This window comes from Lolium rigidum, chromosome 4 (genome assembly GCF_022539505.1).
Source record: "Lolium rigidum isolate FL_2022 chromosome 4, APGP_CSIRO_Lrig_0.1, whole genome shotgun sequence".
NCBI classification, from domain to species: Eukaryota; Viridiplantae; Streptophyta; class Magnoliopsida; order Poales; family Poaceae; genus Lolium; species Lolium rigidum.
Genome location: NC_061511.1, coordinates 210839901 through 210911989, shown reverse-complemented (window position 1 = coordinate 210911989; position 72089 = coordinate 210839901). Strand labels below are relative to the sequence as shown.

The 72089-nt window shown below is 45.5% G+C and overlaps 2 protein-coding genes across 4 annotated transcripts; both read right to left on the bottom strand.

The window, feature by feature from the left end:
* Positions 1 to 46296: 46296 nt before the first annotated feature.
* Positions 46297 to 47789, bottom strand: LOC124649882 (DEAD-box ATP-dependent RNA helicase 15-like). Its single transcript, XM_047189451.1, has 5 exons — positions 47661 to 47789; positions 46916 to 47060; positions 46755 to 46838; positions 46608 to 46671; positions 46297 to 46517 (listed from the first exon to the last, which is right to left on the bottom strand). The coding sequence occupies exons 1-5, from the start codon at positions 47675 to 47677 to the stop codon at positions 46507 to 46509; spliced, it is 321 nt and encodes a 106-aa protein (XP_047045407.1). The 5' UTR covers positions 47678 to 47789; the 3' UTR covers positions 46297 to 46506.
* A 2029-nt stretch (positions 47790 to 49818) lies between these two features.
* Positions 49819 to 51069, bottom strand: LOC124649307. 3 transcript variants are annotated; one of them, XM_047188958.1, is made up of 4 exons: positions 50959 to 51069; positions 50723 to 50858; positions 50388 to 50587; positions 49819 to 50284 (listed from the first exon to the last, which is right to left on the bottom strand). In XM_047188958.1, exons 2-4 carry the CDS (start codon positions 50816 to 50818, stop codon positions 50167 to 50169), a joined length of 414 nt encoding a protein of 137 aa, XP_047044914.1. In that variant the 5' UTR covers positions 50819 to 50858; positions 50959 to 51069; the 3' UTR covers positions 49819 to 50166. The 3 variants fall into 3 exon arrangements, with proteins under 3 accessions (XP_047044914.1, XP_047044911.1, XP_047044912.1); XM_047188955.1 differs by having other exon boundaries at positions 50926 to 51056; XM_047188956.1 differs by having other exon boundaries at positions 50723 to 51056.
* Positions 51070 to 72089: the final 21020 nt, after the last annotated feature.

Sequence of the window (72089 nt, the reverse complement as noted above, 5' to 3'; positions counted from 1 at the left end):
ATCACGAAAACCCTAGTATCGAGAGCCACGATACGATAAAAGTTCCAGAGACGCCGCCGCCGTCAACCTCATCTCGGGAGGTTCTGACGATCGCCTCCGGCACCCTGCCGGAGAGGGGAATCATCACCGGAGGGCTCTACATCACCATGCCCGCCTCCGGACTGATGCGTGAGTAGTTCATCCTTGGACTATGGGTCCATAGCAGTAGCTAGATGGTTGTCTTCTCCTCTTGTGCTATCATGTTTAGATCTTGTGAGCTGCCTATCATGATCAAGATCATCTATTTGTAATGGTACATGTTGTGTTTGTTGGGATCCGATGAATATGGAATACTATGTCAAGTTGATTATTGATCTATCATATATGTGTTGTTTATGATCTTGCATGCTCTCCGTTTCTAGTAGAGGGTCTGGCCAAGTTGATACTTGTAACTCCAAGAGGGAGTATTTATACTCGATAGTGGGTTCATGCCTCCATTGAATGCGGGGAGTGACAGCAACCCCTAAGGTTGTGGATGTGTCTGTTGCCACTAGGGATAAAACATCAATGCTTTGTCTAAGGATATTTGTATTGTTTACATTACGCACGGTACTTAATGCAATTGTACTGTTGTTTGCAACTGAATACTCGGAAGGGGTGCGGATGCTAACCCGAAGGTGGACTTTTTAGGCATAGATGCATGCTGGATAGCGGTCTATGTTCTTTGTCGTAATGCCCTAAGTAAATCTCATAGTAGTCATCATGATATGTATGTGCATTATTATGCCCTCTCTATTTGTCAATTGCCCAACTGTAATTTGTTCACCCAACATGCTATTTATCTTATTGGAGAGACACCACTAGTGAACTGTGGACCCCGGTCCATTCTTTTACATCTAAAATACAATCTATCGCAATCACTTGTTCTCTCGTTGTTCTTTGCAAACAAACATCATTCTCCACACCATTCGTTTAATCCTTTGTTTACAGCAAGCCGGTGAGATTGACAACCTCACTATTAAGTTGGGGCAAAGTATTTTGATTTGTGTTGTGCAGGTTCCACGTTGGCGTCGGATGATGGGGTACGTTGCATAGAAAACAAAAAATTTCCTACCGCAAAGCGAATAAAACCAACAGATCTAATCTATGGAACACCCAAGATCCAATCTACTAGATCTAAGCAACGAGATGGAGATGAGACTAACCCTCGAAGATTCCAAAGCCTACGAGATTAATCTCGTTGTTGGTGTAGACGATCGTCCCTGGTGCTGCAATCCGGCAGCACTTCCGTACTCGGTCGCGCGTACGGTGTCGATGAAGCTCCTTCCTCTCCCGTTCCAGCGGGCAGCGGAGGTGTGGTAGATCTCCTCCAACGTCCAGAAGCACGACGGCGTGGTGGTGGTGGTGGAGGAAGAAAACTGCAGGGCTTCGCCTAAGCCCGGACAGCGTATGGTGGAGGGAGAGGCGGCCAGAGGAGGAGGCAATGGTGGGGTACCTTGGCCGGCCACCCCCTCCCCTCTTTATATAGGTGGGGGGTCGGCCTAGGGTTTCCCCTAGGGCCCACCTACCCTCTTTGGCCGGCCACATGGGGGGGGGGGAACTCCTCCCCCAAGTTTTCCCCCTTATCTCCTAATTTAAACCATTTATTTTAGGAGATAGATCTTATCTCTAGATTTAAACCATTTAAACTAGAGATAGATCTTATCTCTAAGGGGGGCCGGCCTAGGCCCACATGTCATGGTGGGTAGGACCCACTATGCCATGTGGCGCCTATGTGGCCTCTCCCGGGGTGTGGGCCCACTGGTGGCCCTCTAGAACCTTCTAGAAGCTCCGGTCAAAACACCGGACTTTTTCCCGAACCCCGGAAATTGACTTCCCATATATGAATCTTATTCTCCGGACAATTCTGGACCTCCTCGTGATGTCCTGGATCCCATCCGAGACTCCGAACAAAAACTTCGGACTCCAACTCATATTCCGAATCTACTTATGCGACATCGAACCTTAAGCGCGTCACCCTACGGTTCGCGAACTATGCAGACATGGTCGAGACTCCTCTCCGAGCAATAACCAATAGCGGGATCTGGAGATCCATAATGGCTCCCACATATTCAACGATGACTTAGTTATCGATTGAACCATTTACATACGATGCCAATTCCCTTTGTCTCGCGATATTTTACTTGTCCGAGGTTTGATCATCGGTATCTCCATACCTTGTTCAACCTCGTTACCGACAAGTACTCTTTACTCGTACCGTGGTATGTGATCTCTTATGAACTATTCATATGCTTGCAAGCTAATCGGATGACATTCCACCGAGAGGGCCCGGAGTATATCTATCCGTCATCGGGATGGACAAATCCCACTTGTTGATCCATATGCCTCAACTCACACTTTCCGGATACTTAATCCCACCTTTATTGTCACCCATTTACGCAATGACGTTTGATGTAATCAAAGTACCCTTTCGGTGTAAGTGATTTACATGATCTCATGGTCGAAGGATTAAGACAACTATGTATTGAAAGCTTATAGCAAATGAACTTAATGACTTGATCTTATGCTACGCTCATTTGGGTGTGTGTCCATTATATCATTCAATTAATGACATAACCTTGTTATTAATAACATCCAATGTTCATGATCACGAAACCATGATCATCTATTAATCAACAAGCTAGTTATACAAGAGGCTTACTAGGGACTCCTTGTTGTTTACATAACACACATGTATCAATGTTTCGGTTAATACAATTATAGCATGGTATATAAACATTTATCATAAACACAAAGATATTATAATAACCACTTTATTATTGCCTCTTGGGCATATCTCCAACAGTCTCCCACTTGCACTAGAGTCAATAATCTAGATTACATTGTAAGGTACCTAACGTACACCCATGGCATTCTGGTGTTGGTCATGCTTTGCCCTTGGGAGAGCTTTAGTCAACGGATCTGCAACATTCAGATCCGTGTGTACTTTGCAAATCTCTACTTCACCATCTTCGATGTACTCGCGAATCGAATGAAAACGCAGCTTGATATGCTTCGACTTCTTGTGTGACCTTGGTTCCTTTGCATTGGCGATGGCACCCGTGTTGTCACAATAAATGACTAGCGGGTCCAATGCACTAGGAACCACACCAAGCTCAACAATGAACCTCTTCATCCATACCGCTTCTGATGAAGCCTCTGAAGCCGCTATATATTCAGATTTTGTTGAAGATTTCGCCACCGTGCACTGCTTGGAACTGCTCCATCTTACTGCCGCACCATTAAATATAAACACGTACCTAGACTGAGACTTAGAGTCATCAGGGTCGGTGTTCCAACTTGCATCGGTGTAACTGGTTACAACGAGATCTTGGTCACCGCCATAACAAAGAAACATATCCTTAGTCCTTTTCAAGTACTTCAGGATATTCTTGACCGCTGTCCGATGTTCCATCCACGAATCACTTTGATATCTGCTGGTCAAACTAACATCATGTGCGATATCCGGTCTAGTACACGGCATGGCGTACATGATAGAGCCTCTTGCCAGAAGCATAGGGGATCTTGCTCATCCTCTCTCTTTCATCTCGCCGTAGCCGGACCTTGAGTCTTACTCAAGACCTTACACTGGCAACATAGGCAAGAACCCTTTCTTGCTTTCATCCATTCTAAACTTCTTTAGAATCTTGTCCGGATATGTACTTTGTGAAAGGCCTATTAGGCGTCTTGATCTATCTCTATAAATCTTGATGCCTAAAATGTATGTCTGCTTCACCAAGGTCTTTCATTGAAAAAGACTTATTCAAATAACCTTTAATGCTTGCTTAAAAGTTCTATATCATTCCCAATCAATAATATGTCATCTACATATAATATCGGGAACGCTACTGAGCTCCCACTCACTTTCTTGTAAATACGAGGCCTCACCATGAGTCCGTATAAAACCAAAGTCTTTGATCACTCTATCAAAGCGTAGGTTCCAACTCCGGGATGCTTGCTTCGGTCCATAAATGGAACACTTGAAGTTTGCATACCTTGTCGACATTTTTAGGATCAACAAAACCTTTGGGTTGTACCATATACAACTCTTCCTCAATGTCTCCATTAAGGAACGCCGTTTTGACATCCATCACGCCAAATCTCATAATTGAAAAATGCAGCTATTGCTAACAAAATCCTCACGGACTTTAGCTTCGCTACGAGTGAGAAAGTCTCATCGTAGTCAACTCCTTGAATTTGTCGGAAACCCTTTGCGACAAGTCGAGCTTTATAGACAGAAATATTACCATCGGCATCTGTTTTTCTCTTGAAGATCCATTTATTCTCGACGGCCTTGCGGCTATCGGGTAAGTCTACCAAAGTCCATACTTTGTTATCATACATGGATCCCATTTCGGATTTCATGGCTTCTTGCAATTTGTTGGAATCTCGGGCTCATCATCGCTTCTTCATACGTCGCGGGGTCCTCATCATTGTCGTCCACAATCATGACATTCGGACAGGGATCATACCAATCGGGAGTGGTACGTTCCCTCGTCGATCTGCGAGGTTCGATAGCTTCCTCGTTCGAAGTTTCATGATCATCATCATTTGCTTCCTCTCCTATCGGTGCGGGATGCACGGGAACTTCTTCCGACACTGCGCTACTCGATCTATGAGAGAAGGTTCATCAACCTCGTCGAGTTCTACTTTTCTTCCGAGTCACTTCTTTAGTGAGAAACTCCTTCTCAAGAAAGGATCTGTTCTTGGCAACAAAGATTTTGCCTTCGGATCTCGTGATAGAAAGTATACCCAATTGTTTCTTTAGGGTATCCTATGAAGACGCATTTCTCCGCTTTGGGTTCTAGCTTGTCGAGTTGTAACTTCTTTACTTAAGCATCGCAACCCCAAACTTTAAGGAACGACGAGCTTAGGTTTCTTCCCAAACCATAATTCATACGGTGTCGTTTCAACGGATTTAGATGGTGCCCTATTTAAAGTGAATGCGGCTGTCTCTAAAGCATAACCCCAAAACGATAGTGGCAAATCGGTAAGAGACATCATAGAACGAACCATATCTAAAAGAGTTCGATTACGACGTTCGGACACACCATTGCGCTGTGGTGTTCCCGACGGTGTCAACTGTGAAAGTATTCCGCATTTCTTTAAATGCATGCCAAACTCATAACTCAGATATTCGCCTCCGCGATCGGAACGCGAAACTTAATCTTCTTGTTACGTTGATTTTCTACTTCACTTTGGAATTCCTTGAACTTCTCAAAAGTCTCGGACTTGTGTTTCATAAAGTAAATATACCCATATCTACTCGGATCATCCGTGAAGGTTAGAACATAACGATAACCACCGCGCGATGCTACACTCATTGGTCCGCACACATCGGTATGTATGATTTCCAATAAGTCCGTAGCTCGCTCCATTGTGCCGTGAAAATGGAGTCTCAGTCATTTTTCTCATTAGACATGCTTCGCATCTGTCAAGTGACTCAAAGTCAAGTGACTCAAGAAGTCCATCGGAATGGAGTTTCTTCATGCGCTTCACTCCAATATGACCAAGACGACGGTGCCACATATAAGTAGAATTATCATTCAATTTAATTCGCTTAGCATCAATGTTATGAACATGTGTATCACTACTATCGAGATTTAACAAGAGTAAACCATTCATCTCGGGTGCATGGCCATAAAAGACATTACTCATATAAATCGAACAACCATTATTCTCAGACTTAAACGAATAACCGTCTTGCATCAAACAAGATCCAGATATAATGTTCATGCTCAACGCAGGTACCAAATAACAATTATTAAGGTTTAAAACTAATCCCAAAGGTAGATGTAGGGGGAGCGTGCCGATGGCGATCACATCGACCTTGGATCCATTTCCAACGCGCATCGTCACCTCGTCCCTTGCCAGGCTTCGTTTATTCCGCAGTTCCTGTTTCGAGTTACAAATGTGAGCAACCGAACCGAGTATCAAATACCCGGGCACTACTACGAGAACCAGTATGATAGACATCTATAACATGTATATCAAATATACCTTTCTTCTTGACGTGGCCGCTCTTCAGACCGGCCAAGTATTTGGTGCAATTCCGCTTCCAGTGCCCCTTCCCCTGGCAGTAGTAGCACACAGTCTCAGGCTTAGGACCAGCCTTAGGCTTCTCAGGAGGCGCTGCAACTTTCTTGCCGCCCTTCTTGAAGTTGCCCTTGTTAGGCTTGCCCTGCTTCTTGAAGCTCGGTGGTCTTGTTGACCATCAACACTTGGTTCTCCTTCTTTATTTCTACTTCAGCGAGACTTCGGCATGGAGAAGAGTTCAGGTAACTCTTTGTTCATGTTCTGCATGTTGTAGTTCATCACGAAGTTCTTGTAACTTGGTGGTAGTGATTGGAGGACACGATGAATACCCAGCTGGTTAGGAATCACAATCCCCAAGTCACTGAGCTTCTTCGCATATCCGGACATTGCGAACATGTGCTCACTAACGGAGCTGCCCTCTTCCATCATGCAGTTAAAGAACTGTTTCGAGGCCTCATAGCTCTCCACGGCCGCATGAGTTTCAAAGATAAGTTTGAGCTCACGCATCATATCACAAGGGTCGTGGTGCTCAAAACGCTTTTGGAGCTCTGCCTCTAAACTGCACAGGATGGCACACTGAACTTCGGTGTACCGAGTTACTCGAGTCTCATAAACATTCTTTATGTCCTCGGATACTGCAGGAGGTGGTGGGGGACCTAGCGGTGCTTCGAGCACATATTGCATGCTTACGCCATTGAGGAAAATCCTCACATGACGGAACCAGATCGATGAAGTTGCTACCATTGCCCTTAAGCTTTTCTTTCTCTAGGAACTGATTAAAATTGATGGAGGGGGCGCCATGATCTACAACATATTTGCAAAGAGTTTAGACTAAGTTTATGATAAATAGAGTTCAATTTTAATTCTTAAATTAACTAGGTGAACTCCCACTCAAAACAACATCCCTTGCATTGTCTTAGTGATTACACGAACCAAATCCACTACACCAAATCCGATCTTCACGAGAAAAGATGTAGCTTCAAAGGCGAACACTCAAAGTGTTCATCATATCATTCATATGACTCATGCTCTACCTTTCGGTATCCCGTGTTCCGAGACCATGTCTGTACATGCTAGGCTCGTCAAGGCAACCTCGGTATCCGCGTGTGCAAATCTGGCTTGCACCCGTTGTATGCACATGTAGAGTCTATCACACCCGATCATCACGAGATGCTTCGAAACGACAAGTCTTAGCAACGGTGCATACTAAGGATGAACACTTTATTATCTTGATATTTAGTGAGAGGGATCATCTTATAATGCTACCGTCGCGATCTAAGCAAAATAAGATGCATAAAAGGATTAACATCACATGCAATTCATAATGTGTGATATGATATGGCATTTCTTCTTGTGCTTTTGATCTCCATCTCCAAAGCACGGACATGATCTCCATCATCACCGAGCATGGCGTCAAGGTCGGTGGCGCCGCTTCATGGTTGTCCATCACTTATAGCTACTATAACAACTACTTGAAATAAAGCTATTACATGATGAATAGACACGCGGGTCTTTAACAAAAATTAAAGACAACCATTAGGCTCCTGCCGGTTGCCATAATACAACAATGAACATCTCATACATCAAATATAATCATCATCACATTATGGCCATATCACATCACCAAACCCTGCAAAAACAAGTTAGACGCCTCTAATTTGGTTTGCATATTTTTCGTGGTTTAGGGTTTTCGAGTAAGATCCAATCTACCTACGAACATGAACCACAACGGTGATACTAGTGTTGACAATAGAAGTGCAACTTACAATCTTCACTATGGTGGGAGAGACAGACACCCGCAAAGCTACTTATGCAATACAAGTTGCATGTCAAGCGTGGAGCAAGTCTCATGAGACGCGGTCATGTAAAGTTAGCCCGGGCCGTTTCATCCCGCCATCCCGCAAGAAGCAAAGTACATAAACTAAAGCAACAAAAGGATCACCGCCCACAAACCATTGTGTTCTACTCGTGCAACAGATCTATGCATAGACGTGGCTCTGATACCACTGATGGGGTACGTTGCATAGAAAACAAAAAGTTTCCTACCGCAAAGCGAATAAAACCAACAGATCTAATCTATGGAACACCCAAGATCCAATCTACTAGATCTAATCAACGAGATGGAGATGAGACTAACTCTCGAAGATTCCAAAGCCTACGAGATTAATCTCGTTGTTGGTGTAGACGATCGTCCCCGGTGCTGCAATCCGGTAGCACTTCCGTACTCGGTCGCGCGTACGGTGTCGATGAAGCTCCTTCCTCTCCCGTTCCAGCGGGCAGCGGAGGTGTGGTAGATCTCCTCCAACGTCCAGCAGCACGACGGCGTGGTGGTGGTGGTGGAGGAAGAAAACTGCAGGGCTTCGCCTAAGCCCGGACAGCGTATGGTGGAGGGAGAGGCGGCCAGAGGAGGAGGCAATGGTGGGGTACCTTGGCCGGCCACGCCCTCCCCTCTTTATATAGGTGGGGGGTCGGCCTAGGGTTTCCCCTAGGGCCCACCTACCCTCTTCGGCCGGCCACATGGGGGGGCAAACTCCTCCCCCAAGTTTTCCCCCTTATCTCCTAATTTAAACCATTTATTTTAGGAGATAGATCTTATCTCTAGATTTAAACCATTTAAACTAGAGATAGATCTTATCTCTAAGGGGGCCGGCCTAGGCCCACATGTCATGGTGGGTAGGACCCACTATGCCATGTGGCGCCTATGTGGCCTCTCCCGAGTGGTGGGCCCACTGGTGGCCCTCTAGAACCTTCTAGAAGCTCCGGTCAAAACACCGGACTTTTTCCCGAACCCCGGAAATTGACTTCCCATATATGAATCTTATTCTCCGGACAATTCCGGACCTCCTCGTGATGTCCTGGATCCCATCCGAGACTCCGAACAAAAACTTCGGACTCCAACTCATATTCCGAATCTACTTATGCGACATCGAACCTTAAGCGCGTCACCCTACGGTTCGCGAACTATGCGAACATGGTCGAGACTCCTCTCCGAGCAATAACCAATAGCGGGATCCGGAGATCCATAATGGCTCCCACATATTCAACGATGACTTAGTGATCGATTGAACCATTTACATACGATGCCAATTCCCTTTGTCTCGCGATATTTTACTTGTCCGAGGTTTGATCATCGGTATCTCCATACCTTGTTCAACCTCGTTACCGACAAGTACTCTTTACTCGTACCGTGGTATGTGATCTCTTATGAAATATTCATATGCTTGCAAGCTAATCAGATGACATTCCACCGAGAGGGCCCAGAGTATATCTATCCGTCATCAGGATGGACAAATCCCACTGTTGATCCATATGCCTCAACTCACACTTTCCAGATACTTAATCCCACCTTTATTGTCACCCATTTACGCAATGACGTTTGATGTAATCAAAGTACCCTTTCGGTGTAAGTGATTTACATGATCTCATGGTCGAAGGATTAAGACAACTATGTATTGAAAGCTTATAGCAAATGAACTTAATGACTTGATCTTATGCTACGCTCATTTGGGTGTGTGTCCATTATATCATTCAACTAATGACATAACCTTGTTATTAATAACATCCAATGTTCATGATCACGAAACCATGATCATCTATTAATCAACAAGATAGTTATACAAGAGGCTTACTAGGGACTCCTTGTTGTTTACATAACACACATGTATCAATGTTTCGGTTAATACAATTATAGCATGGTATATAAACATTTATCATAAACACAAAGATATTATAATAACCACTTTATTATTGCCTCTTGGGCATGTCTCCAACACCGGAATCCCTGGTGTTGCGCCGCACTACACTCCTTCACCAACAACCTTCACGTGGCCTTCATCTCCTACTGGTTCGATAACCTTGGTTTCTTACTGGGGGAAAACTTGCTGCTGTACGCATCACACCTTCCTCTTGGGGTTCCCAACGCACGTGTGCTTCACGCGTTATCAAGGTCTTTTTCTGGCACCGTTGCCGGGGAGATCAAGACACGCTGCAAGGGGAGTCTCTCACACCCAATCTCTTTACTTTGTTTATTGTCTTGCTTTATTTTATTTTCTGTCTTGTTTGCTTTCTTTATATCAAAAACACAAAAAATTAGTTACTTGCATTTAATTTATTTTGTTATGATGTCTAGCCCTGTACTTGTTACTCTGAAACCTGAGGAACTGATCTTTACTTTTAAACAAGGGGGTGAGGAGAGTTTTAAAGAAGCTTGGTGATACGTCTCCAACGTATCTATAATTTCTGATGTTCCATGCTAGTTTTATGACAATACCTGTATGTTTTGCTCACACTTTATAATGTTTTTATGCATTTTCCGGGACTAACCTATTAACAAGATGCCGAAGTGTCGGTTCTCGTTTCTCGCTGTTTTTGGTTCCAGAAAAGCTGTTCGGGCAATATTCTCGGAATTCGATGAAACAAAAGCCAAACCTCCTATTTTACCGAGACAGACCCAAAACACCGAAGGAGAGACGGAGAGGGGCCAAGGGGGCCCCACACCACCTAGCAGCGCGGCCAAGAGGGGGGCGCGCCCAGCTATGGGGTGGACCCCCCGGGCACCCCCTCGCACCGCCCTTTCGCCTATATATTTCCCACGCGACGCGAAAACCCTAAAAAAACATATCATATTCCAGAAAGACTCCAGGAGCGCCGCCGCAATCGCGAAACATAGTTTCGGGGGTCAAAAGTTCCTGTTTCGGCACCCTGACGGGACGGGGATTGACCCCCGGAAGCCTTCTCCATCGACGTCACTGATATGTCTCAAACGTATCTATAATTTCTTATGTTCCATGCTACTTTTATGATGATACTCACATGTTTTATACACATTATATGTCATTATTATGCGTTTTCCGGCACTAACCTATTGACGAGATGCCGAAGAGCCGATTCTTGTTTTCTCGCTGTTTTTGGTTTCGAAATCCTACAAAGGAAATATTCTCGGAATTGGACGAAATCAACGCCCAGGGGCTTATTTTTCCACGAAGCTTCCAGAAGACCGAGGGAGATACGAAGTGGGGCCACGAGGCGACGCCACACTAGGGCGGCGCGGCCCAAGCCCTGGCCGCGCCGGCCTGTTGTGTGGGTCCCTCGTGACGCCCCCTGACCTACCCTTCCGCCTACTTAAAGCCTTCGTCGCGAAACCCTCTATACCGAGAGCCACGATACGGAAAACCTTCCAGAGACGCCGCCGCCAATCCCATCTCGGGGGATTCAGGAGATCGCCTCCGGCACCCTGCCGGAGAGGGGAATCATCTCCCGGAGGACTCTTCATCGCCATGATCGCCTCCGGATTGATGTGTGAGTAGTTCACCCCTGGACTATGGGTCCATAGCGGTAGCTAGATGGTCGTCTTCTCCTAATTGTGCTATCATGTTAGATCTTGTGAGCTGCCTATCATGATCAAGATCGTCTATTTGTAATCCTACATGTTGTGTTTGTTGGGATCCGATGGATATTGAATACTATGTCAAGTTGATTATCAATATATCATATATGAGTTGTTTATGTTCTTGCATGCTCTCCGTTGCTAGTAGAGGCTCGGCCAAGTTGATACTTGTAACTCCAAGAGGGAGTATTTATGCTCGATAGTGGGTTCATGCCTCCATTAAATGCGGGACGAGTGACGAGAAAGTTCTAAGGTTGTGGATGTGCTGTTGCCACTAGGGATAAAACATCGATGCTTTGTCTAAGGATATTTGTGTTGATTACATTACGCACCATACTTAATGCAATTGTCTGTTGCTTGCAACTTAATACCGGAAATCAACTATGATGTGGCTCATTCCCTACATCGGCATTCTGAGAGCCTGGTGAACACTTTGGAGCGTTTTGCGCTTCGCGTGGTGCAAGAAATCATGAAGCATCAGTATTCTCCGTCAGGACCTGCTATAGGAACTCATCAGGGAGAAATACCGTTCTACACTAGGCCACCACTGCCGTACACGTTGGCAGCTCCACAACAACAAGGTTCACCAGCATACGTCGTCTACAAGGTTGGAGGTGATCCTGGCAATTATCAGTTCTTGTATGAGCCGCCCAAGGAGATCCCGCATGGATACGTGTGCACAAACGTGCCGGACTGCAACAACTGGATGAGCCAGGTTACAACTGGAGGGATTGGCACAGCAGGAGGAAGTTCTGGAGCAGATGCGGAGAAACAGTCGTGGCTAGCTAAATATGCCACCGGAACAAGTCATGAAAGCTCAACCTCTGCAGCTCCTACTGTGGATCAGATCAGTGCAATCTTGAGAGACCAGTTCGGTATCCTGCCGAAGAAGAGAGTAATCGGCTATTCCAAGCCGTATCCTAACGAGTATGACCTGATCCCACTACCGCCTAAATATCGGCTCCCTGACTTCACAAAATTCAGTGGATCAGAGGGGTCTAGTTCGATCGAGCACGTGAGCCGATATGTGGCACAGTTGGGCATGGTCTCAGCTTCAGACCAGCTACGTGTGAGGTTCTTTTCGCAATCTCTCACAGGCCCAGCCTTTGGGTGGTACACCTCGTTGCCACCAGATTCAGTTCGAACGTGGAAGCAGCTGGAAGAACAGTTTCACATACAATATCATTCAGAAGCTTATGAAGCTAGCATTGCCGATCTGACCCAGGTTCGGCAAAGGCGAGGAGAGACAGTGTCTGAATACATTCAGCGTTTCAGGACTGTCAAGAACCGATGTTATTCGGTTTGTTTATCTGAGAAGGAAGCAGTTGAGCTGGCAATAGCAGGACTCTCAGCGCCGGTTCTTATTTGCCTCTTGCACGAAAAATGTCTTTATCACATTATGGGGAGTATTATGCTTTGTGCATTCTACAAGCCTAGAAAATGTGAACATTTGAGGTTGTGTCACATAGGATTGATATTATAGATTATCTTGTTCCTATGTGACATGTGTGCTCAAACAAATCCCACTTTACCAAATGCTTTCTTAGTTGTGAAGATGATCTTGGACATACTCACAAAGTACCATATGGAAGTATTTCCTATATACCTCTTGTCCTTGGACAATGGGTAATAAATAGTGTGGTATTATTCCGGATCATCCTCACACTTGGCTCATGTGCTCAATTGTTTCATTTCTTGCCAAGAATTTGTCCTTGTGGGTTAGACTCCCATATGTCTTCCTTGCTTCTTATGTATCTTCTCTTTTCACTTGAACCTTGTTAGTGTTGTGATAAACAATGATAGAGCGATGATCCCACATTTGTGCATTTTGTATTCAAATGAAAAATCTTAAATAGTGCACTAATTTTGGGGGAGCTCTCCTATGTTTGCTAAAACACTCTCTTGTTTCAAGAATTTGACTTGGAAGACAAACCTTTTCTTTTCGGTACTTTGTGCCATCATGAAAAGCGTTGAGGGTTTGGTTTATTTGGAACCTTGCTTTCTTTGGGAGTTGGCTATCTCATTACTTGATATTTGGTTTTACTTTCCTAAATGAGATAAGTCCATGAGCATGCTTGTTTTGGATATCTTGCTCTATTTCTCTTGTACCTATCTTGTGTGTGCATGTTTCTTTGTGGATAAATATCTTTGTGATGTTGTCCACTTAGAGAAACTTATATACATAAGAGATGGTGCATATCTTTTGATATCCCTGTTTGTTGGAGTCCATTCCTTTATTCTTATTTGACTCTTTGATGACTCCACAAAGAACTTGACTATGAGTGCTCATTTTATTCTATTTGCATCTTCAAGCACTCATATTTGTTTTTGGCACAAGCTTTGTTTTACTTACTTCTTATTAAGCTTGTGTCTATTTTTGGTTCATTGATTGCTTGCTTCATTTGTCGAAACTTTCTCACCTTCATATCCCCTTGCAATCTTTGATCCTCAATATAGTTTGATTTCCTCTGAATATTCGTCATTGAATATGTGCATTTGATTTCACTCACAATTATGAGAAATGCACAACTTATGGGGGAACGCTCACTATATTGGCCTTCCAAACCTTTCGTCCATTTTGGCAATCGATGCCAATGGGGGAGAAGTTTGGAGGGTTTAAGGGAATTGCTTTTGTTGATTCTTAAGCATTTGCCTTTCATGCCTTGCATTGATTGCTTTGCATGGTTGAATATTTAGAGGATACTCCGCTAGGCTTTAATTGCCGGTATATGCAATGAAATTCAAGTTCATTCACACATGCATATATTATGGGGGAGTTTGTTCTAAATATTCAACTTGGGTTGTTCGCTAAATTCCATATTTAAACCCTCTCAAAGAGATTGTCATCAATTACCAAAATGGGGGAGATTGAAAGAACATGTCCATTACCCCATGTGTGGTTTTGGTAATTGATGACAATCCCTATGGACTAAGGGTTGCATTGAGAATCAATCTTAGGTCAAGTCCATAGCCATGTGTTGGACTCAAGGTTGCAAGATGGAGAAGACGGAGTACAATGACGAATATAGTGTCGAAGAGAGACGAAGACCATGTTGAAGATGAAGAGAGATGAAGACGGCGTAGAAGATGGATGAAGACGGTGGCGTGCGTACAAGATCGAAGAAGACGGTGGCGTGTATGTTGGAGGAAGACGGTGGCATGTACAATGATGAAGAGGATGAAGACGGAGCTTGCCGACTCAAGAGGAACGCGCAAGGATAACGTTTGTGCTCGATAGGATAGTAGGTCGCATCATCGGAGAGAGCTAAAACCTTGCATGCATTTCATCGTGTTTCTTGGTTCTTCTTGGTTCTTATCTATGAAACGGATTCCGGTTGCATCGCATGTTGCATGTGCGAGGGTGATGATTTTCTCGATATACCGTATTGAGAGGTTACACCTCTATGATCATGAGAAAATCATCATTCACTCTTTTGCATGATTTCACCTTGTGAGATGGTATCTCTCGTCGTCCTCTTTCCGGCAAAATTGGTTTCATGTCATTCCGACTTTCCTAGCTCAAGTTATGGTTTTTACATTGCATCATATTTGAAAAAGAAAAAGAAAAAACATTTTTGGGCCGGGCGATACTACCGTGGGAGGTACCGGCCAAAGTACCGCTCACGCGGTTTTACTTACTGGACTGGAAGCGGTACCAGGCCGGTACCGGCCCGGTAGTACCGTAGCCCACTTACGGTACATGCCCGGTACCTGGCCTGGTACTACCGGCCTGTTTTTTTTATTTTTCTTTTTCCTTTTTTCCCAGCCTCCACCTCTCCTTCCGCGCGTGGGCCGCCGCCATCACTCCGGCCCAGCTCGCCCGCCAGCTAGCGCCCGCACCTGGCCCATCCCGCTCCGCCCCGCACTGGGCCGCCGCCCGGTTGGGCTGCTCGCCACGCAAGCCCGTGCTGCTGCCGCTCGACGTCCCCGCTCGCCCCGCACGCACGCCTCCTCGCGGGACGCGGGAGATCGATCCCGCGTGGATCCCACGCCACCAGCTGCCACTCGCTGCCCTCCCTGGGGCGTTGACCCGCTCTCCACGCCCGCACGCTGCCCGGCCCCGCGCGCCTAGCTGCATGCATAATGCGCCGCTCACTGCTCTGCTACCGCATGCTGCTGCTGCGCTGCTCCTCGCCAGATCGGCCCCACGCGCTGCTGCACCCTCTCTCTCTCTATTTGATGTGCATTTGCTCTGGTTTTTCAGCACAAGCGATAGTACCACTCCGCAGAGCGGTACTACCGGTTTTGGGCCGTTTTTCAGATCTGGATTTTGGGAAAACGGTAGTACCGCTTTGCACAACGGTGGTACCGCCTCGGGCGCGAATCTGACCGTTTTCTCAGCCCCAACAGCTATATTTTGGGCCCCCTATTTATACCTCTCTTCCACCTCTGACCCAAACACTTCTCCCCTCCATTCTCTCTCCTCCATTGTTGACCTTGAGTTGTTTCTTCCTCCTCTTGATCCCCCCACTATTTCTTGCATATTTTTTGGGGAAAGGAGACAGGAGATCTAGATCTAGAGCTTCACCAATTGAATCCCTCTCCAAGTGAGGGGATCTTGCTAGATCTAGGTCTTGGAGTTATTTGGTGTTTCTCCACATATTTGTTCTTCCTCCCTTATCCCCCCAATAGCTTTTGTAGCTTTGTTGGAATTTGGGAGAGAAGAACTTGGGCATCTTAGTGGATTTGCCTCAAGCTTGATACTTGGGGTTTTGCCCAAGCTTGTACGGGTTCGGTGACCACCCTCAAGGGTCCCTTAGTGGATCGAGGCTTTCCCCTTGGTGGAAAGGCTCGAGGAGAATACGGTGGCCCTAGTGGCTCATTGGAGTGCCTTGTGCCTCCACACCGCTCCAGACGGAGACGTAGCACCCTTGGGTGTGAACTTCGGGATACATCGTCGTCTCCTCGTGCACCGGTTGCTTCTCAACCCGAGCTCCTTTACCTATGTGCTTTACCTTGTTATATCTATCTTGCTTGATGTGCTATACCTAGCTTGTTATCACCTTGTTGCTCATCATGCTAGCATAGGTTGTTGGTGCTCTTAGGCAAACCCCTAGTTGATAGGCTTTGAGCTAAACTAGTAAACACATGTGTAGTTTTATTCCGCCTAGTTTAGCTCTCAGGTAGAAGTTTTTCTACACCGCCTATTCAGCCCCCCCTCTAGGCGACGTCCTAGTACATTCAATTGGTATCAGAGCAAGGGCTCTCTTATCTTGTTGGGCTTCACCGCCTAGAGAGTATGACGTCGGCTAGAGGATTAGTGTACATTTCCACCTTTACATTTGATAGCACTAATTATGATGCTTGGAAATTCTACATGCTTGATTATTTTAGGGGCATGCACCCACATGTGGAGCAAATTCTTGATATGGGTTTTTCTCCTCCTAAGGATCCACAAAATCCAACTTTTGAGGAGAAGAAAAACTCTTATCTAGATGCTCAAGCTACTAAAGTGATTTGCCATGTTGTGAGTCATGTAGTGATTTCCTCCATCGCGCCTTTCCGGAGTGCTCATGAGTTTTGGACAAAGCTTCGAGATACATATGGTGGGTCCAAGACCATTGAGGATGATCGCACTCCTTCCACTTCACCAATGTGTGGTAAGACACAAGGTAATGATATGGTGAGTGGTGATGAACATTGCATATTTGATGGTGAGCCTTCTCTTGATGATTCTTCATCCCTATCCCATTGCAATGTTTCATCTTTGGACTTGAACATTTATAGCACTATAAATGCTTTACATGCTAGTGTTCATAGTCCTTGCATGTCTTCACCCCATGTTGATATGCTTGCCTTGTCTTGTTGCCATAATGAACATACTTTGCTTTCCTCTAGTATTTGTGTGACTAACAATGTATAGGGAACCAAGGATACTATGGGCCAAGACAAGATCTTGGATGGAGTTTCAATTACTTCGTCCTCTTCATCATCTCATGGTTCCCACACTTGCCTTATGGTTAAGGCTTCTAAGGTATCTCCTTCCTTGGAACCCTATATATCTAGTGATGATGAGGATGATGATATGGAAGAACTTAATGTTGCTTCCTTAAACATGATGGGTGAGTTAGTATTCCATGCTCTTCATGATAAGAAATTTACTTGCTCTAACTTCATGAAAATCTTGGATTTTGCCATTTAGAGCACAAAACTTATTGAGAAAATGGAAGGGCATGAGCGCGAGTATGCAAACGAGATTGCAACTCTTAGTGAAGCTCTTGAAGAACAACAAACCACCAATGAATATCTTGAGGAGACCTTTACTCTAGAGCTATCTAAAGTAAAGGAATCTCGTGATAGAGCTTTAGAGGTGGCTCATAATTTTCAAATTAAAAATGATGAGCTAGTAATTGCTCATGCTAAACTCCTTGAGGATTTTGAGCTTCTCAAAAATGGTTCTAGGACCATGGAGAGTGAGCTCATCAAACTCACCGAGTCACGTGAGCAATTTAAGGCTCTCAACCTAATAGAGCTTGCTAAGTTGCCTTCTCCTTGTGCTATAATTGATAATGCTTGTGCTACTAACTCTACCTCTTGTGAAGCTTCCATCTTGAAGGAGAATGTTGAGCTAAGGGCTCAACTTGTTTTGCTAACAAGCAATTATGAGAAATTGGAAGAAAGTCATGGAAAGCTTTCTAGCTCCCATGATGATCTTCTAGTCTCTCATGATTTGCTAAAGTTAGCTCATGAGGCTATCATGTCAAAGGTAAAATCTTGTGAGCCTCATGTGAGTACTAGCACTACCTCTCAAAATGCTATTTTGCCATGTGCTAGTGCTTTTAGTTCACCCACTCATGCTATTGATTTATCTTGTGGTGAACTACCTTCTATGCCTTGTTGCTCTACAAATCCATGTGCTTGTGCTAGTATTTCACCCATCCATGCTATTTCTATATCGTGTGGTGAATTACATACCTTGCCTCGTTGCTCTAACAATGAAGCTTCCACTTCCTCTAGTACTTGTGTTATTACTAACCATGTAGGGGAAATCGAAGAGCTCGAGGCCCAAGTCACTTCTTTGAAGAAGGACTTGGTAAAGGGTCATGAAGGGAAGCAATCCCCCAATGACAAGAGTGGACTTGGATTCAACTCCAACAACAAGAACAAGTCCACCACGCACAAGCGGAAGAAGGGCCATGGGCATGTGAAGGACCCCGCCAAGATTGTGTGCTTCAAGTGCAAGATTGAAGGGCATCATGTTAGATCGTGCCCCTTGAAGAAGAAGCCACTTGGCGCGAAGAAACAAGGGAAGCGGCCTCAAGATGGAGCTCATGGTCTACCTCAAGGCCAAGCTCAAGGTCTACCTCGACTTGAAGAAAGGCCGCTACCCAAGAAGGATCAAGCCAAGGCTCCCGTTGTGGAGAAATCAAGTGAGAAGAAGGAGAAGAGAAGAACGTGCTACATATGCCATGAGAAGGGCCACATCTCCTCCTTTTGCACTATTGGTAACTGATACGCGTAGATGAACACGTCCGTTGGGAACCCCAAGTGGAAGGTATGATGTGTATAGAAGCAAGTTTCCCTCAGTATGAAACCAAGGTTTAATCGGACCAGTAGGAGTCAAGAAGCACGTTGAAGGTTGATGGTGGCGAAATGTGATGCGGCGCAACAACAGGGATTCCGGCGCCAACGTGGAACCCGCACAACACAACCAAAGTACTTTGCCCCAACGAAACGAGTGAGGTTGTCAATCTCACCGGCTTGCTGTAACAAAGGATTAACCGTATTGTGTGGAAGATGATTGTTTGCAACAAAACGATAGAAACAAGTATTGCAAGTAGATTGTATGCGATGTAAAGAATAGGACCGGGGTCCACAGCTCACTAGAGGTGTCTCTCCCATAAGATAAAAGCATGTTGGGTGAACAAATTACGGTCGGGCAATTGACAAATAGAAAAGGGCATAACAATGCATATACATGATATGATAAATATAGTGAGATTTAGTTGGGCATTACGACAAAGTACATAGACCGCCATCCAACCGCATCTATGCCTAAAAAGTCCACCTTCGAGTTATCATCCGAACCCCATTCAGTATTAAGTTGCAAAGCAACAGACAATTACATTAAGTATGGTGTGTAATGTAATCAACAACTACATCCTTAGACATAGCATCAATGTTTTATCCCTAGTGGCAACATCACAACACAACCTTAGAACCTACTTTCACGATCCCAGGTGTCAATGAAGGCATGAACCCACTATCGAGCATAAATACTCCCTCTTGGAGTTAAGAGCAAAAACTTGGCCAGAGCCTCTACTAATAACGGAGAGCATGCAAGATCATAAACAACACATAAACAATAGATTGATAATCACCATAACATAGTATTCTCTATCCATCGGATCCCGACAAACACAACATATAGTATTACAGATAGATGATCTTGATCATGTTAGGCAGCTCACAAGATCCAACAATGAAACACAATTAGGAGAAGACGACCATCTAGCTACTGCTATGGACCCATAGACCAGGGGTGAACTACTCACTCATCACTCCGGAGGCGACCATGGCGGTGTAGAGTCCTCCGGGAGATGAATCCCCTCTCCGGCAGGGTGCCGGAGGCGATCTCCTGAATCCCCCGAGATGGGATTCGCGGCGGCGGCGTCTCCGGAAGGTTTTCCGTATCGTGGCTCTCGGCATCGGGGTTTTCGCGACAAAGGCTTTAAGTAGGCGGAAGGGCAACGTGGGGGGCCACACGAGGGCCCCACACCACGAGTCGGCGCGGCCGGGGCCCGGGCCGCGCCGCCCTATGGTGGCGGCGCCTCGTGGCCCCACTTCGACTCCTCTTCGGTCTTCCGGAAGCTTCGTGCAAAAATAGGACCCCGGGCGTTGATTTCGTCCAATTCCGAGAATATTTCGTTACTAGGATTTCGAAACCAAAAACAGCGAAAAACAATGAATCGGCTCTTCGGCATCTTGTTAATAGGTTAGTTCCGGAAAATGCGTAAATACGACATATAATGTGCATAAAACATGTAGATATCATCAATAAAGTAGCATGGAACATAAGAAATTATCGATACGTTGGAGACGTATCGGCATCCCCAAGCTTAGTTCCGCTCGTCCCGAGCAGGTAAAACGATAACAAAGATAATTTCTGAAGTGACATGCCATCATAATCTTGATCATACTATTTGTAAACATATGTAATGAATGCAGCGATCAAAACAATGGTAATGACATGAGTAAACAACTGAATCATAAAGCAAAGACTTTTCATGAATAGTACTTCAAAACAAGCATCAATAAGTCTTGCATAAGAGTTAACTCATAAAGCAATAAATCACAAGTAAAGGTATTGAAGCAACACAAAGGAAGATTAAGTTTCAGCGGTTGCTTTCAACTTATAACATGTATATCTCATGGATATTGTCAACATAAAGTAATATAACAAGTGCAATATGCAAGTATGTAGGAATCAATGCACAGTTCACACAAGTGTTTGCTTCTTAAGGTGGAGAGAGATAGGTGAACTGACTCAACAATAAAAGTAAAAGAAAGGTCCTTCAAAGAGGAAAGCATCGATTGCTGTATTTGTGCTAGAGCTTTTATTTTGAAAACATGAAACAATTTTGTCAACGGTAGTAATAAAGCATATGAGTTATGTAAATTATATCTTACAAGTTGCAAGCCTCATGCATAGTATACTAATAGTGCCCGCACCTTGTCCTACTTAGCTTGGACTACCGGATCTTCGCAATGCCATGTTTCAACCAAGTGTCACAAAGGGGTACCTCCATGCCGCCTCGTACAAAGGTCTAAGGAGAAAGCTCGCATTTTGGATTTCTCGCTTTTGATTATTCTCAACTTAGACATCCATACGGGACAACATGGACAACAAATAATGGACTCCTCTTTAATGCATAAGCATGTAGCAACAATTATTATTCTCATATGAGATTGAGGATATATGTCCAAAACTGAAACTTCAACCATGATTCATGGCTTTAGTTAGCGGCCCAATGTTCTTCTCTAACAATATGCATGCTCCAACCATTAAGGTGGTAGACCCCTCTTACTTCAGACAAGATGGACATGCATAGCAACTCACATGATATTCAATAAAGAGTAATTGATGGCGTCCCCAGAAGCATGGTTATCGCACAACAAGCAACTTAATAAGAGATAAAGTGCATAAGTACATATTCAATACTACGATAGTTTTTAAGGTATTTTGTCCCATGAGCTATATATTGCAAAGGTAAATGATGGAATTTTAAAGGTAGCACTCAAGCAATTTACTTTGGAATGGCGGAGGAATACCATGTAGTAGGTAGGTATGGTGGACACAAATGGCATAGTGGTTGGCTCAAGGATTTTGGATGCATGAGAAGTATTCCCTCTCGATACAAGGTTTAGGCTAGCAAGGTTATTTGAAGCAAACTCAAGGATGAACCGGTGCAGCAAAACTCACATAAAAGACATATTGTAAACATTATAAGACTCTACACCGTCTTCCTTGTTGTTCAAAACTCAATACTAGATATTATCTAGACCTTAGAGAGACCAAATATGCAAATCAAATTTTAGCAAGCTCTATGTATTTCTTCATTAATGGGTGCAAAGTATATGATGCAAGAGCTTAAACATGAGCACCACAATTGCCAAGTATCACATTATCCAAGACATTTTAGAATTACTACATGTAGCATTTTCCAATTCCAACCATATAACAATTTAACGAAGAAGAAACTTCGCCTTGAACATTATGAGTAAAGCCTAAGGACATATTTGTCCATATGCAACAGCGGAGCGTGTCTCTCTCCCACAAAGTGAATGCTAGGATCCATTTTATTCAAACAAAAACAAAAACAAAACAAACCGACGCTCCAAGTAAAGAACACAAGATGTGACTCGAATAAAAATATAGTTTCGGGGGAGGAACCTGATGATGTTGTCGATGAAGAAGGGGATGCCTTGGGAATCCCCAAGCTTAGACGCTTGAGTCTTCTTAAAATATGCAGGGATGAACCACGGGGGCATCCCCAATCTTAGAGCTTTCACTCCTCTTGATCATAGTATATCATACTCCTCTCTTGACCCTTGAAAACTTCCTTCACACCAAACTTCAAGCAAACTCATTAGAGGGTTAGTGCACAATTAATAATTCACACATTCAGAGGTGACACAAACATTCTTGACACTTCTGGACATTGCACAAAGCTACTGGACATTAATGGATCAAAGAAATTCATCCAACATAGCAAATATGGCAATGCGAAATAAAAGGCAGAATCTGTCGAAAACAGAACATTCCGTAAAGACTAATTTTAAAATGGAACCATACTTGCTCAAATGGAAAAACTCAAAACTAATGAAAGTTGCGTACATATCTGAGGATCACGCTCGTAAATTGGCAGATTTTTTCGAATTTTCTACAGAGACTTGTGCCCAGATTCGTGACAGACAGACAATGCTGTTTCTGCGCAGCGATCCTAAATATAACATCAACTTTGACATAGAAACTTTACTTGGCACAAAAACATGATAAGGAGAGGTTGCTACAGTAGTAAACAACTTCCAAGACTCAAATATAAAATAAAGTACTGTAGTAAAAACATGGGTTGTCTCCCATAAGCGCTTTTCTTTAACGCCTTTCAGCTAGGCGCAGAAAGTGCAAATCAAGTAACATCAAGAGTAGAAGCATCAACATCATAACTTGTTCTAATAATAGAATCAAAAGGCAACTTCATTATCTTTCTAGGGAAGTGTTCCATACCTTTCTTGAGAGGAAATTGATATTTAATATTATCTTCCCTCATATCAATAACGAGACCAACGGTTCGAAGAAAAGGTCTTCCCAACACAATAGGACAAGATGCATTGCATTCGATATCCAAGACAACAAAATCAACGGGGACAAGGTTATTGTTAACCGTAATGTGCACATTATCAATCCTCCCCAAAGGTTTCTTTTTAACATTATCGGCAAGATTAACATCCAAATAACAATTCTTCAATGGTGGCAAGTCGAGCATATCATAAATCTTTTTAGGCATAACAGAAATACTTGCACCAAGATCACATAAAGCATTACATTCAAAGTCATTGAATTTCATTTTAATGATGGGCTCCCAACCATCTTCTAATTTCTAGGAATAGAAGTTTCAAGTTTTAGTTTCTCTTCTCTAGCTTTTATGAGAGCATTTGTAATATGTTTTGTAAAGGCTAAATTTATAGCACTAGCATTAGGACTTTTAGCAAGTTTTTGTAAGAACTTTATAACTTCAGAGATGTGGCAATCATCAAAATCTAAATCATTATGAGCTACAGCAATGGGATCATTGTTCCCAAGGTTGGAAAAAAATTCAGCAGTTTTATCACAAGCAGTTTCAGCAGTTTTAGCAATTTCAGGCAGTTTTGTACGCTTTGCACTAGGAGTAGAAACATTGTCAACACCAATTATTTTACCATTGATAGTAGGAGGTGCAGCAACATGTGAATCATTATCATTACTAATGGTGGTAATAGTCCAAACTTTAGCTACATTATTCTTTTTAGCTAGTTTTTCATTTTCTTCTCTATCCCACCTAGCACGCAATTCAGCCATTAATCTTATATTCTCATTAATTCTAACTTGGATGGCATTTGTTGTAGTAGTAATCTTATTATCAATATCATTATTAGGCATAACTTTCAATTTTAAAAGATTTACGTCAGAGGCAAGTCTATCAACTCTAGAAGCAATAATATCAATTTTATCAAGCTTTTCCTCAACAGATTTGTTAAAACCAGTTTGTGTACTAATAAATTCTTTAAGCATAGCTTCAAAACCAGAGGGTACACTCCTATTATTGTTGTAAGAATTCCCATAAGAATTACCATAACCATTACCATTAGCAGAAGGATATGGCCTATAGTTATTACCGAGTTGTTCCTATAAGCATTGTTGTTGAAATTATTATTTTTAATGAAATTCACATCAACATTTTCTTCTTGAGCAACCAATGAAGCTAAAGGAACATTATTTGGATCAACATTAGATCTACCATTCACAAACATAGACATAATCACGTCAATCTTATCACTCAAGGAAGAGGTTTCTTCAACAGAATTTACCTTCTTACCTTGTGCAGCTCTTCTTCGTGTGCCATTCGAGTAATTTATCATCATATCATCAAGAAGCTTTGTAGCCGCCCCAAAGTGATGGACATAAAGGTACCTCCAGACAGCTGAATCCAATAAATTCCGCGAAGAAAAATTTAGTCCTGCATAGAAGGTTTGGATGATCATCCAAGTAGTCGATCCATGGGTTGGGCAATTCTTTACCAAAGTTTTCATTCTCTCCCATGCTTGAGAAACATGTTCAGTATCTAATTGCTTAAAATTCATTATGCTACTTCTCAAAGATATAATTTTAGCGGGATGATAATATCTACCAATAAAAGCATCCTTACATTTAGTCCATGAATCAATACTATTCTTAGGCAAAGATAGCAACCAATCTTTAGCTCTTCCTCTTAATGAGAAAGGAAACACTTTCAATTTAATAATATCACCATCTACATCCTTATACTTTTGCATTTCACATAGTTCAACAAAATTATTAAGATGGGCAAGCAACATCATCGGAACTAACACCGGAAAATTGATCTCTCATAACCAGGTTCAAGAAAGCAGGTTTAATTTCAAAGAATTCTGCTGTAGTAGCAGGTGGAGCAATAGGTGTGCATAGGAAATCATTATTATTTGCGTTTGTGAAGTCACACAACTTAGTATTTTCAGGGGTATTCATTTTAGCAACGGTAATTAAAGCAAACTAGATAAAGTAAATGCAAGTAACTAATTTTTTTGTGTTTTGTTTAGGTGCAGCAAACAAAGTAGTAAATAAAATAAAGCAAGACAAAAACAAAGTAAAGAGATTGAGAAGTGGAGACTCCCCTTGCAGCGTGTCTTGATCTCCCCGGCAACGGCGCCAGAAATTTAGCTTGATACGCGTAGATGCACACGTCCGTTGGGAACCCCAAGTGGAAGGTATGATGCGTATAGAAGCAAGTTTCCCTCAGTATGAAACCAAGGTTTAATCGGACCAGTAGGAGTCAAGAAGCACGTTGAAGGTTGATGGTGGCGAAATGTGATGCGGCGCAACAACAGGGATTCCGGCGCCAACGTGGAACCTGCACAACACAACCAAAGTACTTTGCCCCAACGAAACAAGTGAGGTTGTCAATCTCACCGGCTTGCCGTAACAAAGGATTAACTCGTATTGTGTGGAAGATGATTGTTTGCAAGAAAACGAAGAAACAAGTATTGCAATGAGATTGTATGCGATGTAAAGAATAGGACCGGGGTCCACAGTTCACTAGAGGTGTCTCTCCCATAAGATAAAAGCATGTTGGGTGAACAAATTACAGTCGGGCAATTGACAAATAGAAAAGGGCATAACAATGCATATACATGATATGATAAATATAGTGAGATTTAATTGGGCATTACGACAAAGTACATAGACCGCCATCCAACCGCATCTATGCCTAAAAAGTCCACCTTCAGAGTTATCATCCGAACCCCATTCGGTATTAAGTTGCAAAGCAACAGTACAATTGCATTAAGTATGGTGCGTAATGTAATCGACAACTACATCCTTAGACATAGAATCAATGTTTTATCCCTAGTGGCAACAAGCACATCACAACCTTAGAACTTTCCGTCACTGTCCCAGGTGTCAATGAAGGCATGAACCCACTATCGAGCATAAATACTCCCTCTTGGAGTTAAGAGCAAAAACTTGGCCAGAGCCTCTACTAGTAATGGAGAGCATGCAAGATCATAAACAACACATAAACAATAGATTGATAATCACCATAACATAGTATTCTCTATCCATCGGATCCCGACAAACACAACATATAGTATTACAGATAGATGATCTTGATCATGTTAGGCAGCTCACAAGATCCAACAATGAAACACAATTAGGAGAAGACGACCATCTAGCTACTGCTATGGACCCATAGTCCAGGGGTGAACTACTCACTCATCACTCCGGAGGCGACCATGGCGGTGTAGAGTCCTCCGGGAGATGAATCCCTCTCCGGCAGGTGCCGGAGGCGATCTCCCGAATCCCCCGAGATGGGATTCGGCGGCGGCGTCTCTGGAAGGTTTTCCGTATCGTGGCTCTCGGCATCGGGGTTTTCGCGACGAAGGCTTTAAGTAGGCGGAAGGGCAACGTGGGGGGCCACACGAGGGCCCCACACCACAGGTCGGCGCGGCCGGGGCCGGGCCGCGCCGCCCTATGGTGGCGGCGCCTCGTGGCCCCACTTCGACTCCTCTTCGGTCTTCCGGAAGCTTCGTGCAAAAATAGGACCCCGGGCGTTGATTTCGTCCAATTCCGAGAATATTTCGTTACTAGGATTTCTGAAACCAAAAACAGCAGAAAACAACAAGCGGCTCTTCGGCATCTTGTTAATAGGTTAGTTCCAGAAAATGCGTAAATACGACATATAATGTGCATAAAACATGTAGATATCATCAATAAAGTAGCATGGAACATAAGAAATTATCGATACATTGGAGACGTATCAGTAACTCATCCAACCCTATCTTGATCCATGGTGCTTATTCTCTACATAAGGATAAGGTTGGCGATGTGTTTGCCAAATATGTTGGCGCTCAAAGTGGTTTCGTAAAAAGAACCATTTGGGTTGCTAAGCCTATTGTGACTAACTTTTTAGGACCCAACTTGGTTCGGGACCAACAAGCCAAAATTTGATCAATAGGTACATGTGGAGGGCATGGAGACTTGACTATTTCATGAAGACTTAGGGGATCTTCATCATTCTTACTTCCTCAAGTCAAGTTGTATCCCTTTCATCCTTTACACATGCTCCTCCTTGCGGTAACAAGTCCTCAACTCCTTTACATTGAAAGTTACTCTCTCCCCTTTTACATGTGTTGGTTTTGTACCTTGCATGTGATTGTGTATGTTGTGCTTCCTACGTGCTTATCTTGCTTCCATGCTTATATATATTGGGTGGCACATCATGTACAATTGTTCTTTGTTGAGCCTATTACATCTTATTGATATCTTAGTTGTTGGCTCGTGTGAGAAATTAATGGACTATCCCATTTTGGGGGAGTGATATGCTTTGTGCATTTCACAATCCTAAAATGTGCGACATGATGAATTAAAATTCTATAATGTCCATTAATTATCTCACTTGGTTCTTATTTGCCTCTTGCACGAAAAATGTCTTTATCACATTATGGGGAGTATTATGCTTTGTGCATTCTACAAGCCTAGAAAATGTGAACATTTGAGGTTGTGTCACATAGGATTGATATTATAGATTATCTTGTTCCTATGTGACATGTGTGCTCAAACAAATCCCACTTTACCAAATGCTTTCTTAGTTGTGAAGATGATCTTGGACATACTCACAAAGTACCATATGGAAGTATTTCCTATATACCTCTTGTCCTTGGACAATGGGTAATAAATTGTGTGGTATTATTCCGGATCATCCTCACACTTGGCTCATGTGCTCAATTGTTTCATTTCTTGCCAAGAATTTGTCCTTGCGGGTTAGACTCCCATATGTCTTCCTTGCTTCTTATATATCTTCTCCTTTCACTTGAACCTTGTTAGTGTTGTGATAAACAATGATAGAGCGATGATCCCACATTTGTGCATTTTGTATTCAAATGCAAAATCTTAAATAGTGCACTAATTTTGGGGGAGCTCTCCTATGTTTGCTAAAACACTCTCTTGTTTCAAGAATTTGACTTGGAAGACAAACCTTTTCTTTTCGGTACTTTGTGCCATCATGAAAAGCGTTGAGGGTTTGGTTTATTTGCAACCTTGCTTTCTTTGGGAGTTGGCTATCTCATTACTTGATATTTGGTTTTACTTTCCTAAATGAGATAAGTCCATGAGCATGCTTGTTTTGGATATCTTTCACTATTTCTCTTGTACCTATCTTGTGTGTGCATGTTTCTTTGTGGATAAATATCTTTGTGATGTTGTCCACTTAGATAAACTTATATACATAAGAGATGGTGCATATCTTTTGATATCCCTGTTTGTTGGAGTCCATTCCTTTATTCTTATTTGACTCTTTGATGACTCCACAAAGAACTTGACTATGAGTGCTCATTTTATTCTATTTGCATCTTCAAGCACTCATATTTGTTTTTGGCACAAGCTTTGTTTTACTTACTTCTTATTAAGCTTGTGTCTATTTTTGGTTCATTGATTGCTTGCTTCATTTGTCGAAGCTTTCTCACCTTCATATCCCCTTGCAATCTTTGATCCTCAATATAGTTTGATTTCCTCTGAATATTCGTCATTGAATATGTGCATTTGATTTCACTCACATTTATGAGAAATGCACAACTTATGGGGGAACGCTCACTATATTGGCCTTCCAAACCTTTCGTCCATTTTGGCAATCGATGCTAATGGGGGAGAAGTTTGGAGGGTTTAAGGGAATTGCTTTTCTTGATTCTTAAGCATTTGCCTTTCATGCCTTGCATTGATTGCTTTGCATGGTTGAATATTTAGAGGATACTCCGCTAGGCTTTAATTGCCGGTATATGCAATGAAATTCAAGTTCATTCACACATGCATATATTATGGGGGAGTTTGTTCTAAATATTCAACTTGGGTTGTTCGCTAAATTCCATATTTAAACCCTCTCAAAGAGATTGTCATCAATTACCAAAATGGGGGAGATTGAAAGAACATGTCCATTACCCCATGTGTGGTTTTGGTAATTGATGACAATCCCTATGGACTAACGGTTGCATTGAGAATCAATCTTAGGTCAAGTCCATAGCCATGTGTTGGACTCAAGGTTGCAAGATGGAGAAGACGGAGTACAATGACGAATACAGTGTCGAAGAGAGACGAAGACCATGTTGAAGATGAAGAGAGATGAAGACCGCGTAGAAGATGGATGAAGACGGTGGCGTGCGTACAAGATCGAAGAAGACGGTGGCGTGTATGTTGGAGGAAGATGGTGGCATGTACAATGATGAAGAGGATGAAGACGGAGCTTGCCGACTCAAGAGGAACGCGCAAGGATAAGGTTTGTGCTCGATAGGATAGTAGGTCGCATCATCGGAGAGAGCTAAAACCTTGCATGCATTTCATCGTGTTTCTTGGTTCTTCTTGGTTCTTATCTATGAAACGGATTCCGGTTGCATCACATGTTGCATGTGCGAGGGTGATGATTTTCTCGATATACCGTATTGAGAGGTTACACCTCTATGACCATGAGAAAATCATCATTCACTCTTTTGCATGATTTCACCTTGTGAGATGGTATCTCTCGTCGTCCTCTTTCCGGCAAAATTGGTTTCATGTCATTCCGACTTTCCTAGCTCAAGTTATGGTTTTTACATTGCATCATACTTGAAAAAGAAAAAGAAAAAGCATTTTTGGGCCGGGCGATACTACCGTGGGAGGTACCGGCCAAAGTACCGCTCGCGCGGTTTTACTTACTGGACTGGAAGCGGTACCAGGCCGGTACCGGCCCGGTAGTACCGTAGCCCACTTACGGTACCGGCCTAGTACCTGGCCCGGTACTACCAGCCAGTTTTTTTTGTTTTTTTCCTTTTTCCCAGCTTCCACCTCTCCTTCTGCGCGTGGGCCGCCGCCATCACTCCGGCCCAGCTCGCTCGCACCTGGCCCAGCCCGCTCCGCCCCGCACTGGGCCGCCGCCTGGTTGGGCTGCTCGCCACACAAGCCCGTGCCGCTGCCGCTCGACGTCCCCGCTCGCCCAGCACGCACGCCTCCTCGCGGGACGCGGGAGATCGATCCCGCGTGGATCCCATGCCACCAGCTACCGCTCGCTGCCCTCCCTGGGGCGTTGACCCGCTCTCCACGCCCGCACGCTGCCCGGCCCCACGCGCCTAGCTGCATGCATGCTGCGCCGCTCACTGCTCTGCTACCGCATGCTGCTGCTGCGCTGCTCCTCGCCAGATCGGCCCCACGCGCTGATGCACCCTCTCTCTCTATTTGATGTGCATTTGCTCTGGTTTTTCAGCACAAGCGGTAGTACCGCTCCGCAGAGCGGTACTACCGGTTTTGGGCCGTTTTTCAGATCTGGATTTTGGGAAAACGGTAGTACCGCTTTGCACAGCGGTAGTACCGCCTCGGGCGCGAATCTGACCGTTTTCTCAGCCCCAACAGCTATATTTTGGGCCCCTTATTTATACCTCTCTTCCACCTCCGACCCAAACACTTCTTCCCCTCCATTCTCTCTCCTCCATTGTTGACCTTGAGTTGTTTCTTCCTCCTCTTGATCCCCCCACTATTTCTTGCATATTTTTTGGGGAAAGGACAGAGGAGATCTAGATCTAGAGCTTCACCAATTGAATCCCTCTCCAAGTGAGGGGATCTTGCTAGATCTAGGTCTTGGAGTTATTTGGTGTTTCTCCACATATGTGTTCTTCCTCCCTTATCCCCCCAATAGCTTTTGTAGCTTTGTTGGAATTTGAGAGAGAAGAACTTGGGCATCTTAGTGGTGTTCTTAGCCATTGCATTAGGTGCATCGGTTTGGGTTCTCTCCGGGGTTTCGATCTCGTAGAGGGCATGTTGACCTTAGTGGTGTTGTTGCCTTAATTAGTGGCCTTGTTGCCTTTGTGATGTTCTAGCCTTTGTGGCCTTGTAGCCTTTGTGGCCTTGTCGTCTTTGTGGCGTTGTTGCCTTTGTGGAGTGTGGTAGCCTTTGTGGTTTTGGAGCCGGTTGTGGCGCGTTGGTGTCTTGGTGGCTTTGTTGCCGGTGTGGCGTGTTGTAGCCTCTTGTGGCCTTGTACTTGAGAGCCTCCGTGTTGTGGATTTGCCTCAAGCTTGATACTTGGGGTTTTTCCCAAGTTTGTACGGGTTCGGTGACCACCCTCAAGGGTCCCTTAGTGGATCAAGGCTTTCCCCTTGGTGGAAAGGCTCGAGGAGAATACGGTGGCCCTAGTGGCTCATTGGAGTGCCTTGTGCCTCCACACCGCTCCAGACGGAGACGTAGCACCCTTGAGTGTGAACTTCGGGATACATCGTCGTCTCCTCGTGCACCGGTTACTTCTCAACCCGAGCTCCTTTACCTATGCGCTTTACCTTGTTATATCTATCTTGCTTGATGTGATATACCTAGCTTGTTATCACCTTGTTGCTCATCATGCTAGCATAGGTTGTTGGTGCTCTTAGGCAAACCCCTAGTTGATAGGCTTTGAGCTAAACTAGTAAACACATGTGTAGTTTTATTCCGCCTAGTTTAGCTCTCAAGTAGAAGTTTTATACACCGCCTATTCACCCCCCCCCCACCTCTAGGCGACGTCCTAGTACATTCATCTTAGCTTCAGACTTGTTTGGAAATTTGACCCTAACACATTGTTTTGAAAATTGTAGATCTCCCATTGGAAATTCTCCACAGGTACAATTCTCCGCAAACATTCCGCGATCTCCGGTATAGTTATGGGGTCCTCTTCCACAGTAACTTTCACAAGCTTCAAATTATCAACCTTAGGTTTATATACACCCCCAGTAGGCACATCAAAGAACATAAGCTGCTCAAGTGCATACCCATACATAGTAACAGAAGGTTTAGGAGCCTGAAGAAGAGGATATACAGTAGATATATGATTAGGAGATTCACAAATGTCAAAAACTGACGCAGTACAAGTGTCAATTTGATGTCCTCGTTGCTTGCACCTAAAACATGGGTTCTTATCCACTTTCTTAGCTTTCTTGGCCGGGTTCTGAACATCACCCTTTGGTACTATTCCATCATCCACTTGCATGGGTAAGACCTGCTGTGACCCTGTAGCCACATGCTGAGACTGTTGCAACATCGGAGTGGCAGACTGTGTTGCCATCGATACTGCATCACCCAAAACTGAAGCAGACAAACCTTCAGCCCCTCCTTTATGTACTGCTGCAGTCAAAGCCGCAACAACCCCTTGCACAACTTCTTTAATCAAATCAGGAGTAATGCCAGCTAGGTTGGTGCCACTTTGAACCCCTGCATCATTATTAGTCGTAGCATTGTTTCTGAATTGATTAAAATTTGCTCTACCACCATTGTGTCCATAACGGTTGTTGCCACCAAAATTATTGTCTCCATACTGCCTAGGTCGATACTGCTGATTAAATCCATTACGGTGGTAGCTGTTCTAATTCATACCTCTATTGAACTGACCAAAATCACCTCCAAACTCCGTATTGGAGTATTGCCCGTGTCCAGCATCACGTGAGTCGCCAGCCGTACCGCTGGCCTCGCCAATAGCAAAACTTCCTTACCGACAAGCGGTGAACCCGCCACCACGGCCAGCATTGGAGCCCGATGCTCCGTTGAAGCCATCACCGTGGCCGTCAAAAGCAGCACTACCACGACCGTCGTGACCATCGAAGCCAGCACCGTGGCCATTGCCATGGTGTCCGCCCCGTTGCCCGCCAGGGCCATGGTGACCACGGTCACCGCGCCCCCGCCCTGGACCACCTCCACGACCCGGACCAAAGCCCGCACCTCCATGATTCATCCTCGGTCTAAGCCTCTCCGCTCCGCCCGCAGGTTCTCCGCCGCCAGCACGTGTCGAGGTCGTCCATCGCCGCAAAAACCCTAGCGTTCTTTGCCAAATACGCCCAGTAGCGTTTTCAGTGTTCACATGGAGTTTGTGTGGCGTTGTTTGGACTTTGGACGGGTTGGGCCTTGGCACGGCGGGCTTCGCGACGAGCGGCATTGTGTGCAAAGGGCCGACCAGGAGCCCGAGATGGAGTTGGATTCGAAACCAAGCCCAGTAGCTTGTGTTTTGAAATCCGCAAATTACGTAGGTCTGAAATGGAACTTCCGAATTGTTCGCCGATCGGTTCCGACGCCGGACCACCGTCCACCCTACGACATCATCGGCGGCGAGGGGGAATGTGGTGGGCTCTAACACCGGCAATTTAGAGCACGCCGTGAAAGAACTACATGCCGACGAGAGGGAGATAGATCGTACCTTGCCGACTGCAGAAGCGAACTCACGAGCTGCCAGACGTTGCCGATGTTGTCGGTCCCTACGCTTCTGAGCTCGTCGGAGTAGTCCAGATTGAGATTCGATCAAATCCTTGTGCTGTCCGGCGTAGGCGACCGACAGAGGTAGTCTGACGCCCGCACCGAACACCCACCCTCCTCTTCTTCCTCCGAACTAGAAAGACAATCTTCGGCAGATAATGCCCAAAAGCGCCCGAGATCGACCCTCGCCGACGATAACGACCGTAGCGGAGGCTCCTCGCCGCCAGAACCGCCCACACAGACGCCAGATGGTCGTGGCGGGAGCTCATCGTCGCAGTCACCCACGCCAGATGTCCGCGGTGGAGGCTCACCGCCGCAGTCGCCTGTGCAATCACCAGATGGCCTAACGGTCATATCACCAGCCTAAGAGCAAGTCTAACAGGCCCCGTATATTTTCGCCCCGTATAACACGAGTAAAGGGCCCTGTATCCAGTTTTCGCCGGCCAAAAACTCGGACGAGCTAGCAGAGCCCGTATCCCCACCCCGTAAAACAGAATATTCTGTTTTACGGGGTGGGGATACGGGCTCGCTAGCTCGTCCGAGTTTCTGGCCCCTCATAACGGGGTTTTAGACAGCAATTTGCACAACAATTTCAGATCAAACATAGCACATCCAAAATATGTGATGCATAATTCATAGTTTTAACATCACAACACGATCATAGGCAATGTTCAAGCCACGGAATTCCCAAATCTGATCAACCATCAACGGATCCATCACCACCGGCGCCACCGCTCGCCGGAGACGCACCTTGATCACGAGCTTGACGGGCAGCCTTCTTCCTCGCAATGATGTCCGCCTTGGTCTCCTTCCACCACGCCAGCTGATCCTCGTCCATGCCGTCGGTGCGCATCATCATGATTTCCCTCTCCTCGGCCAAGAGCTCCTTCATGGCCTTGGCTTCTTTGGCTGCGATCATCTTTATGTCAAGCTCCTTCCTTGCTTGCACCTTGGCAAGCTTCACCACACTCTTCTTGTCGGTGATGAGGAGCTTGGTCTCCAACGTCTTCATTGTCAATGCCTCCTTGGACTTCATGAGTTGATCCAACTTCTCCCGGAAGCTAGCTGCTTCTTGTTCTACCTTGACCCTCTCCTTGGCCTTCTTGTTGCCCTCGGGCTTGCCGGTGTTTCTCCCACTCATGTCCTCCGCTTCATCATCCATGGTGAGAAGTGCCTCCTTCTTGCACTTTGGCTCGTTGTCCCTCAACTTCCACTTAGGAAGATGTTGAAGGATGTCAAAGCAATGTTGGAATTGAAAGTCCTTGTTCTTAGAGCCGGCCATTTCCTTGTACCTTTGTTTAGCATACGTGGGCTGCTCAACAATAGTATGAGGAGATGTTTCCACATCATGAACACATAATATGGATAGCTTGCATCATCAACACAAGGAAAACTTACATAGTCCCCCGGCACGCATCCACTAGGGGGTTGTCGGCCACTTGATCCATGGCAGCACTCCAACGAGAACAAGCCGGCTTGATGATGTTCCATCGGCCTTCAAGTGAGCGGTAGGATCTGTCCGCCATGCTCTTCGTGCGAGGCTTCAGCTGGTGGTACAGATCCTCAATGCGCTGCCAGTAGCGCTTGCCGCCTTGGTCCACTCCGGTGCACGCATCCATCCCCACCTTGCTCCAAGCTCGGACCAAGATGGTGTCTTCGATCTCGCTGTAGTTCGCCGTGCGTGGCTTCGGCGTCGACGAAGAACCGGCGGCAGCCGGATCAACCTCAACCACCTCCTCCTCGTCACCCTCATCCTCCTCCTCCTCATCAATCTCTTCGACGTTGCACTCGGCATCGAATGCATCCATACCGGCGTCCAAATTCACCGCGGATTCGTTGAGCATGTCCATGTAGGATGTTGTGGACTCAACATCGAACACCTTGTCTACGTCAATGGTGGATGGCGGCGGCGCGAGCGGCGCATTGGACGGAACGGAGGGAGGAGAGGGCGTGGCCTTGGAGGGCGGTGGAGGCGCGAGGCCGATGCGGTTGATGGCCTTTGTCCGCACCTTGGCCGGCGCGACGCCCCTCGGCCCGGCCGCCTTGGTCTTCAGCCTGGCCCCCTTCTTGGCAGCCGGCGGGCCTTGGGCCGGAGAAGCTGCGGCCAGCGCTGCTGCGGCCGCCGGCGCAGGTGATTCGAAGAATACCTTCGGAATCCTCTTCCTCTTCGACGGGATGGTGGCGGAGATCATGGCCGACACCGCCCCGGCGTTCGGCGCAACTCCGACGGCGACATCGACCACCGCGGGCGGAGGAGATGCATCGCCGGCGGCAGGCGGCTCTTGCGCACGGTCCATGGAAGCGGGATCCGGCCGGGAAGGGCGCGGGGGAGGAGATCGGTCGGCGGCGGCGGCGGTTGGCTTCAGCGAAATGCTTCGCGCGCTGTGGAGTGGGCGATGCTGGTTTCACCCACTATCCCCGCTCCCACCCCGCACAAGTAGGGGGCGACGACCCGCCCCGTAGTCCAAAACAGCAAAAATCGATGCGGGGGCCATTTTTACGGGGCGTGCTAGACGGCCGGGTAGACGCGAAACCCTCAAATCGGCGGTTATTATACGGGTTTGCCCCTTTTACGGGGTCTGTTAGACCTGCTCTAATTGCTTTCTTCCATTTATATTTTGTTCATGGGGAGTTGAATGTAATGTGCAATCCTGTTAGAGGATGATAAATGAATCTCCACAATCCCCCTGGCATTTCCCTTGGCATCATTTATCCTCTAGGTCAGTAGGATATTGAGTATACCACAAATTTATCGATGTTTACTGCCATTGTCATAGAGGATTAATTAGGCGTGTAGTAATAATCGATAAAGAGGTATTCACGACTTGCTTTTTCTCTTGCTCTTGACACACATCAGAACACTTACGCCGCTTCCTAGTTTGTATCTTCTAATAGTGAATAGTAAGACAACCTCTGTTCCTGACATCTCATGCGCGAGAATATGTTGTAGGTTCAAATTGATCAGGCTTATGGAAAGCATGGAGCTGCATGCTTGAGCATCTTGGCCAATGAGAAGCACTTCCAGGTTCATTGTTTGACACTTTGTCTGCATCTCAGGATGGTAGATGTCGTATTTGCTGGGAAAGAAACTTATTTGATTCTACGGAGAAGATGTGATAAGTTGCCCAAAGCAGGAGTGAAGGTAATGATAGATGGATATACATGTGAAGAGGATTGTTCTGGGTCACCGGTTTTTTCTCAACATACCATTGTATCTGATGTTCACAACAGGCCAGGCAGCTGGCCTAGTTGGAACTGTTGACAAGGTGGATGTCGACGAGTATGGTGAGGCGGCGGGCAATTTTCTACGGGCTCGGGTGGCGATCCCAGTCGAGAAGCCACTGAAACGCTTCATCACTATTGAAAGAAGGAAGATCGATGAAGTCTATGACATACAATATGAAAAACTGCCTTTCTTCTGCTTTTCTTGTGGTGTGATGGGCCATTCTAAAATTGAGTGCCTTGCGCCCAATGACCGTGAGCAGCAAGGTAAAAGGGGATACAACAATTCTATCAGGGCTCCTGAGGAAAAAAGAAAGAAGATGCAGTCCTTCTCACAGGCTGCTGCCGCTTCAGATTGGAGTGGATACTCTGCCAGGAATGACTCAAGAGCAAACTCCAGGGGGCAATCTTCTGAAGATGGGGGGCGACCGCCTGGCTCAAACAACAGAGTGGAGCAGGAGGTTACCAGCCCACTGAAGAATAAAGAGAGTGGTCCAGTGGGAACTACTCTTCAGACCACGGCTAGGGCTCTTTTCCCTTATCGTGAAAAAGCGTCAACTGGCTCAGGGCGCAAGAGGAAGACTACCAAGCACACCGGTCCGGTTAAACAGAAGGCTGGGACTACCGTCCCCGGGGTGAAAGTCTTGGAAGTTGCTTATGTTGCCCCTGTCTTAGCGCTAATGGGGACATATATAGCACCAAGAGGAGATGGCGGCACACTATCTGCTCCTGGAGGGGGCTCGAGCTCAGAGGGAATCAAGAAACAAAAGATGGAGGCTTTCTCCTTCAAATCTTCTCCGATGGAGGCTGCCAATGTGGTGCAGCCCCGCCCCATCCAATGAAGATCCTTTGTTTGAACTTCCGGGGCTGCGGGCGGCCCGAGGCAGTTCATGAGCTTCGCCTGCTGGTGGAGCAATATCGTCCGGATGTGATCTTCTTGTCAGAAACAAAAATGCTGGCAACAAGATCGGAGAGTTTGCGTTGGTGTCTGAGTTTCGATCATGCAATTGGTGTGGACAGCATGGGCCTAGGTGGGGGCCTTGTGCTGATGTGGAAGACTGGCAACACTGTGCGGCTGCGATCAAAAAACTTGTCGCACATTGATGTCTTCATTAGTAATTCTGTTTTGGGTGGCAAAGAATGGCGGTTCACGGGCTTATATGGTGAACCGCGTCGCGAGAGAAGATCTGAGTCCTGGTATCTGATGCACTTTCTGCGTTGCTCCTCTGATCTCCCATGGCTGTGTGCAGGGGATTTTAATGAGATCCTCTCTCAAGAGGAGCAGATTGGCAGGAATGAGTGTGAGGAACGGCAGATGCAGGGCTTTAGGGAGGCCGTGGAGACTTGTGGCTTCTTGGATCTTGGATTCACGGGACTCCCATATACTTGGGACAACAAACAAGATGGTGTTAACAATGTTAAAGTTAGGCTGGATAGGGGCTTGGCAGATGAGAAGTTTCTGACGAGGTTTGGTGCCACTCAAGTCACTCATGTGCAAACCTCTGAGTCAGATCACTGTGCGTTGATGCTGGGAATCGCTCAGCAACCCTTGCTGCGGCAAAGGGGATGCAAGAAGGCCTTCCGTTATGAGAATATGTGGGGTCGTGACCCTGGTTACGATGCTTTCATCAAGGAGGCTTGGAAGCCTCCATCCCCGGGTCTGCGCGGGATGGGCGCCTCTCTCAGCAATCTTCAGTCCTCGTTGCTGGATTGGGAGAAGAATTGTTTTGGTTCTGTTAGAGGAAGGCTGAAAAACTCGAAAACACAACTTGCCAGAATTAGGGAACGTAATATGTATTCGGGGCCCACTAGAGAAGAAAAAGAGTTGCTGAAGAGAATCTCGGAGCTGATGGTGCGGGAAGAAGTTCTCCTAAGGCAGCGCTGGAGGATGCAATGGTTGGCAGAGGTCAATCGCAAGACGGTTTTCTTCCATGCCAAGTGCAAGGCAATGGCTAGACAAAATAGAATTGCCTCGCTGAAAAATGAGGAGGGTGAATGGTGTAATGACCCAAAGGACCTCGAAAATCTGGCTCGAAATTTCGACATCAAGCTCTTCACCTCTCAGGAGGAATGTGACCCAGGGGCGGTGCTAAATTTTGTTCAGCCCAAGATCTCGCATGCCATGAATGAAGAGCTTTGTTTGCCTTTTACCCCTAAGAAATTGAAACGGCCCTTTTTAAGATGAAGGCCAATAAAGCCCCGGGTCCGGATGGTTTTACGGTTGGTTTCTTTCAAAGGCACTGGACTCTTCTCAAGGATGAGGTATGCGCTGATGTGCTAAATTTTCTTAATGCCATGCCTCCTGAAATAAACAACACTATTCTGGTCCTTATTCCTAAGATTAAGTTCCCTCAAGACATGTCCTAGTTTAGGCCCATTGCACTCTGCAATGTCATCTACAAGATCTTCTCTAAAGTTCTTGCTAATAGACTCATGAAAATCCTAGACGAGGTTATTTCGGAGGAACAAAGTGCCTTCATTCTGGGTCGTCTTATTTCTGACAATATTCTCACTGCTTATGAATGCATTCATTACTTGAAGCAGAAAAATGGAGAAGTGGGTGCGTGTGCCGTCAAACTTGACATGGCCAAGGCCTATGACCGGATCGAATGGAGATACCTAAAGGAAATGATGCTTAAGTTGGGCTTTGCGTCCAAATGGGTGGACCTAATTATGGGTTGTGTTGAAACTGTTAGCTTCTCTGTCAAGGTGAATGGCCAACTCTCTGAAATGTTCACTCCGTCAAGGGGGATCCGACAGGGAGACCCAATTTCTCCATATCTATTCTTGCTTTGTGCGCAAGGATTCTCGGACTTGCTAAATTTCAAGGGGCCTCAATTCTTGTCAAAAGGCATTAGGGTGGGTGTTCATGCCCCCTGGGTATCCCATTTATTATTTGCTGATGACTGCATTCTCTTCACTCAAGCGACCGAAAGGGGGGCTGCAAGGCTGGTTGAAATCTTGGAGTGCTACCACCGAGTTTCGGGTCAACTAGTCAACAAGGCAAAATCTGCTATTTTCTTCAGTAAGAACACCAAGAATGATGAAAAGAGGGCAGTTTGTCAGAAGTTTGAGATCCAAAAGGAAGCTCTTGAGGAGCGCTATCTTGGGTTGCCCACTGCCTTTGGAAGGAACACTACTGTGGCCTTCGAGAAGCTCTGGGGAAGTGTTAAAAATCTGGTGGGAGGATGGTGTGAAAAGAACTTGGGTGCAGCTGGCCGTGAGATTCTAATCAAAGCGGTTGCCATGGCCATTCCTACCTTTGCCATGAGCTGTTTTGCCTTATCCAAAACAACTTTTAAGAAGATTATTGCCTCTATAGCAAGATTCTGGTGGGGTGGAGACCATGAGAAAAGGAAGATGCAATGGAGAAGATGGCCTGAGATAGCTCAACCCAAATTTATGGGTGGCATGGGCTTCAAAGATCTTGAGCGCTTTAATGTTGCCATGCTTGGGAAACAAGGATGGAGACTAATCACCAACCCAAACTCTCTGTGTGCTAGGGTCCTAAAAGGAAAATATTTCCATAATGGTGAGTTTATGAAAGCTACAAGGAAAAAAGCACTGCTCGCACACTTGGAGGGCAATTCTTAAAGGCAGATATGCTCTTGAGCGAGGCTTGATGAGGCGCATTGGTGATGGCTCAACCACTAACATCTGAGATGATAGATGGATCCCTGACTCCTCTGGTGGTAAACCTATTTGCAAGAAAGTTGGTGCATCTGCCATGAAGGTTAGTGAGCTTTTGTCTGTGGAAGGCAATGACTGGGATCTGCAAAAACTCAATGATAACCTGATTCTACCCGACGTTCTGGCAGTGCAAAGAATCCCTCTTGGTCGGGCAACCGATGACTTCTGGGCATGGGGGGGGGGGGGAGAAAACCACGGCATATATTGGGTCCGCTCTGCCTATAGATGCCTTTCCTCGGCTGCTCGAATTCTTGACGAGCATAAGAACCAGTTTGCATGCCCTTCTTTTGGTGAAGAAAACCCGGTGTGGAGGAAGCTCTGGAAGATGCCCGTGCCACCAAAAATTAGAGCCTTCTGGTGGAGAGTGCTCCATGAATATACCCCGGTCAGATCAACTTTGATCAAACGACATATGAACTACCACAACACCTGCCTTGACTGTGGTGCGGCGAACGACACTATCTTTCACGCTCTCACCCAGTGCTCTTTTGCTAAGTTATTCTGGTCTGCTTTCAAGGATCTCTGCCACATTAAGCTCCCCAACTTGCATCCTGTCACCTGGACTACTGATCTCCTCAACAGTTACTTTTGCCCTACCGCTGAAGCTACGGCTACTAATGGACGACGACATGGCTCTGTGCCTCTGGAGCTATCTAGTGCTTGCAGGTGGGCGCGTGATACTGCTAATGATCTTGTGCTCTCGACAAAAAAGCCAACTGGGTGTCAAGCACAACCAAAACGCAGTCATTGGGTTCCACCTCCTAGTAAATCCATCAAGATCAACTCGGACGCCGCCTTTGATGCCAACACCTTCTCTGGCTCTACTGGCTATGTCATCCGTGATGATAAGGGGCTTTTCATTGCAGCTGGAGCAAAATGGTATGGGGCTTGGGTAATGCACTCTCGGCTGAAGCTCTCGCCTGTAGGGATGGCTTAATCCTGGCTCATCATCTACAGGTTACTAACGTTCATTTGGAGACGGACTGTGGAGCTCTCATCGAGCTTTGGAAGACAAGGGGTGCAATCTGGTCGGTGCTTAATGATATTCAAGAGCTTATGGGATATTTTTCTAGTTTCACTTTCTATCATGTAAACCGTAAGGCAAATTTGGCTGCTCATGTTACAGCAAAGCAGGCCTCGCCCTCTCAGCCGTTGTGCTCCTGGTTTGTTCAGGCACCGGCTATTGTAAACCCCTGTATCCAGCATGAAAGGCCAGGCGCTGGATCCGCCAGTAGCCGCCGGAGCAGATTTACACCGTTGCCCGTGGTGATTGCCCTAACAATTCTGGTGCTCGTCGCACGTGATATGCCGAACCTAAGAGCATCTCCAGTCGCGTCCCCCAAAGCGTCCTCCAAAGCGTCCCCCAAAGGGTTTTGGGGCGCGCCGGACCAAAAATGCGTTCCAGCCGCGTTCCCCAAAGCCCATTTTTGTCCGGCGCGTCCCTATAGGATGTCCGGCGCCCCGAGCCTGTCCCCGTCCCACAGGGGACGCACCGGGGACGCCGGACACAATGAAAAGCGAGGCGGGGAGTGGCGGGGCCGACCCGTCAGCGGCACAATTAATTTTAACCTAACCGTCGCCTACCTCGCGACGGAAGTTATTGGCGCGCAGCGACGGTGCAGTTCCCGCAGAGGGCGCAGCGACGCGTCCCGTCGCGCCTAGCTCTGCGTGCCGGCGTTAATGAGCGCCACCGCTCATCCGCCTCCCTCCGGCCTATAAAAAGGGGCGCCTCTCATCGTCCCTCTCACACACAAACCCTAGCGCCTCTCTCCTAAACCCTAGCCGCCACCATCTCTCAACAAGACTCGACGCTATGTCTGGTAGAGGCGGAGGCCGACCTCGCGGCCGCGGCCGTGGTCGTGGCCGCGGCATAGCTGAACGCTCGCCGTCGCCTCCCACGCCGTCGTCGTCATCGTCGGAGATGGACGTGGACCCGGACGTGTTGTTCGAGTTCGTCCTCGTCCTCAAGGGCGACCCGCGCGGCATCCGGAGGCTGCCGGACTCCTTCGCCGAGTACGTCGGCGGCGTACGCCCGCGCAAGATGCATCTGCGGGAGCATTCGTGCGGCTACTACCGGTGGATCGTCGACGCGATCTACGACGCGCGCGGCAAGATGTACCTCAACATCGGCTGGGAGAAGTTCGCGCGCCACCACAGCCTCCAAGCCGGCTTCATCCTCGTGTTCTCCTACTTCGGCAATAGGGACATGAGCGTCAAGGTCTTCGACGAGAGGCGCTGCCGCCGGGACTACCTCGGCGACAGGGACTCCCACGACGACAGCACCGACGAGGAGGACGACTGAGTGTTGTTTCTTCGCAGCGAATACGTGCACGGAGGTTTCTGCCTATTCGCCTCATCGGTAGAACCAACAAGGGCACCATCCTCCCGCTGGATTTTCCAGTTTAGGTGACTGGGTGTGCCCTCGAGTGTTCTTTCTTAGCAGCGAACACAGGAAACTTCGATGCACGGCCTAGTTAGGTTTATTTTTTTGCAATATTTTATATTTGTGTCCACCATGGTTCAAACTATGTATTAGTTTGTGGAAAACCATGTTCGTAACTATGTCTTCGTGTAAACCACGTTCCCAATTATGTATTAGTTTGTGGAAATTGAAATAAAAATGCCAAGAAAAATTATTTTAATGTTTGGGGGCGGCGTTTGGGGGAGGGGGACGCGGCTGGGGAGCGACGTCCCCCGAAAGCGGCACGAACAAAACACGTCCCCTAAATGCTCAATCCGACGCGGTTTGGGGGACGATTTGGGGGACGCGACTGGAGATGCTCTAAGCTTATTCATGCGGTGTGCCCTTGCTCCCCAGCGTGAACCACATATGGGCACCCAGGTCAAGGACATGTGTAATTTAGCAGGATGTGGCTATGTTAAAGTTTCCTGATATGCAGCCTGTTTGGGTTACGACTTAAAAAAAAAACTAGTGCGGTCTGTCTCTAGTGTTGGTACTGCATTATCTACGTGCTGGATGAAGTGGTGTGGGCTTGCAGCTGAGCTGACGACCTATAGATGCAAGTGTTTCTGTCTGCATCTTGTCCTGAATAGCAAGAATTCAAAGATTCATTAATTTTTTTACTGACAAGCAGATGGGATTACTCTTTGTTTACACTGGATGACACCCCGTTGCTGCGGAAATAACTGATGAATTCATTATATATGTAAAAAGATGTTTGAGAAATAATTTTAAAACCCTGCTGATAGTTTGTAATATGCAAATGATGTACAAAACCATGAATTCTTAAACTGTACTCCATTGGAAGTTATGCAAATTTAACATAAATAAAAAGTAATAGTTGGCATAGAAAAGGTGTATGAGCCTTTCTTTTTTGTTTGACAGTGACAAATGAGCCTATCTTGCCAGTGTCTTGTAATGGAGGTCGATGATTTTATATCTGGTGGACGCCCTTCTTGAAATTGTGTTGAAGCTAAAGTTATTAGACTTGCTATTAGCCCATAGTTTAGGGTACATAAGGAGGCGATGATGGATTTTGTGATTTCAGAGATAGAAATAAAGAATAAAAGAGGAGCTAAAATGGTTCCTTGATGCACTCTTGGCACGACGGACGGTGATAGACCTCACGCCATGGAGCCAATTAAGGTTGAACATGTCCACGCTGCATCGATCGCCCCTTCCTTGAGTACTCTTCGAGGCTAGGCGATACCTTCTCATTCCACCACCGAAGACCGACGAAGCCGGGCCATGCGCATGTGCCCGATGCCGACGACTGATAGAGATCTGGTGCCGCTCACCTCCTCGCGTCGACATGATCTTCATCTCGAAAGGAAGATCAACGTGCAAAAAGAAAGCAATATATCATAAGAATAGTTCCTCGCACAAGCATAGATGGACGTGGAAACTGGAAGGCATGGGTTTGCCGTGGCCACTCTAGGTCTCCAGCTAAATAGAGATAAACGACATCCGTGTAAAAGCATCCTCACCGGTAAGGTATACAAAACAATCTCGATTATGTCTGCAGATTGGAGACGAACTGTGCGCTGACCATGGCTGGATATTGAAACCGTAGGGAATCGAGGAGAAGTGCAGGATGAATTCCTTCCTATAAATGTTGTAGGATGACCCGGCCATCCAAGGCTTTCAGGGGGGCAAATCCATCCGGGTCGTTCGTCTGCCGCTGCACAGTCTTTGTGATTCACCTCGTCCGAGAAAATCCGATCGGTACTTCATTTTCTTACCTGCCGCTGCTGCAACGTGGTCAATGACAGCTGGGTCCGTCCTGCGAGTTTGAGGTAGCGAGTGAGAGGTGCGGGTGCGTCAACTGGTAGCCCTTGTCGTGCCTGTCACGGTAGACTTTTGGTTTCTCTTGTGCATAGCGCCTCTTCTACCCGGGCGCTGCATATTAGCACCGCTGCCCGCTGGGCCCGTGCTGTTGTGGGCCGCGTGCATCAGTGCTGGGTTGGTTAAGTGGTTGGTATGTGCTGCGTCTGTCTCCTATTTTACCGCTCCTCCTAGGACGTGGTGGGGGCCCACAGGCGTGGGCAGGCTGCTGGTGGAGAGGGCGGGTCGGTGGTGGGTAGCTGCTCGTAACATTGAAAAGTCACGGGAGAGGAAATGAGTACTATGAGAACCAACCTGAGGTTGGGTAGTTAGGAGGGTGGTTGTACCCCCAGCCCACTGCGAGTTCAAACCCCAGGTTTGACATCTGTGTGTCTTATAAAGGCGGAATATTCATTCAGTGGGAGGCGACGTTCCCGTCGACGGCGAGGCGCCTGTGGTGACTTCGTCAATTTCAAGATCCAATCCGCCAGCTCAGTCTTCCGGAGGTGCTTATAGGGGTAGGGTGTGCGTGTGTGCGTTCATAGGGGTGAGTGTATGCGCGTGTATGTGAGCGCCTGCGTTTGTACTGTGTTTCTCAAAAAAAAAATGAGTACTATATATAGAATATAAAATAGGCATTAAGACCATCACCTTAATTAAGGTCTCGCGTGCAGTCGTTTCCAGCATTAGTGCTTGTCAATTAATAAATTGAAGACGAAGAGGTCAATTGCTCGTGGCTGCACAACCGAATGACACAATGCGGGAAAAGCGTGATGGTTTAAGGGAGCAAGGATCAATTTCGGTCAAGCATAAATGCATTAAATGTTGGGACCCTTTAAGCAGAGCAATAGCCAATTTACTCATCCGTTACAATTGTGGAGAGGAAAAGATACTCACGCCTACTCTATTTTGACATGACATTCCATAGTTATAAATCAACTGAAAAAAGGAAAACCAAAATTAATGACATGGCAGGGTGCTGATATGGGAGGCTGGGATTGGTCAAGGATGTTTGATAAGGTGGATAGGCTGCATGTGATAAAAAATAAGATCACCTATTAAGAATAGAAAGATTCGGATGTTTTGTGGCTTGGATGGGACTGCGTACCTCAAGATCTTTATACCTCTCTAGAGTTCCTCTCTCTCTCTATGAAGAGTTTCTCCCTCTAAACTGCAGCATAGAGAAAACAAATTGGAATTGAGGGAAGAAATACCAAAATAACAGTTTCTCCTGATGATGTGTGTCTTCACAGATTTTGTACTATTATGTGCTAATTTAGCATCACGATATGAATATCCTTGCTCGGAAGAACCAGTCCTCTTATGTTGTACGTTAAAAAGCTAATCATAGCTCCAGAGATTTGCAGTTGCAAGTTTATTTCATTTTTCAATGAATTTCATTGCTGCTCACAGTTCTCACTTGCAAAACTGATCTGGTAAAACTCCCTCCTTCCCAATTTATTTCATTTTTAATGAATTTCTTTGCTCATCGCAGTTTTCATTTGGGAAAGTGATCTGTTCACCTTCCAAATTTAGGATGCATATTAGTTTTGGTTAGTTAAAGTTCATTTCCAAGTATTAAGCAATACAAACGTTCGTTCCACTTTGTAGGAAAGACATGGGCATCTACATCGTATATGCAAGTTATTTTCAGTCGATCGAATATTATAACCAAATCAAACACTAAGCAAAAACATCCATCTGCTGCATAATACATTCAGCATGTCCTAGAATAATAATTCAGCCTACAAGCACAAAATACTAAATGGTACACAGCTGCTGCTCCCTGTGCTGACACTAGCAGGGACGCAGACAAAAACAAATCCATGGTGGCATCTTCTTCAGCTTCTTCCACCTCGGATGAAGCAGAGTTTATGACGGCACTGAAACACAGTAAAGGTTAACCCGGATGAGCATGATGCACTCCAAACATGATAAACTGAACACAGAAAGATTGGGGAGGAAACGCTTACTGTATGTTGAAGTGTCAATCTGCTCAGGCAGCTCCTTGATGTCAACCTCGAACCTCTCTTGCACCTTCAACATACACAAAACAGGAATACCGATTAGGCACATCAAACAAACAGAAAACAAAAAGGATGTCAGAGGACAGCACGTACTTGGTTAAGAACATCCGAGTCCGAGGCCGAGGAAACAAAAGTTGTAGCAAGCCCCTTGGTGCCAAAACGGCCAGCCCTTCCAACCTGAATGGTAAACAATCAGCTAGTCAGTACAGTTACATGGGTCACAACAAGCAGCTCAAACGTTACAGCATGGTTACCCTGTGCAGGTATGTATCAGCTGAATCAGGCATGTCGTAGTTTATCACGATGTTGACACGCTCAATATCAATTCCTCTGCCCACTAGACCTGTGGCCACAAGTATCCTCTTGTGTCCTTCCTTGAAGTTCTTGTATCGAGTCAACCTGCAACAACACAACCACATGTGTTATATACATCCGCAACACAAAAAAGGAGTCACTCAAGAATGAAATGTTCCAAATATTGGTTCAGACAGATTCTAAATAGTTCAGTGCTGTGTGAAAGCCATAAACGCAGCTTTATTAACCACAACAAGTACACTGTACACAACATCTATGGAGAATGTTAAGACAGACAATGGGAACAGAGCTCAGAAGACAACACTAAAAGAAATTTATCGTGCCTAGGATACACATGATGAGAATGAGAAAAATGTATAGAACATTTGCAGCATGGATAGAATATTATTCACTATCTTTAGGTAGCTCGGAGCATAGAAATGATCAAAACATTGGTACAGCCAAATGATAAACTATTCAAGTTGGGTGTAAAAGCCAGAGATGGCCATGTTATTAACCAGAACACAAGTACAGAACGTCCAACAAGAGAAGTTACACGCAACAACCAAGATAAACACAGAATAACAGAGATCAAAAGAGAGTACAAGAAATCCGATATGTTGCAGGCTATACAAGATTTGAGCAAAAACACAACCACCGTTCTACAGCAACTGGTAATGAAGCATCATGAAATAGAGCACATACATTTCTTCCTGCGTCATGCCAGAATGGATGCTGATTGCAGGGAAGTTGCATTTGCAAAGCAGCTTGTTCAACTCTGCTGCCCTGCTAACACTCTTCACAAATATCACAACTTGGTTGAAATCAAGGGCATCCAAGAGATCGTTTAATTTACGGTTCTTCTCTGCCTCGGTCAATTTTATATAGTGCTGCAAGAAAATAGTATACAATCATAAACAGCAGTACAAAGACTGACAAAATGAAAGGATGAACGGCGCAGCTATGAAAGCTACCTGTACAAGACCATGAAGAGTCAACTTGGCCTCATCGTCAACATATATTTCCATTGGTTGCAGGGGACAATGATAGATGAAAGAAATTAGCATTCTGGCAGCAATCTTGAGGTAATGTCATATGAACTCCTTCACTCAGAACAGGCAGCCTCCGTGTGGAACTCAAAGTGCTGCACTGTTGCACACCAGATTTGCACTGGTCAAGTTCATCAGTCTTGCAACAGTGCATCACAAACAATTCCAGGCTGAATTATGGCCACAACGAGAAGGAGAACAAGAACCACCACCAGCAAACTCCAACGAAGTAACCACATGTACAAAATGCAGTGCAGCAAACTGGTCCCAGAGAGTTACTACCTCAGGTCTGCTTTAATCGACGCGGGAATTGTGCTAGCTGCATGCATGTATTGAACTGGCCCGCGTCGATTAAAATCGTCCGGAGGGAGTACTTCCTAACTTCCACCACCTGAATCCCGACTGCACCTACTGACCCGTAACCAAACCATCCAGAGTTCAGAACAGAGAAATCCTGACAATAGGAGGGAAGCACTACGTATCACTCTATACATGGAAGAAATAGAAGGGATACGACCAGAAAACTCCGTACATGCAAGAAATCATGACTTGGCCAGAATACTCTGTAATATGGAAGAACCTAGTGATAACTGACAATGGGAGGGGAGCACTGACAACAGGAGGGAAGTATTTTTTTTTCGAGAATACGTACTGGAAGACGTATCAAACACATAGAAGAAGAGGCCGATGGCGGATACAACGCCACACACACCCAAGACGATACATAGCCAAGCGGCTTACAACACCCCATCTACAAACAACCCGAAGAGAACGACTCGCCCCCAACATCCTATCCTACCAAAAGAGGTGAGGAGATGGAGCACGGAGCCACCGAACCGCGTCACGAACCAAGCGAGACACCACCGTAGCACGATCGCGACTCCAAGGCAGTCCGGACCAACGTACCTCCCCTCATGAGCCTAGAAGAGTCGGCGAGGAGAAGGCAGGATCCTTCGTACTTGGAGAAGCAGGTGACTAGGTTGCATCCACCGCGTCGTACATAGCGCCTCGGAGCCCCATGCCCCTGGCCAGCAGCCAACACCGGCAGCGCATCACATTGCCCAGCCTCCAATTGCCACATCGGCCTCTCCCCAAGTAGCCTCGACAACGTCTTCAAGAAGAGAACCACGCCGTGGCGCCACCGCCACCTTGCCCGATGGACTGGACATAGGGTTTCGCCTGGCACTAGAGGAGAGGAAAGGCACGGTTGGGACCAAAGACCACGCCTTCAAGAAGGAAGCGGCGCCCTCAGGCGTCGCCGTGGTCCGCACCAGAAGACACTGTCCCCCCGATGCCGCCAGACCAGCGAACAGGAGGGAAGTATTGTGCAAGGAAGAACTCTATACAGAGAGGAAACAGGAAAGGACCCCATAAAACTCTATGCATGGAAGAACTTAGAGAGAACTGGCAACAGCAGGGAAGCCCTGAGACACACATACAGATGTAGGAGACTAAAACATGATGCAATCATAAGTACCACTTATAACATTCATAATATATGTCATCTACATATGATACATATGAGAAAAGGAAAAAATCAAAAAAGGAAAGCGTGTAAAATATTATTTAAACTATATAAAATGTTATAATTTAGTGAAAAGGAAAAAAATCAATTTTTTGCAGGCTGGTCGTATAGGGTGCGCCGGTGTGGGATTGCCATCCCTAAACTAAATAACTCCTGCCGACGCGCCCCATACAGCTCTACCGGTTTCCATTTGGGGCGCCGGTGGAGATGCTCTAACTAGCTCGGAGACAAGCCAATTCTTGCAATTGTTTGGCATTTCAATTAGTTTCTGCATAATGTTTGTCAATAATTTTCGAAAGGGGTGACGAATAATAAACAAACCACCTGCTGTTCTACAAGACATTGTAATAAACAACACCTAGAATGAATAGATCTTGCAGCATCAAGACAAGTCTGCAACATATAAATACATATAGTTTGATCACAACGAGTAGCAACGCAACGAGACAAAGAGGGAAGAAAAAAAACATGGAGCGATCAGTAGGCACTTGATTTTTTCGAGAATACACCTTGGAAGGTGTATCAACAGTAGACACTTGATTAACCTGTCTAGACTGTCAAGCAAAGCATGTTACACCAAAAACACTTAGGAATTCTTGTGATGCAAGACGCTATGCTTCTTGAGAGCTTGGCCATCTTACAGATCTCTGTCATGGTACCAGTGAAACAAGGCATCTCCAAGCACATAGCCAATGAAAAGCCCTCCCACGGTTTTGAAGCGATCATGAACGATGGCTGATCGCCGGCACGAGCGCCTACAGATCAGATGACATCGAGTTAACACTAAAGCAAGCATCGCATAGCATAGCATGGCATAGAGATAATTTTACATGGGAGACATAAAATAAGTGGAGTTACCAGCCAGGGTCATCGTGCCTAGGTTGGATCTGTACAGAGAGTTGATTCATCAGGTTGGTGTACTTTTGGCCTACGCTGCCCTTAACAGTGTACTTTGCGTTGAACCCAGCAACCAGACTGTAGAGCTCCTCTGTCTTATTGTCGATCAGAGCCATGCGAATCGCGGCATCCTTCTTCTGGTCGGCCGTGAGCCCATGCGGCTGCAGATAGATGCAAAGCAAGATATGGCGATTATTTCGTCTTCCTTCCTTTTTTTTAGATTTTGCAACGAAAAATCCCAGCTTTAAGCATCGACTGAGTTTGGGCTACGGACAGAAATTTTTTGCACGCAGTACCTTGGGGTTGACGGGGCCGGTGTTGACAAGCCTTGGAGGCTCAACAGCCCGCTGGACACTGACCCTCCTCGCCGCATGTCGAATCGCGGCGGCCATGGCTGCTCTCGATTTCTTCGGATCCTCGGGGTGTGTATGTCTACGAAGGCTCAGTTGGGAAGAAGGAGAAGAAGAAGGGGAAATCAATTTCTGGCGACTTATAATACCTTGCAAATATTGGAGGAAGGAATCTGGCGAACCTAGGGCTTCCTCGCAAGATCAGATCGATCCCCTCCCCTACCTTCCACCGCTTCGCTTCAGACTCACAAACAGAGTTTTTTTTCTTTTTCAACAGGAAGAGGGGCCACCGAGTGTGGCTCTGATTCATGGGTACACAGACACACTTCCGGAAACCGCCAAGTCATCGAGCCCAGCCCATACGTACGGGCCTACTTGCTTGTGCTCAACCCAAGAAATTTGAAACTGTGCAAATTTGATTTTGTTCTAAATTCAAAACTTGTCCAAATTCAATATTTGTTCAAATGTGAAAAAAATAAAACTCGAAATTTGTTCATTTTCTAAAAATTGTTCAAATCTATAAGAAGAGGGAGAAAAAAATTGTACTTGTTGTTGGGCCGCATTTTCAAGCGGCCACGGGGAAACGCTGTAGTTGGGTATCCTGCATCGGGATGCGCCTCTTGGAGGCAATGTTTTTGGAGCATCTGTTGGATGGTGGTGGCAAGTGGTGGAGTGGTTTGCATCTATTGCATCGATGATCGCGAGTCTCGGCGGCATGTGATACGTTCAAAACGTATCTACTTTCCCGAACACCTTTGCTGTTATTTGCCCTCTATTGTGTGTTTTGAATGCAACTAACACGGACTAACGATGTTTTCAGCAGAATTGCTCTGGTGTCTCGTTTTTTGCAGAAATCCAACTTTCAGGAAAATTCCCGGAAAATATCGCAAAATCCATATTTCACCAGAAGACTCACGGAGCCAGAATACGAGACGGAGGGGGCCACGAGGGGACCACACCAGCCCTAGGCGCGGGCTAGGCTTGGTCGCGCCTAGGGGTAGGCTGGCCGCCTCGACCACCCACTCGACCTCTCCTTCGCACTATATAAAGCCCCTGACCTGAAAACCGAGGGGGTTCGACGTTTTTCCAAAAAAGAGTTCCGCTGCTCCGCCGCCACCAGAAACCCTAATCCGGGGCCAGAAACTCCGTTCTGGCACCCTGCCGGGACGGGGAATTGGAGGAGATCATCTCCATCGCCATCACTGACGCATCTCCATCAACCATCCATGATTCCCTCATCCATTTGTGAGTGATTCCCCGCTGTAGGTTGTAGGGGATGGTATGGATTGGATGAGATTGGTCATGTAATAGCTATAAGATTGTTATGGGCATAGTGCCTAGTATCTGTTGTTAGTATTTTTGACATTGTTGCAACTTGCTATGCTTAATGCTTGTCACTTTGGGCCCGAGTGCCATGATCTCAGATCTGAACATGTTATTGATTCATGATGATAATTATTGTTTTTTGATCTTACCTGCAAGTTGTATACACATATGGTTGTCCGGAACCCGAGGCCCCAAAGTGACAGAAATTGGGATAACCGGAGGGGATGGATATGATGTGAGGATCACGTGAGTTCACGGAGTGTTAATACTTTGCTCCGGTACTCTATTAAAAGGACTACCTTAATTACCGGTAGTTTTCCTTGAGGCCTGCAACGGGATGGTAGGACAAAAGTTGTCGTGCAAGTTTCTCGCGAGCACGCGCGAGTAAATAGGAACACACACCTATGGTTACTTTATACTAGGATTCTTTTATCATTACACCTATGGTCGCTTATCCATCCTTGTACCTACAGTATTTTAATCCTACTGTCTACTACAATCATCGCTACTGTTGTTTTCATTTTATTACTGTTGTTACTTCACTACTACCACTGCTATGAAATTGTTACTACTAATAAACTGTTGCGAGCAAGTCTATTTCCAGGTGCAGGTGAATTGACAACTCATCCGTTAAAGCTTATAAATATTCTTTGGCTCCCCTTGTGTCGAATCAATAAATTTGGGTTTTACTTCCCTCAAAGACTGTTGCGACCCCTATACGTGTGGGTCATCAAAACTATTTTCTCGCACCGTTGGCGGGGAGCATAGCTTTATTTGCAAGCCCACTTAAAGGTAATATTGTTCGCTGCAATTTATTTATTACGGGGAAAGCTCCTGAACCGAAGTTCCCTATATTGCCATCCACTACAAGAAGAGGTACAACTCTGAACACCTTTGTTGCTCTTGATTCGCCATCTGTTATGAGTAAGCTTCTTACTCCTCCACATTCACATGCTACTATTACTTCTGTTGAATCTGATAATGCTCCTCATGATTTTGATGATGCTTCTGTTGTGCTTGATAAGAGTGGTTCAGTCCTGTCGGGGGGATGGCCCCCGGTAGGCCAAGACTATGGCAAATTAGCCATGATATGGTAGTGGTAAACTGGATCAAAGAGTGATCCGGATTCTAAAGTTAAGTTCAGCTAACTGGAGTTGGTACGAACCGGTATCCCAAGAGGGGTATGCTGAAGTACCGGATCTAAGGGTTCGTGTGGCTAAGTAAGAAGGTACCGGAGCTGAGAAGGAAAGGTACCGGCAAACTGGTGATGACGCATGAAGCACACGTCCGTTGGGAACCCCAAGAGGAAGGTGTGATGCGTACAACAGCAAGTTTTGCCTCAGTAAGAAACCAAGGTTATCGAACCAGTAGGAGATGAAGGCCACGTGAAGGTTGTTGGTGAAGGAGTGTAGTGTGGCGCAACACCGGGATTCGGCGCCAACGTGGAACCTGCACAACACAATCAAAATACTTTGCCCCAACTTAACAGTGAGGTTGTCAATCTCACCGGCTTGCTGTAAACAAAGGATTAAACGTATGGTGTGGAGAATGATGTTTGTTTGCAAAGAACAACAGAGAACAATGATTGCAGTAGATTGTATTTCAGATGTAAAAGAATGGACCGAGGTCCACAGTTCACTAGTGGTGTCTCTCCAATAAGATAAATAACATGTTGTGTGAACAAATTACAGTTGGGCAATTGACAAATAGAGAGGGCATAACAATGCACATACATATCATGATGACTACTATGAGTTTTACTTAGGGCATTACGACAAAGAACATAGACCGCTATCCAAGCATGCATCTATGTCTAAAAAGTCCACCTTCGGGTTAGCATCCGCACCCCTTCCGAGCATTAAGTTGCAAACAACAGACAATTGCATTAAGTACTATGCGTAATGTAAACAATACAAATATCCTTAGACAAAGCATTGATGTTTTATCCCTAGTGGCAACAAGCACATCCACAACCTTAGGGGTTGCTCGTCACTCCCCGCATTCAATGGAGACATGAACCCACTATCGAGCATAAATACTCCCTCTTGGAGTTACAAGTATCAACTTGGCCAGAGCCTCTACTAGCAACGGAGAGCATGCAAGATCATAAACAACACATATATGATAGATCGATAATCAACTTGACATAGTATTCCATATTCATCGAATCCCAACAAACACAACATGTAGCATTACAAATAGATGATCTTGATCATGATAGGTGATACGTCTCCAACGTATCGATAATTTCTTATGTTCCATGCTACTTTATTGATGATACCTACATGTTTTATGCACATTATATGTCGTATTTACGCATTTTCTGGAACTAACCTATTAACAAGATGCCGAAGAGCCAGTTGTTGTTTTCTGCTATTTTTGGTTTTAGAAATCCTAGTAAGGAAATATTCTCGGAATTGGACGAAATCAACGCCCAGGTTCCTATTTTGCCCAGAAGCATCCAGAACACCCGAGAGCCGCCAGAGAGGGGCCACGTGGGGCCCACACATGGTGGCGGCGCGGCCCGAGGCCCCGGCCGCGCCGCCCTAGTGTCCGGCCCCACCGGACCCCCTCCGAGGCTGCCCTTTCGCCTACTTAAAGCCTCCGTCGCGAAACCCCCAGCACCGAGAGCCACGATACGGAAAACCTTCCGGAGACGCCGCCGCCGCGAATCCCATCTCGGGGGATTCAGGAGATCGCCTCCGGCACCCCGCCGGAGAGGGGATTCATCTCCCGGAGGACTCTTCATCGCCATGATCGCCTTCGGAGTGATGAGTGAGTAGTTCACCCTCGGACTATGGGTCCATAGCAAGTAGCTAGATGGTCGTCTTCTCCTAATTGTGCTTCATTGTTGGATCTTGTGAGCTGCCTAACATGATCAAGATCATCTATCTGTAATACTATATGTTGTGTTTGTCGGGATCCAATGGATAGAAAATACTATGTTATGGTGATTATCAATCTATTGTTTATGTGTTGTTTATGATCTTGCATGCTCTCCGTTATTAGTAGAGGCTCGGCCAAGTTTTTGCTCTTAACTCCAAGAGGGAGTATTTATGCTCGATAGTGGGTTCATGCCTTCATTGACACTCGGGACAAGTGATGAAAAGTTCTAAGGTTGTGATGTGTCTGTTGCCACTAGGGATAAAACATTGATTCTATGTCTAAGGATGTAGTTGTCGATTACATTACGCACCATACTTAATGCAATTGTCTCGTTGCTTTGCAACTTAATACCGAAAGGGGTTCGGATGATAACCCGAAGGTGGACTTTTTAGGCATAGATGCAGCTTGGATGGCGGTCTATGTACTTTGTCGTAATGCCCAATTAAATCTCACTATATTTATCATATCATGTATATGCATTGTTATGCCCTTCTCTATTTTGTCAATTGCCCGACTGTAATTTGTTCACCCAACATGCTTTTATCTTATGGGAGAGACACCTCTAGTGAACTGTGGACTCCGGTCCTATTCTTTACATCGCATACAATCTATCGCAATTGTTCTTTACCGTTTTCTTGCGTACAATCATCTTCCACACAATACGGTTAATCCTTTGTTACAACGAAGTCGGTGAGATTGACAACCTCACTGTTTCGTTGGGGCAAAGTACTTTGGTTGTGTTGTGCAGGTTCCACGTTGGCGCCGGAATCCCCGTTGTTGCGCCGCATCACATTTCGCCACCATCAACCTTCAACGTGCTTCTTGGCTCCTCCCGGTTCGATTAAACCTTGGTTTCTTTCTCGAGGGAAAACTTGCCACCGTGCGCATCATACCTTCCTCTTGGGGTTCCCAACGGACGTGTACATTTACGCGCATGAAGCCTCGTTTTCCGGCGCCGTTGCCGGGGAGATCAAGACACGCCGCAAGGGGAGTCTCCACTTCTCAATCTCTTTACTTTGTTTTTGTCTTGCTTTATTTTATTTACTACTTTGTTTGCTGCACCTAAACAAAACACACAAAAATTAGTTGCTAGTTTTACTTTACTTACTGTCTTGCTCTCTATATCAAAAACACAAAAAAAAAATAGTTACTTGTCTTTGCTTAGTTTACTTTATTACTATTAAAATGAGTAATCCTGAAGTTGAAGTTCGTTCTTTTAAGCAACAAGGTGGAGAAAGTTTTAAAGATGCTTGGTACAGAATTAGCAATGCTCATCATAGGTGCATTAAGAAACATTCCACCACTATCCTTCTTAGGAACTTTTATGTTGGTTTATCTAGTTGGAATAGGTATGTTCTTGATACTCTTTCGGGAGGTAATTTCCTAGGTACTCCCGCTTTAGAAGCTGATGACCCACAAGTATAGGGGGTGTATCGTAGTATCTTCGATAAGTAAGAATGTCGATCCCAACGAGGAGCAGAAGGTGTTGGCAGCAGTTTCGATGGAGGATTCACTGTAAATGCTCACAGACAAGTATTCAGGGGGTTTTGATATTGCAGATAAATAAAGTACAGGTAAATAAAATGCGAGAGAAATAATTGCAGCAAGTGGCCCAATCCTTTTTAGCACAAAGGACAAGCCGGTTTGTTTACTTATAATGACCAAACGTTCCTGAGGACACATGGGAATTTTAGTCTAGTGCTTTCGCTACATACAGCTGATTAATCTTCATTGTTTTGATAAGTGTTGTGTGGGTGAACCTATGCTAATGCACCGCCCTTCCTAGGACTAATACATACTTGTGATTATACCCCTTGCAAGCATCCGCAACTACAAGAAAGTAATTAAGATAAATCTAACCACAGCCTTAAACTGCGAGATCCTGCGATCCCTCCCCGCATCGATATACTAACGGGGGCTCAGTGTTTCGTCACTCCGGCAACCCCGCAATTAGCAACCGAATACAAGATGCACTCCCCTAGGCCCATAAATGGTGAAGTGTCGTGTAGTCGACGTTCACACGACACCACTAGAAGAATGACACCACAACTTAAATATCATAACATTGAATATTACTCAACCATAATTCACTACTAGCATTTAGACTTCACCCATGTCCTCAAGAACTAAACGAACTACTCACGAGACATCATATGGAATACAATCAGAGGTGATATGATGATGAATAACAATCTGAACATAAACCTTGGTTCAATGGTTTCACTCAATAGCATCTACAACAAGTATAGAATAACACCGGGAGAGTTTCCCCTATCAAACAATCAAGATTTAACCCGAATTGCTACAGCGATGACGAGGTGCAGCGGTGGTGATGGCGGTGTAGATGGTGGAGATGATGATGATGATGATGGAGATGATGTCCCGCTCGATGACGATGGCGATGGCGTCGATTTCCCCCTCCGGGAGGGAATTTCCCCGGCGGATTCCTCGCCCGCCGGAGAGCTCTTTCTCTCTCGGGTGTTCTCCGCCCCGCAGAGGCGGCCGTAACCCTTCGTGAGGATCCCTCTCGTGGCTTAGGTTTTCGGGACGAAGGAGTACGCGAAGAAAAGGAGGCGAAAGGGTCGTGGGCCCCCCGGAGCATAGGGTGGCGCGGCCGGGGCCCGGGCCGCGCCGCCCTATGGTCCGGGCCCACGATGGCCCCTCTCTTCTTCCCCTTCGGCTCCCTCCGTCATCTGGAAAAATAGGAATTTTCGTGAAATTCCCTTCCACAGTCGATCTTCCGAAATATTGCGTTCTGACGGTGCTTTTTCCAGCAGAATCCTGGCTCCGGTGCTTGATCCTCCAATGATGATGAAACATGCAAAATAGATGAAATAACATAAGTATTGTGTCCCAATATGAAATATATCAATGAATAACAAGCAAATTATGATACAAAATAGTGATGCAAATTGGACGTATCAACTCCCCCAAGCTTAGACCTCGCTTGTCCCCAAGCGAAACTGAGCTCGATAAACAAGACCACATGTTTATGGAGTGAAGAGTCGATAAATAAAATACGGACAAGAAGCATCATATTCATTCACACAAGACATTCTAGTAAACAACTTCCTCATATAACTCATCTTGAAATAAGTAAAGAGAAATCACAAGTAAAGGTGCATAAGAAATCATAATTGGTGATGGCAAACTTTGTTCTTGGTCAGAGAACTACTAACGGATTGTACTTCTAAGCAAAGCTTTCATATTAGAATTTATATAGCTGGGCTTTCATATTTAAGCATAACAATCTCTTCATAATCATTGATAACTTCAAAGTCATATTCATTCAGATGAAATTGGTACTAAACAAGAAAGTATAAAAGACATGATCAACTGAATCATAGCATAAATGATTGGTTCACAACAACTCAATTGCTTGCTTGAGATAGAGGGAAATAGGTTCACTGACTCAACATAAAAGTAAAAGACAGGCCCTTCGCAGAGGGAAGCAGGGATTAAATCATGTGCTAGAGCTTTTCAAGTTTTGAAATCATATAAAGAGCATAAAAGTAAGATTTTGAGCGGTGTTTGTTGTTGTCAACGAATGGTAGCGGGTACTCTAACCCCCTTGCCAAACGAACCTTCAAAGAGCGGCTCCCATGAGGGACGGTGTCTCTACCAGCAAGGTAGATCATCCCCCTTCTCTTTTGTTTACACATGTATTTTAGTTTTATTATGGGTGACACTCCCCCAACCTTGGCTTTCTCAATCCATGGCTAACCGAATCCTCGGGTGCCTTCCAACATTCACATACCATGGAGGAGTGTCTATTGCAAAATTAAGTTGCTTACCGATGAATCAGCAGCAAAACATGTGAAGAGAATTATTAATGAAAGTTATTAATTGGGGTCGGGAACCCCGTTGCCGCTCTTATTGCAAAATTATTGGATAAGCGGATGTGCCGCTAGTCCATTGGTGAAAGTCCGCCCAACAAGATTGAAAGATAAAACACCACATACTTCCTCATGAGCTATAAAACATTGACACAAATAAGGAGTAGTATAGTTTGAATAATTTAAAGGTAGCACATGAAGTATTTACTTGGAATGGCAGTAAAATACCATGTAGTAGGTAGGTATGGTGGACACAAATGGCATAGGTTTGGTCTAAGGTTATGGATGTATGAGAAGCATTCCCTCTCGATACAGGTCTTTGGCTAGCAAGGTTTGATAGCAAGCGTAAAGGTTGAGGGAAACAAACAAACATACATATGATAGAAACAATCATGCATCTTTCTCATAAGCACAAGCAATTTTAACTCTAGAATACCAAGCATAGAGATAATAGAGTAATGTATCTAAGTGTATTTCTCTCTTCTATTAAACATCAAGATGTTGTTGCTATTGACCAATGCTAAGTTTGCCAAAACCAAATAGATTTACTCGATGCTCCCAAAGTGATATCAACACTCATGTCAAGAGTAATCATATAATGGAGATTGCAAACTAAAATAAGGTGTGCAAAAAGTAAATGATAAGACTTCTCATTAATATTCCATAACGATAACTCACACCAACGGATACATAGATAACTAACTAAGAGAGATACTTCCACATTGCATACTATTCCATATGATAACTTCCCTACTCATGATATGACACTACTTGATAGTAAAAGATAAAGGTGGTGGTGATGTGATACCGCGGCACTCCCCCAAGCTTGGAACAAACCAAGGGGATGCCAATACCGATGATGAATTACTCCTTCGGCGATGGTGGTGATGAATTCCTGACAAGCTTCTCAATAAGCTCCTGGAGCTCGTCAATCCTGTATATGAGATTGCGAATCATCTCCGAATTGTGCTCGACGCGGTTAAGGAGTCTGTCCGACGGTGAGTCCCAACTCTTGGAGTTATTTCCCCACTCTTCAGCCTCAGGCTCCTTCTCTCCTGCAGTGTCAGAACGATTTATATCCCAATTACTCGGCAACACTACCTTGGGGGTCCTTTCAGTTTGACGATCATAGATTAGATTGCGGTAAGGGTTGTAATGGCTCGGATAAGACGTCCTTGGAGCCAAGTAGTGACGTGGAACCGCTTCCTCCGGTGGCGATTCGTGCACTCCTCTTGATGTTGGATGGACTTGATATCACGCCAATGCTTGCGACGGTGGCTTGTTGGCGTTCTCGCGGAGCTTCCTCCACTTCTTCATCCTCCCTTGCATCTTCTTTCTTCAGCTCCGGTCTTGAATATTTTCCTTCAAAGGTTCCTTGTCCTTGTTGTTGGAGACCATGGTGCTTCTAGATCAAAACAAATCTGCGTAAAACAGCTCGAAACAAAACACGACGAGAAAACGATATTACGGACCTCCAGGGGTCCGGGAGATTATATAGCAAATATTTTTACGACAAAAGGAAGGTTCCAGGTCGAAAACGAGTCGGAAAGGGGCAACGAGGCGGCCAGACCATAGGTCGGCGCGGGCCCAGGTCAGGCCGCGCCGGCCTATGGTGGCACGCCCTCGCGCATCTTTTCCACTCCGTTTCGATTCCGTAATTTTTCATATTTTCCAAAAACAGCAAAAATAATGTTCGGAAAGGTAAACGCGGACTTTTTATTACCTATACTGTTACCTATTCAAAGTCCAGCTTCGGCGGACTGTCAATTTGTCCTTTGATGAAAGCCTCCGGTGTTTCCACTTGAATAATATCAACATCAACATTATAAGAATCGCCCGAGATATAATGCTTTAGTCTTTGTCCATTCACCACTTGTGTGGCATTGCCTTGGAGAGAGCTAATTTTAATTGCTCCTGAACGATACACCTCCTCAACAATATATGGTCCTTCCCACTTCGAGAGTAATTTCCCTGCAAAGAATCTGAGACGAGACCGATACAATAGAACTTGATCTCCAACATTAAATTCTCTTTTGATGATCCTCCTATCATGCCATTTCTTAACTTTTTCTTTAAAGAGTTTAGCATTTTCATAGGCTTCACTTCTCCATTCATCTAGAGAACTTAATTGCAACAACCTCTTATTACCGGCTAATTTAGGATCTCTATTTAGTTCTCTAACAGCCCAATAAGCTTTGTGCTCTAGTTCTAGAGGTAAATGACAAGCTTTTCCATAAACCATTTTATAAGGTGACATTCCCATAGGATTTTTATAAGCAGTTCTATAAGCCCATAGCGCTTCTTTCAATTTGCTAGGCCAATTCTTTCTGGATTTATTAACAGTTTTACCTAAGATAGCTTTAATCTCTCTATTTGATAATTCTACTTGACCGCTAGTTTGAGGGTGATAAGCGTAAGCAATTCTATGATTAATACCATACTTAGCAAGAGTTTTTCTAAAACCTCCATGAATGAAATGAGAACCTCCATCAGTCATAATATATCTAGGTACTCCAAATCTAGGAAATATAATATCTACAAGCATTTTTATAGAGGTCTCACCATCGAGCACTTTTTGTAGGTATAGCTTCTACCCATTTAGTAACATAATCAACAGCGACAAGTATATGAGTGTTACCGTCTGAAGAAGGGAAAGGTCCCATGAAGTCGAATCCCCAACAATCGAATGGTTCAATAACAAGAGTATAATTCATAGGCATTTCATTGCGTCTCGGAGATATTACCAACTCTTTGACATTCATCACAAGATAAAATAAACTTCCTTGCATCTTTGAAGAGTGTTGGCCAATAAAAACCCGATTGTAGAACCTTTTGCGCGGTTCTATCTCCAGACGTGATGTCCTCCATAAACACTACCATGACATTTATTCAATATCTCCTGTTGTTCATATTCAGGAACACATCTTCGCATAATACCATCTACTCCTTCTTTATATAAGTGTGGGTTATCCCAAAAATAATGCCTCAAGTCATAAAAGAATTTCCTCCTTTGCTGAGCTGAAAAGGTTGGAGGCAAATACTTCGAAACAATAAAGTTAGCATAATCTGCATACCAAGGGCTCTCTCGCGAGCTCACTTTTATTACAGCCAATTGTTCATTTGGAAAACTATCATTAACAGGAATCAGGATCATAAGCAATATTTTCCAATCTAGACAAATTATCAAGCAACAGGATTATCAGCACCTTTCCTATCTATAATATGTAAATCAAATTCTTGCAGCAGTAAGTACCCATCTAATAAGCCTTGGCTTAGCATCTTTCTTTGTCATAAGGTATCTAATTGCAGCATGATCAGTATGAATTGTAACTTTTGAATCAACAATATAAGGTCTAAACTTATCACAAGCAAAGACTACAGCTAACAATTCTTTTTCAGTTGTAGCATAATTTCTTTGAGCAGCATCAAGAGTCTTACTAGCATAATGAATAACATTTAACTTTTTATCTACCCGCTGTCCAAGAACAAGCGCCTACAAGCAAAATCACTAGCATCACACATAATTTCAAAAGGCAAATTCCAATCGGAGGTTCGACTACAGGAGCAGCTTGTTAAGGCTTTCTTTAGAGTTTCAAAAGCTTCCTTACAATCATCATCAAAAACAAAAGGTACATCTTTTTGAAGAAGATTAGTAAGAGGCTTTGAAATTTTAGAGAAATCTTTAATAAATCTCCTATAAAACCCAAGCATGACCAAGAACACTACGAATACCTTTAACATCCCTCGGATAGGGCATCTTCTCAATTGCTTCAACTTTAGCTCTATCAACTTCAATACCTCTCTCGGAAATTTTATGTCCCAATACAATTCCTTCATTAACCATAAAGTGGCATTTCTCCCAATTAAGAACAAGGTTAGTTTCTTCACATCTCTCGCAAAACTTTATCAAGGTTGCGCGAGCAATTATCAAAAGAATTCCCATAGACAGTAAAAATCATCCATGAACACCTCTACAATACTTTCGCAAAAACCATGAAAAATAGCAGACATGCATCTTTGAAAAGTAGCAGGAGCATTACATAAACCAAAAGGCATACGCCTATAAGCATAAGTTCCATAAGGACAAGTAAAAGTGGTTTTCTCTTGATCTTTAGCTTTAACAAGCAATTTGTGAAAACCCGTAATAACCATCAAGAAAGCAAAAATGAGTATTTTTAGACAACCTCTCTAACATTTGATCAATAAAGGGTAAAGGGTAATGATCTTTCTTAGTAACTTTATTAACTTTTCGAAAATCAATGCACATTCTATAACCTACAACTATTCTTTGAGGAATAAGCTCATCATTATCATTAGGCACAACAAGTCATTCCTCCTTTCTTAGGAACACAATGAACAGGACTAACCCATCTACTATCAGCAATAGGATATATAATACCAGCTTCAAGGAGTTTTAATACCTCGTTTCTTACCACTTCCTTCATCTTCGGAATTAGACGACGTTGATGTTCAACAACAGGCTTTGCATCTTCTTCCATATTAATAGCATGTTGGCAAATAGAAGGAGAAATCCCTTTCAAATCATCAAGAGTATAGCCAATAGCTCCTCGGTGTTTCTTCAATATTTCTAATAACCTTTCTTCCTCAATCTCTCGAAAGCTTAGAACTAATAATAACAGGATATATTTTCTTATCATCAATATGAGCATATTTAAGATTATCGTGTAAAGGCTTTAAATCAAAAACAGGATCTTCCTTTGGTGGCGGTGTTGTACCCAAATCTTCCACCTAGTAAATCATGCTTGAGAATAGGTTGGCGACGAAAAATTTCCTCAAGCTCATCTCTTTCTTTCCTAAAAGCTTCACTTTCACTATTCTCCAAATGTTGCCGCAAAGGGTTATTAGGAACAAGAACAATAGATGCACACTGCTCCATTTTAAAATCATTACTAGGCAAGTCGGCTTTATAAGGAGTTTTGGTAAATTTAGAAAAGTTAAATTCATAAGGTTCACCAAGCAAATCTAGTCAAAATTTTCTCTTTCTTACAATCTATAATAGCTCCACAAGTATTTAGAAAAGGTCTACCAAAAATGATAGGACAATGATCACTAGCAGCAGAACCAAGTACCAAAAAGTCAGCAGGATATTTAATCTTACCACATAGAACTTCCACATCTCGAACAATACCAATCGGAGAAATAGTTTCTCTATTAGCCAAATGAATAACCACATCAATATCCTCAAGTTCACAAGAACCAATTTCGTGCATAATCTCCGTGTAAAGCTCATAAGGTATAGCACTAACACTTGCACCAATATCACATAAACCATAATAGCAATGATCACCAATTCTAACAGTATAGCATAGGAACACTAACTTGTTTAGATTTATTAGGATGTGAAACAATATTAGAAGCATCTTCACGTAAAATAATATGACCATCCTCCACATTTTCAGCTACAAGATCTTTAACTATAGCAACAAAGCAGGTTCAATTTTAATTTGTTCTTCGAGTTCTTTAGGTTTCTTTTCACTTTTATTAACCGCACTAGATATGACAGAGTACTCCTTCATTTTAGCAGTGGAAAGGAGTTTTTTCAATATAAGCTTCGGGAATAACATTATCAATAGTTTCAACCACTACACATTTGTTTACGGATGAATCAATTTTATCTTTATACGGTTCATGATACTTATCAAAATTCTTCTTAGGCAGTTCATAATGAGAGGCAAAAGCTCTATAAAGATTTGCAACAACTTGGGAATCAAGACCATATGTAGCACTCATATTACGAAATTTATCAAGTATCCATAAAAGCTTCAATGCATTTATAATCATAAATTATACCCGATTCTCTATCTTTGTCGTTCTCCCATCCTTCAGCATTTTCTTGGATCCGATCAAGAAGGTCCCTTTTAAACTCTTCTTTGTTGCGTGTAAATGATCCGGAACAAGAAGTATCCAAGCAAGGTCTTGTCTTGAAAAGAAAGTCTTGCATAGAAATTATCAATAATAACATTACCAGGAAGCTCATGAATGGGGCATTTGAGCATTAAAGACTTCAATCTCCCCAAGCTTGGGCGATACTCTCTCCATCATGAGGCCAAAAATTATATATGCGGTTCCGATCTTTGTGAATTTCACTTGGAGGATAAAATTTGGAATAAAATAAAGGCACAATGTCCTCCCAATCAATAGAATCACCATTCTTCAAGCAATTTATACCAAATGCGCCGCTTTACCGCACAGCGATATAGTGAATAGTTTCTTCCTAACTTCATTCATAGAAATACCTGCACATTTGAATAAACCGCATAATTCATGCAAAAACAAGTAAATGATCACCAGGATGGACAGCTCCATCCCCTTCATAGCGGTTATCCATAACACGTTCAATAATTTTCATAGGTATTTTATATGGTACTACTTCCTCACCTCGGCGCTTCATCCACTACCGTTGCAGTAGTAGTAGATTTCCCAAATAGAAATTGAAGAGAAGATCTCTCCATAATGATTTATAGCAGACAGTGCGAAATAAAATCAGCACAAACAAGTAAAGGTTTTCCTTACCAATTCCGCTTACCAATAGCGCTTCACTCCCCGACAACGGCGCCGTAAAATAGTCTTGATGACCCACAAGTATAGGGGTGTATCGTAGTATCTTCGATAAGTAAGAATGTCGATCCCAACGAGGAGCGAAGGTGTTGGCAGCAGTTTCGATGGAGGATTCACCGTAAATGCTCACGTGACAAGTATTCAGTGGGGTTTTGATATTGCGTATAAATAAAGTACAGGTAAATAAAATGCGAGAGAAATAATTGCAGCAAGTGGCCCAATCCTTTTTAGCACAAAGGACAAGCCGGTTTGTTTACTTATAATGACCAAACGTTCCTGAGGACACATGGGAATTTTAGTCTAGTGCTTTCGCTACATACGACTGATTAATCTTCATTGTTTTGATAAGTGTTGTGTGGGTGAACCTATGCTAATGCACCGCCCTTCCTAGGACTAATACATACTTGTGATTATACCCCTTGCAAGCATCCGCAACTACAAGAAAGTAATTAAGATAAATCTAACCACAGCCTTAAACTCGAGATCCCGCGATCCCTCCCCGCATCGATATACTAACGGGGCTCGAGTTTCGTCACTCCGGCAACCCCGCAATTAGCAACCGAATACAAGATGCACTCCCCTAGGCCCATAAATGGTGAAGTGTCGTGTAGTCGACGTTCACACGACACCACTAGAAGAATGACACCACAACTTAAATATCATAACATTGAATATTACTCAACCATAATTCACTACTAGCATTTAGACTTCACCCATGTCCTCAAGAACTAAACGAACTACTCACGAGACTGTTATCACCAGAATTTGACCAAGCCAGAGGTGGGCCGCGATCGAGATGGACTTGAGGATATATGCGCGGAGAGATATGTGAATCGGCCTTGTGTATCAAAGTTTGGGCTAGTTGGCCCATGTATCTTTATAGTAGGTTACGTAGAAAGTAGAGGTTATCTCGTGCACGGTTTAGTGCACGCCCACATTAGAAAGTCCGCTGGACTATAAATATGTATCTAGGGTTTATGGAATAAACAACAACCAACGTTCAACACAAACCAATCTCGGCGCATCGCCAACTCCTTCGTCTCGAGGGTTCCTCCGGTAAGCACCATGCTCGCCTAGATCGCATCTCGCGATCTAGGCAAGCACGAGCCTGCCTAGTTGTTCATGCGTTGCTCGTACCGAAGCCTTTTTGATGGCGAGCAACGTAGTTATCATAGATGTGTTAGGGTTAGCATTGTTCCTAGTATCGGATGTCGTCGTAGTGCAACCCTTGCGCATCTAGCCGTCCCCGTACCTCATCATGGGTGCAGGGGCGGCACCCCGCTTGATCGTTATTTAGTAGATCTGATCCGTTACTGGTCGCTCCTTGATTCATCAAGGATTAGTTTAATATCTGCAATAGTTAGGCCTTACAAAGGGTTGGAGGATCCAGCGGCATGCATGGTGTAGTTTGCTGCCCCTAGACAGGACGTTCCGAGGATCAACCTAGTGTTGGTTTTTAGGCCTTGTCTAGGGCTGGCTTACGTTTACCGTGCGTGAGCGCGAGGCCCAATCGTGAGTAGGATGATCCGATTATGCGGTGAAAACCCCAGATCGTCGTGGATCTCATATGCTTTATCATGATCAAGCAGGACCACCATATATTCGGCCACCTCGGACGAATCATGGGTGAATCGGCTCCATGAGCCGATTCACAGGACAACCTGAGAGCCGATCGAGGCTCGTATTTAACGTGTACGTGTGTGCCCCTGCAGAAACTAAGCGAGGCATCATCCACACCTTCCCGACCAGGTATAGGTCAGGTGGCACGCCCTTGCAACCCGCATCGGCGCGCGACCGAGGAGGCTTTGCGGGCCGTCGCTCCGAGGGACTGGGGCCAGCCGCAGCCCTAGTCGTTCCCGGCTCTACGGTGTTGACCAGTCACTGCCCGCCGGTGGGTTTCTGACGTCAACACATTCTGGCACGCCCAGTGGGACACATCTTCAACGACACATCTTCGACATCCACCACATCGCCATCTACATCAGAGATGGCGAAAAGCACCCCGGTCGAGTACGAGGATCGGAATGACAAAGTCAGGGCCCTCCGCGAGGCCGACCTCATCGGCCCTTCCCACGACGCCCGCTCCCATGGCGTCAACACGGTCGATCTCAGCCACTCCATAAGGGAACCAGGGTTCTCTTTTGACGCCAATATGGCAGGGTTCGTGATTCGCCATGACGCGGACAAAGCGGAGAGCAGCCACACTCGTGGCAGGGAGAAAGACGAGGCCGCTCCACGTGACCGGCCCCAAGACGACGATAAACGGTACCTGGCCGAGGAGGAGGCGAGAAGCATGCGGTATCCACGCCCATTATCCGTGCATCTCCTCAGCAAATATGAACAGCCACACGACCGACATCGCCGCTACTACAACAACGATGAAGGATATCGTCGGTCTGGTGCAAGCAGGGGGTATCGTCAGCACGACTGGAACGACGACGGGTACGAGCGTCGCGCCAGGGGGAGGTCAGAAGAGCAAGACAACATGGACAAGCACTGGAACTGTCCCTTCTTCAGACACTGCTGGGATTCCGGAATGAGCCGATTACCAACAATCGGCAATTGCCCAGAATGTGAACAAAAGGAGAAGGGTACAGCCAAGGTGTCCGTGTTCCAGCGTCTAGGGCCTCTCCCGCCTTGGAGCAAGCACACTGAGTCCGTTCAGATGGGAGATCACGAGGAACTAGAGGACAACGATGAAGAGGATAAGTATCATCGGCCAAGATGGTGTCCTGACGGGCTCAGCCGCTCTCAAAAACGGAGGGTTCAGCGACTACGTGCGTTGGAAGAAGCCGAAAGGTTATATCTGCACGCGCTGAGGAAGGCACGGCCTGACCTGGCTGCCAAAATTCAGCAAACCCTGGATGAAGAAGGTCGGCCACAAAGAAAAGAGTGGCGCCCTAAACAGAGGAAAGCCGATGATGAAACATCGGCTGGCACAAACATGGTCTTCATCCTTCCCGCGGAATTTAGCGCTCCGAGGTCATTTGAAGCACCTGTGGCACATTTGGACTGCGGCCCACGGCCGGTCATCTTCGAGAAGCCGCGAGAGAGAAGTTACAGGCATTTGAAAGCCTTGTACTTGCGAGGATACATCAATGGGCAGCTTGTCAACAAGATGTTGGTGGACACCGGAGCGGCAGTCAACATTATGCCTTACTCTATGCTGCGGCGGTTGGGACGCTCCACCTCGGATTTAATCAAAACCAATGTAACTCTGAGCGATTTCAACGGCCAAGCGTCTGACGCGCAAGGTGTTCTAAACGTGGATCTGACCGTAGGAAGGAAGACTATCCCTACGACGTTCTTTGTTGTCGACAGCAAAAGTACCTATGCTGTAATATTAGGGAGGGATTGGATCCACGCCAACTGTTGCATCCCATCCACGATGCACCAATGCCTGATACAGTGGGATGGAGATGAAGTAGAAGTCGTCCACGCCGATGATTCAGCCGAAATTTCAACAGCCGGCATGGGCATTTGGGAGGCGTCAGGCCAAGAACCACTCTCGGGCATCAATTTGGATGACTGCGAACGCATAGATGTGACAAAGAACGGGGTAAGGCTGGTTTTATCCACCGGCCTAATGGAATAGCACGTCCAAGACATTGGACATTCGTGGCGAGGCCGATCCCTGCGATGGGCCCTCAAAAAAAGAATGAAAGCAGGGGATCTCATCTCCAACATGCCACGGTGTAAATCCAAGGAGTTGCCACCCATCGTCAAGCATTGCAACAAAACAGGAGGCCGATTTTGGCAATCGGCCGAAATTATCCTCAACATACCATCGTTTGTGTTAAGCATTGATCCAACGGATGCCTGAAGAGCCGATACCACCAATTACTTGACAAAATCGGCTCGGGGGGGCACACAGAGGGATGGTACGGAGTTGGGGACGGATGTTAAGTTTCCAGCAGAGCAGCTCAGGTGTGGGGGCCGATACATAAACAAATCGGCCACAAAAAATCGAAGACATCAAAACTTCTGAGCACAGCCGATGCACGGCCATCGGGCAGTCATCAGGCAGCGAGGCTCCACTGAAGGCTCTTCTCAGTAGAATGATTGATGCCCCAAGCGGATCATGGTGTCGACAATGTCGGGTCGCGGCCCCGCGAAGCAGTATGTCTCTTCTGGAACCAGGAGAATAGTCAATGATGGGGCGATCGGCTACGGCATGTCACGACCGAAAGGGGGGAAAACGTCAGGAAACATCTTCACCAAGGGCTGCATCAGCCTGTCAAAGACGCAGGACTTGAACGGAAGAAGCTCAGGGAGACAGTTGACCCTGAAGGGTCCTTCATTATAGGAAGCCGATTTTTTCCCAATCGGCTAGCCCTGCATCTCAGCTTGCCTGAAGAATGATGCTGTTGTCACCAGGGACATCAGTTTCTACATACAAGCCAATTGAGTGACACGCACGGGGCTTTGTTGTGGGCACCTACCCGGAACCAGATGGCCAGCCCGCTGGATTGGCTAGTAGGGCTCATAATCTTGTTTGAGGTCTCATGGGGCAAAGCCGACGCTTGACCGTCGACTCAAGGGGTCTAGTGGATCTCACGGAGGATCCATCACCAAATCGGCAGTGTTGGCGCAAGCTTGCGGATCAGTCTAGGGTCATGAGAACAGCCGATGATCTTGATGAGCCGAATCATTCGAGCCGAGCTATTTGCACCAGAAGCTGCATCAGTTCGCCCAAGATGATGAGCTAATTAAGACAGCAAGGTGGGTCCTCGGTTCAAGGGAGCTGCCGACCTTTCCAGAATTTGCCAGGGGCTGGCTCCTTGAGCCTAACACAGTGATACAGTTGGGAAACCGATGGTGGCTCAATCAGCTGGTCTGCTTTTATCCTCGCCTGAGCTAAGGCTCGGGGGGCAGCTCGCCCCTTAAGGATTCCTTGTTCTATGGAGCCGATTTGGTTAAAATCGGCTTGCTCTGCATCGTAACTCGTCAAGAGGGGGTGAGTTATTGCAGACGGGAATGGCTGGAGGTAATGGGAGGAAGCAACGATCGCTGGCGGACTTTGGACCAGGTGTGACTACGAAGAGATGAGGCATTATCAGGACAGTGGCGAAAAGGATCCGGTAGATGAGAATGCCGCTGAGGTCCATTAGTCCGTGTGGTTGAGTCTGCATGTCCAGGATCTAGGATTTGCGCGATTGCGGCTCGTCCTAGGGGTGGAGGTCTGGATGGATCTACCTCGAGTTTATCATGAGAGTCCGATGCATTGCCATCGGCTCCTTAAAGCACCGACCAGATTGGCAATCGGCAAGCACGGTATAAAGGGCAATCGGCTAAATTATCATAAAAAAGGACGACAAGATCGAGTGGGGAAGTTCTCCATTGATTAACTAGAGTTCTTACATAAAGAGCTGATTGCTCTCAAAAGAAGATCCTAGGGGCTACATTGCCCGTCTACTACTGATGGCCCTGAGCTAAGATCCTATCTAGGGGCCGTTGCTGCCTTCGTCGTCGTCGCCATCATCGCCGTCGTCGGCGCTGCTCCCAGCCGGCTCGTCGTCGCTGCTGTAGCGACCGCCGGCAGGACCTTCGTTGTCCTCGTCTTCTTCATCAGCGTTGTCGTCGTCGCTGTCGAAATCGCTGAGATTGCCGGGCCGGGGCAGTGGGCGCTTGGCCGGCGGCTCGTCGGAGGAGCTGTCATCTTCTTCCTCCTCCTCCGGCCTCTCCTCTTCGGAGGAGGGGGCCCCGTCCCAGGGAAGGTGGTCGTCGTCGCTTTCCTCCACCGCCTCCTCCCTGGCAAGGAAGGAGAGGTCGCTCTCCCCGTCGGTCAGGGACTGGTCGTCCTCTGACCAGGTGGAGAAGTCGTGGCTTGGCTCATCCCCGGCCTCGATGGCGCGGCGAATGTTGGCCGCGTGGGCTTCCTCCGGTTTCCATTCCGGCGTCGGCTCGCGGAAGGGGGAGGACTGCGCAGAAAGGTCTGACGAAGAGGAAGACATGGTGGCACAGGAGGGTTTTTTCTTTGGAAGTGCTAGTGCCTGGAGGATGAGGAAGAGAGCTACAGGAAGTGGCCGAATAAAAGGGGGAATATCTGGTTTAATGCCGAAGCAGTTCCCGAGAACGTGGTGCCAGAACCGTCAGGTCGTGCAGAGAAGGCGAGGAGGCAAGACGTCATCATGAAGGAAACTGCGACGGTTCTGCCACGACATGACCCGGCGAAAGAAAGCATAATGATTTTGGAAATGTCATTTCCAAAACCAGGGGGGCATGTGTTATCACCAGAATTTGACCAAGCCAGAGGTGGGCCGCGATCGAGATGGACTTGAGGATATATGCGCGGAGAGATATGTGAATCGGCCTTGTGTATCAAAGTTTGGGCTAGTTGGCCCATGTATCTTTATAGTAGGTTACGTAGAAAGTAGAGGTTATCTCGTGCACGGTTTAGTGCACGCCCACATTAGAAAGTCCGCTGGACTATAAATATGTATCTAGGGTTTATGGAATAAACAACAACCAACGTTCAACACAAACCAATCTCGGCGCATCGCCAACTCCTTCGTCTCGAGGGTTCCTCCGGTAAGCACCATGCCGCCTAGATCGCATCTCGCGATCTAGGCAGCACGAGCCTGCCTAGTTGTTCATGCGTTGCTCGTATCGAAGCCTTTTGATGGCGAGCAACGTAGTTATCATAGATGTGTTAGGTTTAGCATTGTTCCTAGTATCGATGTCTG

What these genes read in the sequence shown, in the direction of transcription:
- LOC124649882 (XM_047189451.1), bottom strand. An exon ending in CTGATACATACCTGCACAGG is followed by an intron (nt 46,839 to 46,915) that starts GTAACCATGCTG and finishes TTTACCATTCAG; the next exon opens with GTTGGAAGGGCTGGCCGTTT. An exon ending in ACTCGGATGTTCTTAACCAA is followed by an intron (nt 46,672 to 46,754) that starts GTACGTGCTGTC and finishes TGTATGTTGAAG; the next exon opens with GTGCAAGAGAGGTTCGAGGT.
- LOC124649307 (XM_047188958.1), bottom strand. Translation starts at nt 50,818, where the DNA reads ATGGCCGCCGCGATTCGACATGCGGCGAGGAGGGTCAGTGTCCAGCGG. An exon ending in CCGGCCCCGTCAACCCCAAG is followed by an intron (nt 50,588 to 50,722) that starts GTACTGCGTGCA and finishes ATCTATCTGCAG; the next exon opens with CCGCATGGGCTCACGGCCGA. An exon ending in AGGCACGATGACCCTGGCTG is followed by an intron (nt 50,285 to 50,387) that starts GTAACTCCACTT and finishes TCTGATCTGTAG; the next exon opens with GCGCTCGTGCCGGCGATCAG.